The sequence below is a fragment of the Heteronotia binoei genome, chromosome 8, assembly GCF_032191835.1.
Source record: "Heteronotia binoei isolate CCM8104 ecotype False Entrance Well chromosome 8, APGP_CSIRO_Hbin_v1, whole genome shotgun sequence".
NCBI lineage: Eukaryota > Metazoa > Chordata > Lepidosauria > Squamata > Gekkonidae > Heteronotia > Heteronotia binoei.
In genome coordinates, this window is record NC_083230.1 from 16,471,427 (window position 1) to 16,543,515 (window position 72,089).

At 44.7% G+C, this 72,089-nt stretch overlaps 1 protein-coding gene across 1 annotated transcript; it reads left to right on the forward strand.

Annotated features, from left to right (window-relative positions):
• The first annotated feature begins 32,577 nt into the window (after nucleotides 1-32,577).
• LOC132575704 (uncharacterized) lies at nucleotides 32,578-33,912 on the forward strand. The gene is made up of 2 exons (XM_060244396.1): nucleotides 32,578-32,686; nucleotides 32,831-33,912. The coding sequence occupies exons 1-2, from the start codon at nucleotides 32,578-32,580 to the stop codon at nucleotides 33,532-33,534; spliced, it is 813 nt and encodes a 270-aa protein (XP_060100379.1). The 3' UTR covers nucleotides 33,535-33,912.
• The last annotated feature ends 38,177 nt before the right edge of the window (nucleotides 33,913-72,089 follow it).

The following is a 72,089-nucleotide window of genomic DNA, read 5'->3' on the forward strand; positions in this document are numbered from 1 at the left end:
TGTTTCCAGAATTCCTTGGAGGAAGGGTAGCATAATGTAATTGATATTGCTCCTCCATAATTGCTATCCTTCATTGTAACAATGGCATAAAACAAGAAGCCACCATCAGGTAGAATATTTCTTGGGTGCTGCGATAGCTCTCCCCAGTTGTTGCATGCAGTTTCCCTACTTAATGTATGACAGTGTGTTTCCTTGGAAGCGAAGTGAAATCATCATACTATATAAACTAAATTCTCACTTTGAGCTTCTTGTTTCTGTTTTGCATTCTTCTGCTCACTTAATTCCCTCCCCCCCCCAGGGGATAGATCTCTGCCATCTCAAGTTCTGTTGTGATCATGGGGAATCTCCAGGTCCCACCTGGAGGTTGGCAAATTTAGCAGCATGGCTTTTTTTTTTAGCAGGAACACAGTTCCGGCTGGCTTGGCATCAGGAGGTGTGGCCTAATATGAAAATAAGTCCCTGTTGGGCTTTTTTTACAGAAGAGCCCTATGTGAAAAATGCTGACATCAGGAGGTGTGACCTAATATGTAAATGAGTTCCTGCTGGGTGCTTTTTCTACAAACAAAGCCCTGTCTAGCAGGATATGTGTAAGACAGGTCTCAAATGGGGGAAGAAGATGAGATTAATACAGGCTGGAGGCCCATGAGGAATTCCTTCCAGAGTGCAACTGCTGAGCTCAGGGGACTGCTTTGGAGAGTAGACTATGGCATTATCTCCCCTCCCCAAACCCTGCTATCCTCAGACTCCAGCACAAAATCTCCAGGAATTTTTCAACCTGGAGCTGGGAACCCTATATCCTGATGATATTTAGATGCCAAACGAAAGCATTTTTGTTTAATTAGGCTTTTATTTGAAATTTTATCCCATCTTTTTTAGTTTTCCACTTTTTGATCTGTATCCTGTTTGTTTGTTTTAGAATTTGCTCTCACTTTTTTTATACTGCTTTTATTAACTTATTGTTTTCTTGCATTTCTGACTACTAACAGTAGGCGAAGTGATAATTTCATTGTGTGTATGCCTTTCCCAGGACTTCCATGTCCTTACTACACATTTTAAAACAGGAACAGGGCACAGTAGGGAAGGTGAACTGCCTGCTAAATAAGATAAGATAAGATAAAGTTTTATTTGTATCCCACCCTCCCCCGCCGAAGCGGGCTCAGGGCGGCTAACATCAACATAGAAATACAATGGATTAATAAAACATTACATTAGTAGACATTAAATTAGTCTTAAAACCAGTTAATACATCAATTAAAACCATTATTAATCTAGTTACATTGAGTTAAATCTGACCGTGGTATTATCTTTGACGCTATATCTATCTGTTGGTATTGATGGCGGATGTTTCCTTATAATGCACTTGTCGTTCAGCTGTTCATAAACGCCAGTTTAAAGAGGGTAGTTTTGCAGGCCCAGCTATTCATAAACGCCAGTTTAAAGAGGGTAGTTTTGCAGGAAACAAATAAGATTTGTTTCCCCTCCTGTTATGGTCTGGATGAGTCCCTAGGCTGTCAGACCATGACTTTCAGTGAACTGTAGTCCAGACAGAGCTGACCCAGTGGATCCAGGACAATCCCAGAATGTGGTTTGTCATGCTCTTTCCCCTCCTATATGTTTATTTAAATTGCATTTTGGCATTTTGTGATCCACTCCGGATCGTCATTGGGGAGAAAAGCAGGAAAGAGGTACTTAAAGTAGGTGACTTTCCTCTTCAAGGCCGACTCTAACGTTTTGAAGGACTTTATATATTTTTGAGGAGTTCAATTTATTTTCTCCTTCATTTTCGCCTTCAAAATTTTGTCCCGTTTAAAGTTGCCGAGCTTCTGCAAGATTTAAATACTTCCAATTTTCCCTCTAATATATTGTTTGTCTAAATTAAATAACCACTTATTTGGGCTAGATACCCAGCAGGCTGTCACAGTTATATTTATGAGGAAGCTAATCATATACAATACATCATAATATGTTGTCATATTTTCAGTTCTTCCATTGAGGCATACTGTTGAAGTTCAAAAGTGAAAAAATGTGTCCGTTTCACTTTAAAAATACCTGAGAGAATTATTCTAATACATTCTTGTTATGCCGAAAAGGTCCACAGCAGCATGATACTACACAGCCACTTTGCAAAAGCAGATCTAGCAGATGGTGAGACAAACCCATGTAGCATGCAAGAAAATGACTGAGACTTTATTGGGCTAGAACTGTCCACAACTTTATTGGTGAAAATTCACTTGGCTCTGGTGAACCATGGCCAGGGCCAGAGCATAGGAGTAGGCTGAGCAGGCGGCTGCCTAGGGAGGGAAACTGGCCACAGGGTGGCTGGCTTGGCTCCTGAAGGCAGCTACAGCCTACCTTGGCAGACTTCATTTCCTATTCAGCTTCCTACAAGCTGGCCCTGGGGCTTGTGCTGCTGACATCCTGGGTGGTGATTTGGCTGCCGTGCCGGAGGGGGTGGAGTGGGCAGAAGTTGCAGGCAGTGACACAGCAGCAGCTGTTTCCTGCCAGAGCTGGAGGAGCCTTGCACTGCAGGGCTGCTCTGCTCTGCCGTGTCACCAGTCCCCTCTTCTCCACTGCTGTCACCACTGCCTCCCAGTGAGTAGCTCTCGATCCATGCAAGGCCCAAGAAGGAGTCCTGCTAGAGGGTGACAGGCACGCCCACGGTTCCTCCATCCCAAACACCTCTGAGGGCCTGATCCAGAGCTGAGACTACCGCCCAGTGTGGCTAACAGGACTGCTTGAGGTCAGTTTGCAGAGGGGCAGGATTTGCGTGGCACTTCTCGAGTCTTGTGGCTGCTTTGCAAGATCCACCCAGGGCTGCCAAAGGATCGCTGGATGGGCGGTAGTGGGAGGGGCTGTCTTCACCCAGCTGATGCCAGGAAGATGGCACTGCACAGCCTGTTTCCAGTCACTTCCTCTCCTCCACCGCCCTCAGAAGTCACTCATCAAACGTGGGCTTCTATACCTTCTCTCCCCACCCCCAATCTCCCTCCTTTAAACTCTATGGAAGACCTTAACTGCTAGGTTTTGTTTTTTTTAAAGTTGGCTGACTAGCTTCTGTGTTCAATACTTTGCTCACCTCAGAGTCGGGGGAATGTGGGAGGGTGGGTTGCCAGATCCAGGTTGAGAAACTCCCCCTCCTTGAGGGAGATTTGGGGATTATAGTTGCCAGGTCCTCCCTGGCCACTGGCATGGGGTAGGAGGTAGGGTTACCAGATCCAGGTTGGAAACTGATCTCTGCAGTCTGGAAATAAACTGTTAGTTTTGCAGGATCCTCCGTGTCCACCTGGAGGCTGGCATCCCTAGCTCCCCACTCAATCCTGCATTCTCTCTTTTAGTTGTTTAGGAACTTTTTAATGGAGACCGACTGAAGTTATCTCGAGAGGAACAAAGGCTGTGGAATTCTTACTACTTTTACTGAGAGGGATGACTGCATTAAGGAGAATGAAGGTGCATCTTAACCAAAAAATCATGATGTGGAATTTTTTCAGGAAGAAGGGTTTTTGAACTAGTTCTCTCTCTGTGAATAGTCAGATATGGAACTTGTAATGAGATATGTGATTTTAAAAGGCTAAGTGAGACTTTTGGGCTATAATAAGTTACTTTTCCTAGAGTAATATTTATTTATTTATTTGATTTATATCCCGCCCTACCCCACCGAGGCGGGCTCAGGGCGGCTATGGATATAAAAGCTAAAGGACTGAAAAGTTTTGAAAAGAATAAGAAGGCAAACAACATACTTATTTTGTAATCTGCTAAATTTGCTTTTAATAGATAAAGATATTGTTTTTTATGCTTATTATAATGATGACATTGTTAAACTAACAAGCTAGTCCGTATTTTGAATATGGTTGAATTAAGCAGTAAAACTAAGATGCGGAAAGGAAGAAAGATTTTTGAATTGTTGTTTCCACTGTGGGCAATTAGATACGTAATTTTTTTTTTTTTTACTAAGAATTGATACGCGATTTTAAAAAGGTAAGTGAGATTTTAAAGATGGAAAAGTCTTACAAAAATGTTATATAAATAAATAGTTGATTTGGATCAATTGTTAAGAAGGTAGACGGCATAATTATTTTGTAATTTGCTGTTTATAGTATGTTTATCTGAAGAAATCGTCTGTAATGAGATAAATTATTGTGTTCTATTTTTACCTTAAGGATAAAGCTATTTGTTTTAGATTGTATTAAGTAGAGAGAAGGTGCATTTTAGCCATAAATTAGGATACAGAATTTTTAGGAATAAGGGTTTCTGAATTGTCGCTCTCTCTCTCTCTGTGGGTAGTTGGATATGGAACTCTCAATAAGAATTGATATATGATTTTTAAAGGTCAAGTGAGATTTCTGGGTTATATTGCTTTTCCTAGAACAATAGGGATATAAGAGTTAAAGGATGGAAAATTTTGAGAAGAATTTTAAGGAAGAAGGGTCTTCAAAATGTTATATAAATAAATAGTTAATCTGGATAAATTGTTAAAAAGGCAGACAACACAATTACTTTGTAATCTGGCAGATCTGCTTTTAGTACGCTTGTTTGGATAAACTGATTGTACTGAGATAGATAAATTACCATGTTGTGTTTTTTTTAACTTGTTAAGGATAAAGATACGAATTTTATATGCTTATTTTAATGATGATATTGTTAAACTAACAAGTTAGTCTGTGCTTTTAATACGGTTAAGCTCAGCCAGCCAGTTTTGTGTTGAGACTGTTCTGACTTTTTTATACTTATATGTGATGAAGAATTGTTTAGACTTGTATTTCAAGTAATAGTCTTGTAAAAAACATTATAATGAAAGACAAAGATGGTAAAATCTATGGAGAACTTTATACTTGCAGGTAGAAAGAATTGGGTATTTTATTTGGAGGTAGAATTATAACTGATATATTTGTATTCTTCTTGGTTTCTGTTTTTTCCCACTCTGTATACACCCCTTCCCCTCTTTAATGTATCTATGCTCGTGCTTCTTCTTTTTTGTGGTTAAAATCAATAAAAAGTATAAAATCCAGAAAAAAAAATAACCCCCAATTCTCAAATTGATTGGACCAAGGGGTCAATTTTATGGGCCGTGAACAAATTTCCTATTGGGAGAGAGAAAAAGGGGAAGCATAAACAATACCTCCCCCCCCCCCCGCCGGCAATCTGTTTCCAGGGCAGATCCACGTGGGCAGCCATGTTGGTCTAAAGCAGTAGAACAAAGTTGGAGTCCTTTAAGACCAACAAAATTTAAGACCAACAAAATTTAATTTTGAATGTGTGCATGCACACAAAAGCTTACATTCTGAATAAAATTTTGTCGGTCGTAAAGGTTCTACTGGACTCCAACTGTCAGACTTTGGAGTTCAACGTAAACGGACTTCCATTTGTTGCAAAAGTTAAGGCGTTTATTTGCTATCTCAAGGTTCTGAATAAGCAGTTATTGGAACCGATAGCGTTTGGTGAAAGACACACGGTTTTAAGCCCTTACATCAAAGCATTTCTAAACAATACTACATTCTCAGACTTCTAAGCTACAAGTAACACTTTCCCTTCTTCTTATCGCTTGTGGTTCATCTTCTCACGGAGGAGCCCTGCTGCCTCTCCTTGAGGCTTGCTATCTTCAAAGAGCTGTTGCTTTTGTTAGTACTATGCAAAGGAATTCACAGCAGGGGTTAGTAACATCTGTATAGTTGTTTGATATGCAAGGCCTTTGCCTCATGGTTAGCAGCCAGGTTTTAAAATGGAGTTAGTCAAGTCAAAAGGCAAGTTCCAAGTTACATTCAGCATAGTCTTATATTCGGCATAATATCATGATAGTACTCTCCAATGTCTGACATCAACTTTGTTCTGTTTCCAGGGCAGAAAACCATGCTTTGCAAGTAACAATCACTGAGAAGAAACAGGAAGTCCAAAAAAAACCCGTTACAGGACTCAGTAATCTCAGGAGAACCACAAGCCAATGCGCCAAGCCAAACAGAACCAAAATCAAACCAGAGAACCTCTGCAGTGGAAAGGGAAGTGTGGGGCAGCTTTTTTTTAAAAAAAAATGTGGTAGTGCAGGCAAAAGATAACTAATGACGAACCAGAGAATCTCTGCAGTTTAAATGGAAGGTGGGTGGGTGAGATTGTGCAAGCTCTTGTAAGAAAAGGGGAAGGGAACAAAAAGAAATGCTGGCAAAGGGAAAAAAACCCTTATGAAACTAACAAGACTTATCTGAAATGGACAAAAATAGCAGAGAAGCCCCTAAACAATACAGAAACAATGGGGGAGACACAGAAGCAAAGTGGGGGTGGGGAGAGAGAAAATCAAAAACAAATGCTGGCTTCCAATCTTCCTGGTAATTCCCAAATATTTCTGGGACTTTTGGGGACTTATTTTGGTTTTCTGAAAAGATCCTAGAGATATTTGTGATGCCAAATATACCTGAAAAATACTGGTAAGGTATTTTGGGGGCATATTTTTATCTTGTATGTATCTGATGGTTATTACTCCACATGTCCTACAACTCTGGAGAATATCCTAGGATTAGAAGGGACTGTTGGGGTGAGATGAAATCAGGGAAGATCCACGAGCATCAGCTTTACTGTTTCAGGTGCTAACCAGGGATGATATCTAATTTCTCATGGCCACTTTAGCTTTAAAAATCTAATTTTCTAAAAAAAAAAAAAAGTACTACTCCCCTTGTTATTTTTTGTCTCTATTTTGTATAATTGGCAAATAGTACAAAATGGCATTAAGACCTAATGAGTCATAAATGCCAGCAACAAAAAATAGAACAAGAAGGCTCATGACAACATAAGAAAACAAAAAGCAACGAACAAGCACTTAGTCATATATCCCTAGGGATTACTCCCCAGGAGGTTGCCATTTTTAAAAACTGCACCTGCTTTTACTTTGATATCAATTTGTATTATTCTATGCTTAATATTATGCTTCAGAATTGTAATGCATTTAAACTATGACATAAAAAATGTCACTTTTGTACTAGACCTATAACACTCCAACATAAATGAGAGACAGTTTGGGGTAGCGGTTAAGTATGTGGACTCTTATCTGGGAGAACAGGGTTTGATTCCCCCCTCTTCCACTTGCATCTGCTGCTGTGACCTTGAGTCAGTCACATGTTCTCACAGAGCTGTTCCTCTTGATAGCAGTTTCTGCTAGAGCTCTCTCAGCTCCTCCTACCTCACAGGGTGTCTGTTGTGGGGAGGGGAAGGGAAGGGAGATTGTAAACTGCTCTGAGACTCCTTCGGGTAGTGAAGGGCAGGGTACGAATCTCCCCCTCCCCCTCGAAGAACTGTGTGTCCTCCAAATAAATTATAATTTTAAGGGCATGTAACACTTCTCATTACTCAGCTATCTTAAATACTGCAAACACAAAGTCTAATTCCTGGAAGAAAGGCTGATAGTGGAGTTTGTTTCTTCCCCTACCCCATTTTAAGACTCTGATGTTCCCAAATGAACTTGTAAAGGAAAGTGAAGTTTGAAATAGGGCTCATAATTCATTTTGCCAAGCTGATGAAAAATGTCCTTAAAAATGGAAAGAAACAGAAGTAAATGATTACTTTTTTTGATGGATGGATTGCATTACGTTGTTTGGATACAGTGGTGGTATTAGATAAATCTAACGGTAATAACATTTCTCCTGGATAATTCGATTATAAAAGTCATGATTAGAATTACACAGACAACTAAGGGTAACTGTGCTTCTATTAACGCTGTGTATTCCAGGAAAGGTAGCATTTGACACATACGTAATGTGACAGCTTTAGATGTTGTTGACTTGCTTTATTGAAATACAGTGGAAAGTAAGGACAGCTCCTGATGGAGATAAAGTTCATGAACAGAAACCGTATGTGGTATATCCGCTTTTTGGATTGCATCAGTTTAGATGGAGGAGGGAGATCAAATGTTTGAACTTACAAAATTCCCAGCCCATTCAAAGCTAGCATACCTTGGGAAAGCCAATATAAAACAGTCTCCTCCCTGACATGATAGTTTTGTATGTGTGGGGACTTTTTGATTACAAGGGAAGGATGACGTATCCTCGTCCTGACTTCTAACATAATGACAATATACATGGGATCTATCCGAATCAAGGCATAGAAATTAAAGATGACCCTTCATTGTTTCTGTCTTGAATGATAAGTGAGTAACCAGGGGCTAGTTATACTGTCTCATTATATTCTCTCTCAGGTTTATTATTGTGAGGATGACATGGAGAGGGCAGAATAGCGTTGTAAGGCACTTGGGGTTTCCATTGGGGAGAAAAGTGGGGTATAAATATCTAAATACATATATACGTATAGCAATAAGAGTCCTAAATGACTCAAAAATATAGAGACCTTGCAAACATACATCGAGTGCTTAATTTAAAAGTGCAATGCTAAATAGAGTTCTAAGTCAATCAAGTCAATGGGCTTAGAGGGTGCAACTCTAGGACAGCACTTTAATCATCCTACTTACTATTTACTGGTCCAAAGCAGCCCTCTAAAGGAATTTTAAGGCAATACAGGATGGCAGGCAAATCCATGAGTGTCCCAGAGGCTTGGTGGAAAAGAAAAAAGTGCGATTAATTAGCTTGCCTGGTCAAAATCTGTTTCTCAGTCTCTGTAGCCAATAGATTATAAAGGCTTCATTATTTTCCCTTCTATTTTCTCCCTCCCATTTATTTTCTTGACCTTATGATGGGCTTCCCCTCACAGTACTACAAAAGAGTCAGTGTGATATGTTTTTGTATTACAAAAAAAGAAGCTTTTTTTTTTTTAACACTGAGCGATTATAGAATGATATTTTCGACCCCCCCAAACATTGCTCCCTGAAGTGAAAGCGTGAAATGGAATTTCGAGAGATTCCAGCTGCATATTTTGCACACATCTATTCTAGGCAAAACCATGTCCATCCACAATGTCCTCAGCAGTGAGGTTAATTGTGCCAGGGCAGATTAGAGTGCTCTTTCGTCAAGGTTTCATAACTCGTGGTCCTTTCAAGTCACAAGGACACACATCGATGGGTTAAAGAACTGGTTGTTGCTGTGCATGAGATAGGTACTGCCAGACAAACTGAATTTCACACTGCAGCCCCTGACAGCAAATGTAGTGATCTTGAGCGGATTGGTCATTAAAGCCACTGGAAAAAGTCCCAGTGGGTCAATGGCCTGTGAGGCCACTGTGTGTGCAGACCAGTCAGCCTAGCTTGTTTGTGAAATGGTGAGGGAATGCCCCGGCTTGGCCTCCTTCCTTCTCCTGAAGAAGATATTGAAGATATTGGATTTATATCCCGCCCTCCACTCCGAAGAGTCTCAGAGCGTCTCACAATCTCCTTTCCCTTCCTCCCCCACAACAGACACCCTGTGAGGTGGGTGGGGCTGGAGAGGGCTCTCACAGCAGCTGCCCTTTCAAGGACAACCTCTGCCAGAGCTATGGCTGACCCAAGGCCATGCTAGCAGGTGCAAGTGGAGGAGTGGGGAATCAAACCCGGTTCTCCCAGATAAGAGTCCGCACACTTAACCACTACACCAAACTGGCTCTCCACACCAAACTGGCTTCTGGAGGGCGTGGCCAAGATGGATTGGAGTAGATACATTTTCCAGGGATGTTCTTTTTTCTCCCAGTTCACCCTAATGGCTCCTAACATAGGTGGCTTTAAAAGAGGATTAAACAGATTTGTGGAGGGAAACGTAACCTATGGCTACTAGGCATTATGTCTAAAAGGACATAATTTGATATAGCAGCGCTAGAAGGCACACTTTGGTCTTTATACCTTGCTTGCTGGAACTCCAGGGAAACTGGTTAGCCAGATGCTGGATGAGTTGGACTACTGGTCTGACCCAGCAGAGCACTTCCGGGTTTTGATTACTGATTTGTATTAATGATTGTTCAGTTCAATATAATTTAAAAAGAAACATTCCCTGTCTGCACTTTGATTGTTACGGATTCAAAGCTTTTTGGTCACATCAAGGTGACTAAAGTCCGGTCACTTAGACGTAGCTAGGAAGCAGAGGTACAGAAGTAAGAACATAACAGAGCAAAACCTTTGCTTTTAAATCAAATATTTTCACTCCGACATTTTTGCCCAGTCCACAAAATGCAGCTTTCTTTTTATTTGCCAGTTATTAACATGGAAGAAACTCAATTCAGAGAAACAACAGGATGTTTCTTGTTCTATTTTTGTGCAGCAAGATATAAACATAATGGAAGCACTACAATAATTTCGCATTGAAATGTTTTCCCACCCACCCACCCCCCATTACTTTTTTTTTTGTTACTGTAATTTCAGCCTGAGCCTCAAAGGCTAAAAAATCGTTTTTCATCTCATGCATGAAGAATTTTAGTCTGATTGATGACAGCTATGGAACCGTTCCTTAGTCACTAAGCTGCACTAATTTGCAAGCTAAAACAATATTAGCAAATTGTTAATGATCCATGAAAATGCTGCAGCAGCCTTAAATGTTATGCTCAGAACTTTCTTACAACTAAAGCAGCTTACCTAAATTCCCACAATGCGCACAAAAAGAAGACAATATTTATAACACCCCCTAAAAAAAGATGAAGAATCCCCCCCTTTTTTTTTCTCCTGAAGTGCTAAGCTCATCTAATGCACAAAACCAGTGTGAGGAGGGGAAATGTATGGAAAGCAGGTGAGAAATTAACATTAAAGCCCAGGCTGAATTGTTAGCAGTCTGGATTTTAATTTTCATGTGGAGCTAAATCTGGTTCATACATTTCCTGTTAGAGCTAATAGCTGTAATTTTCCTTTATTTCCAGCTATGTATGTGCAAGTTTCAAAATGAAGCAAATTCTTCCAAACTGCACCTGTGCACTGCCTTTCAAATGTTTTTTTTTCCCACACTAAATGGGTAGGAGAGTAATTTCCAGTAATGCAGTTTTGATACGATTCTTGCAATTACGTTGACGGGACAATATGCAAAAGATGCCATATTATGGCACTCATCGGTTGTGTTATCGACAGAGTCCAGAGTTGTAACTGTGTTCGGGTATGGAGTGACATTCAACAGAAAGGGAAACTAACATCGTGCAATGCGTTTGGGTTTTGCTTCTGCATTTCTCAAATGGGATTTCAGCCGGAGTGCCACTCTTTGTTTACAGCATGTGCCTCGTTCCCAGAATATATTTCCTTTTCCATATTCGCATTGAAAATCAAATCCAGAAAATATACTACTCACATAGAAATTCATAGATTTTCCCCCCCCCCTTTCATTGAAAACACAGCATGTTCTTTGAACACTTGTGATGCTGCCAAGTTGACAAAGAAAAATGCTGTTAGAATGGGGAAGGACTGGATTTTAGTGGTAGAGCATCTGTTTTGCACACATAAAGTCTGAGGTTCAATCCCCATCTTCTCAAATCAAAATGATGAGGTAGTCGGTGATTTGAAAGGCCCCTCTCTGAGACCCAGGAGAGCTATTGCTAGTCAAAATATCACAACTGCAGCTTTGCTGAGATGACCTGGCAATCGTAGTCTGTGATCTGCCTTGCTGAAAGAGGAGATGGGACATTTTATGGGAAATGTTAACGTGGGAATGTGTCCTCAAGATGGCCCCCCCCCAGGGCTTTTTTTTTTTTAGCAGGAACTCCTTTGCATATTAGGCCACATACCCCTGATGTAGCCAATCCTCCAAGAATTGAAAGGGCTCTTAGTACAGGGCTGGCTGTAAGCTCCAGGAGGCTCAGCTGTATCAGAGGTGTGTGGCCTAACATGCAAAAGAGTTCCTGCTACAAAAGAAAGCCTTGGTTCCCACCTGTTCAGTAACAAGCTTTTTGTTATTGCTGTTGTTCTCAAGAAATGTATAAAAGACCTTGGTGAGAGGAAGAGCAAGAGTAATATAAATGGAGAAATCAGATTCAGATGTATTGTTTAAGCCAATAACCATCAGAAAAACACTCAGATATAGGAAACATTAATAATGCCATCTTACGCACAGTGTGTGGACTCTTATCTGGGAGAACCGGGTTTGATTCCCCACTCCTCCACTTGCACCTGCTAGCATGGCCTTGGGTCAGCCATAGCCCTGGCAGAGGTTGTCCTGGAAAGGGCAGCTGCTGTGAGAGCCCTCTCCAGCCCCACCCACCTCACAGGGTGTCTGTTGTGGGGGAGGAAGGTAAAGGAAATTGTGAGCCGCTCTGAGACTCTTCGGAGTGGAGGGCGGAATAGAAATCCAATATCATCTTCTTCTTCTTCTTCTTCTTCTTCTTCTTCTTCTTCTTCTTCTTCTTCTTCTTCTTCTCCTCTTCTACTGGGGGATTAGATGGGAGTAACTCTTCTTTCAAATACATTTTATTGTAATTTTTACAAAATATATAGAATACAGATAGGAGATGAAGAACTGATATAGTATAAAATCACATAGTGCTTATTGCAGATAACCCCAAAACGTTTACGAATAATCAATAACATGAGACAACTGAACCATAAATACAATCAAATGTAGAAATAAGATATAAAAATAAAATAAAAATCCCTGCATTTTTTACCTCTAATCACTTTGTTAGCCAAATGTAAACACTACCACAAGGAAAGGTCATTAACTATATCTGGAATAACTTCTTGTGAAATGAGATATTTTAGAATAGGAGTTTAGCATAGAAGTTGAAAGAATAGAGACGACGTTCTAGTTGGTTAATGTTGTCAGAGATTTTGGCCATTATGTAAGTGCTTCAAAGTTTCTTGTGCCAAAGGTTTAGATCAGGAGATTTAGTAGATTTCTGTCTGATGGCCACAGCAGAGCAAGCAGCTGATAAAAGGAAGGAGACTGTCTCTTTTTTTATGCAATGGAGGTGTAGAATCAAGCCCCCCAGTTGTCAGTAGTTGATCAGGAGGGTAGGCAATAGTTACATTAGTAATTTCTTTAATTTTTTCCCCAAACTTTTCTCCCAAATGTCACATAATTTAGGGCAGAGAGCCCAACAATGTAGGTAGTCACCCTGAGAGCCACAGTTTTTTCCAACAGAGGGGTTTCACTGTGGGTAGCATACACGCAAACTTTGTTGGAGTTAAGTACCAAAAAGAAAGCATCTTAAATGATTGTATTTTATTTCCACCATAGTAGATTTGAAAGGTGGTGAGGACCAAACTTCTTCCCATTGATCTTTAGTGATTTTGCACTCACAGTATTTATTCCAAGAAGACTGATATGTAGGAATCTTAGAATTGTCCCAGGAGTTCATAGCTGAATATGTTGATGAGACCAGGTGGTTTTTGGATGACTGAGCATGCTTAATAACTAGTTCAAGGTTTATCATAGGCTGTTTAGCAGTAGTTGTGAGTTTGATTTGGGCACACATGTGATTTAATTGGAGGCACTGCCACCCTGGGATTGTAGCTCCTAATTTAGGTGCAAGTTCAGCTTTAGATATTAATAGGTTGTTGGAAAGAAGAGAATGAAAAGAAGTTACTCCCTTGGTGATGGAAGAAGAAGAAGACTGCAGATTTATACCCCACCCGTCTCTCTGAATCAGAGACTCAGAGTGGCTTACAATCTCCTATATCTTCTCCCCCCACAACAGACACCCTGTGAAGTAGGTGGGGCTGAGAGGGCTATCACAGCAGCTGCCCTTTCAAGGACAACTCCTGTGATAGCTATGGCTAACCCAAGGACATTCCAGCAGCTGTAAGTGGAGGAGTGTGGAATCAAACCCGGTTCTCCCAGATAACAGTCCGCACACTTAACCACTACACCAAATTGGCTCTCTTGGTGATGGGAATAACTCTTTGTAGGAATGTACTGTAAGGGCGTTTTCGCACTGACCTTAATCAGCAGCGACGCCCCTCTTCACCGCGCAGGATTGGCGCGGATTTCGTACTAATTGCCGCGGAGCACCCGGAAGAGCCGGAAAGTCCCGCGGCTTTTGCGGCGCAAACGGAAACCGCCAAAAACCAGTTTCCATTTGCGCCGCAAAAGCCGCGGGACTTTCCAGCTCTTCCGGGTGCTCCGCGGCAATTAGTGCGAAATCCGCGCCGATCCTGCGCGGTGAAGAGGGGCGTCGCTGCTGATTAAGGTCAGTGCAAAAACGCCCTAAGTTTAGAAGTTCTCTAACAGTTCTGTTTCTTTTATATAATTTTAGATAAAATGCAAGTCTGTGATCAGGCAGGCAAAAAGGGACTAATATTGCAAAAAACATAAAACTATTGTATAACTGAATTAGAATGTGTATATTTAATGGTGTTCCTGCCTGGTTCATTGGAGCCTGTAGAACGGAGCTTGGGAACTTGGGAACAATGAACAGTAGGATCCAAACTCCTGCTGCCCTGCTCCAATCACAGGCCCCCTGCTGATTTGAATGGTCCAATAAGTTGCTTGCACAGGAACCCTGAGTGTATATAAGTTGGCCCCATTGGCCCAGTCTTCAGTCTTAGAGTGCAGCCCTATACTTTGCTGTACTGCAATAAAGAGCTATGATCACTACCACCTCACCTCTTCCTTGCGTTGAAGCCACTATATTATAGTGGCGACGAGGATGGGATCCTGGTAAGAAAGCCCCGCAACTGGCACCACACCATGCACCACTGTTTCCACATCCAGCTCCACACATCACACTGCCATCGCTGATGACATGGCTGCCATACCAGGAATGGTGCCAGAGTTTGACACCACCTGCCCCGAGTGATGGGAGACCCAGCTGGAATGTCTGGAGTACTACATCAAGTACCACAAGGTCAATGGGCACAAGAAGAAGGTGCTGCTGCTCACCTCTTGTGGCATGACCACCCTGGAGCTGGCTCAGGGCCTCATGGTGCCCACCATGCTCAAAGAAGCATCCTTCAAAGATATCATCATGGTACTCATGGCCCATTTTGCACCACAGCCAATGGTCCTGGCCCGCCACTTCGATTTCTCCAAGTGCCACCAGTGGCCCAACAAGCCCATGGGAGACTACATTGCCACCCTGTGCCAGCTGGTGCTCCGCTGTGATTTTCACTGGCTGGACGAGGCTCTGAGGGACCAGTTCATCTTTGGCTTGTGAGATGAAAAGCTTTGTCAGAAGCTAATGGGGAAAGATGACACCAATCTTAAAAAGGTGATCAAGGAGCTATCAGTGTACAAGAAGTCACGGAAGAAGTGAACAACAGCCACCGCACATCAAGCTACATCCTCATCATCCAACTCAGAAGACTCAGGGGGTGACGACACTCTCAATGTGGCCCCATGTGGCCCCAAAGCGTCCGCTGCCACATGCGACCAAGACTGCGCCTGCCCAGAAGTGTGCCAGCTGTGGGGAGCCCCATAAGTGCCGCTCCTGCAAATTCAGAGACACCGTCGCCACCAGTGCGGGAAGACAGGCCATCTAGTGCAAGTCTGCCATTCTAAGTCAACCCGCCAGACATCAGGGGGAGCAACCTGGCGCCAAAATGGCCAATGCCATGAGGTTGCCCTCGTCGAGGAGCTGCACTCCCTCATGGCATCAACCCAGCCAGGCATGCCAACTTTCCATGCCCTCCTTGGAAAAACTAAAAACCACTGTCCTAATAGAGGGCGCTCTATGCAAAATGGAGATTGACTTGGGGGCCACATATACAGTCATTTCAGCACAGACCCTAAAGAAACTGTGCTCTTGGGGGGGTGCTCTGCATAGGTCTCTCTCCTTTCGGGTTTGGCAGGGTCGAACTCTGCGATGTAGCCCGTCATTCCTCTTGGGGTTGCCATGGCGGCTTTTGCTTTCCTGGGCTGCATGCCTTCTTTGTCTCTGGCCAGGTCGGCGATTTCCCAATGGGGAAACTACCTGGCTAGGATCCCACCTTCATCACCAGTGTAATGTACTGAGTTACTAGACTTGTAGAAGGCAACATGCTTTATTGGCGAGTACATCATAAGAGAATATGGCGAGGCCGGGTCCCTGATTATATATATCTCCCGGAACAACCTTCTTACCTGGCCAGGTCCAATCCTGGCCAGTTAAACTTCCCACCACATATCTTCATAGGCGGAGGGTATTACGTCCTTACATCCGATGACCTGCGGTCTCCCACTGGTCACCTCTGTGCACATGCACATGCGCTGTGTTGTGAATTCAGGGACCGAATTGCAAGACACAACATGACTGGAACTTTAGAACATTGCTAAGGACATACAGAACAGATATATATTTCCAACAGCAACCACAACAACAAAATCAATAATAGAGCAAAATTCAGTCAAAGCTTGACTTATCTAAGGACTATGCAAAGTTTCTTTCTTTCTTTCTTTCTTTCTTTCTTTCTTTCTTTCTTTCTTTCTTTCTTTCTTTCTTTCTTTCTTTCTTTCTTTCTTTCTTTCTTTCTTTCTTTCTTTCTTTCTTTCTTTCTTTCTTTCTTTCTTTCTTTCTTTCTTTCTTTCTTTCTTTCTTCCCTGAGCAGGTACATTCATTCAGCGTGTCTTTTACTTTTATTAAAGTTAAAGATTAATCCAATAGTGAAAAATCAGGGTGACACCTATAAGACTTCTTTTTTTAGGCAACCAATGGGTTACCTGTGAAATATGAAATCATCACAAAAACTAACTGAAAACTGTATGAATTGGTTGCTTGTCCTTTGCGGACACCTTTCCTGCTAAAGAAAGTGGCAACATAATGAATTTCATTGCACATTGTGCTGCAGTGGTTAAGAGCAGCAGATTATGATCTGGAGAAGTGGGTTTGATTCCCCACTACTTCACATGAAGCCTGCTGGGCCAGTCACAGTTCTCTCAGAACTCCGTCAGCCCCACCTAACTCACAAGATGCCTTTTGCCGAGAGAGGAAGGGAATCTGAATGTAAGCCACTTTGAGATTCCTTGAGGCAGAGAAAAGCAGGATATAAAAGCCGACTCTTCTTTCTTCTACTACTCTGATGTTGATCAATTAATTTTAAATCCACTCAGGGCTACTAGGAGAAGGATGGTGTTATCCTAGCCCCTTCTTAATTCAAAGGAGGGACAAAATCCGATCGCCTGGACTATTAATTTCCCAGCCTATGGGAACCTAGCATTGGAAGCTATAAAAGCGTTTTGTGTCCTTTTTTTTTTTGGCCTGATGGGATATCATTTCAGGAGCAGGATTAACAGGGTAGAATTTGTCCTGTGAGTGCCGCAGGGTCCTATCAACTCATTCATGCTGTACTATGTTTGAGACTGCTCAATAAGATTGCCCACAGCTTTAGGTTAGGTGTCATCAATATGCAGATGACACACAACCCTATTTCATTATTTAAGCCACCAGATGCATCTGTTACGACCTTGAAGCCACTGCTTTGAAGCTGCAAAGCAGTGACTAAGACAGAAGAAGCTGAAATTAAAACCAGATGTGGCAGATGTGATACTGATTGGTAAAGCTGATTTAGAAAGTTTGGCTCAGAGCTGGCATTAGCAGTCAGCAGGGTGGGCCGGATTGTTTTACAGGGGCCCACCCACATGTGCCCTTGCTGGGAGATTATTGTATTGCTTTGTAAAACGAAAAGTCAGTGGCACCTTATAGCCTAACACTGCCCTTTGCCACTGCAAACTTCAATAGGGCTGCTAACAGACAGCCGGCTCAGGGTGGCATCAAGCCAACCCGGAAGTGAACCAGCTGGAAAAGGAGCGCCCGGGAGCACCCTGATTGCCTGTGGGATGGGCCACGGGTGCCCTGGGGAGCATCTAGAGCACTCATGTGCCCTGTCCGCAGCTCCCCAAGTGCTTTCTGGGCACTTCCCAGCCATCCAAATGGCTGCAAAGGTGCCTCGGAGGCACCCCCCAAAAAAGGCACCACTTTCATAGCTGGCTAGGGTTGCCAATCCCCAGGTGGGAGCAGGGGATCCCCCGGTTTGGAGACCCTCCCCCCACTTCAGGGTCATCAGAAAGCGGGGGAGAGGGGAGGGAAATGTCTGCTGGGAACTCTGTTATTCCCTATGGAGATTTATTACCATAGAAAATCATGGAGAATTGATCTGCAGGTATCTGGGGCTCGGGGGGGGCTGTTTTTTGAGCTAGAGGCACCAAATTTTCAGTACAGCATCTAATGCCTCTCCCCAAAATACCCCCCAAGTTTCAAAAAGATTAGAGCAGGGGGTCCAATTCTATGAGCCCCAAAAGAAGGTGCCCCTATCCTTCATTATTTCCTATGGAAGGAAGGAATTGAATAGGTGTGCCGTCCCTTTAAATGTAATGGCCAGAACTCCCTTGGAGTTCATATATGCTTGTCACACCTTGGCTCCTGGCTCCGCCCCTAATGTCTCCTGGCTCCACCCCCAAAGTCCCCAGATATTTCTTGAATTGGACTTGGCAACCCTATAGCTGTCTCCTGGTGAGTCAGGGATGGCTCGAGGGTGGGACGAGGACAGAGACAGACCTGTGCATGTAGACACAATTTTGGGGAGTGCTTGCCTGCCATCCCCAGAGTGGCTTAAACCACCCTTCTGTAACCAGTCTAGGGTAGGAATACTTTCTTTGTGTGTGCAATTGTTTTAGTACCTTTTGTGCATACTGGCCATGGGCCATAAATAAATCTGAATCTGAAACCATCCTAGGAATCCCCAGCTGCAGTAAAGAACAGGGATTCAGATTTCTGGTTGATGCAGGCCATAAAAGCAAAAAGTAATAAAGAAATTAAACTCCACAGCAACCATTTCCCCCAAGTCTCGAATGACTCCCCCTTAAGCTGCAAGACTCATAGAACTGCAGCCTTACAAGCTTCTTATTTTTTAAAAAAATACTTCAAGCATTAACAATTTGGGCTCAGATACATTGTGTTCTTCACATGCTGCCTATTCTAGAAACAAAAAAGATGTGTGTTGGAAGCAGGACTTTTTTGTGGCAAAATCCCAGCAGGAACTAATTTGCACTCAGAGAGCCAGTTTAGTGTAGTGGTTAAGTACACAGACTCTTATCTGGAAGAACCAGATTTGATTCCCTGCTCCTCTACTTGAAGCTGCTGGAATGACCTTGGGTCAGCCATAGTTCTCGTAGGAGTTGTCCTTGAAAGGGCAGCTGCTGTACAAGCTCTCTCAGCCCCACCTACCTCACAGGGTGTCTGTTGTGAGGAGAGGGAAAGGTAAAGGAGATTGCGACCACTCTGAGACTTTGAGATTCAGAGTATAGAGCAGGATATCTCTCTCTCTTGGCTTGACTTCGCGAACGAAGATTTAAGAAGGGTGCAGTAGTCCACGTCTGCTGCAGGCTCACTGGTGGCTGACAAGACCAATGCGGGACAGGCAGGTCCAGCCACAGCGGCTGAAGGGAAAAGTCTGATTTGGGGTTGGTGCTGTAGCAGTACGATTCTTCCTCAATCTCCTTTTGTCCTCAAGACCAGCTATGCATGCGTTCTCAAAGGAAGAGACAGCCTGGTGGATGGTGTGCCTCCATGCTTTGCGATCTGAGGCTAGGACAGACCACTGGTGATGGTTGATGTGACAGGTGCCAAGGGATTTCTTCAAGGAGTCCTTGTACCTCTTCTTTGGTGCCCCTCTATTTCAATGGCCGGTGGAAAGTTCGCCATACAGAGCAATCTTGGGAAGGCGGTGGTTTTCCATCCTAGAAATATGCCCTGCCCAGCACAGCTGCGTCTTCAACAGCAGTGCCTCGATGCTTGTAACCTCCGCCCTCTTGAGGACTTCAGTGTTGGTCACAAAGTCACTCCAGTGGTTGTTGAGGATGGTGCGAAGGCAGCGCTGATGAAAGCGCTCAAGGAGTCGCAGGTGATGACGGTATAAAACCCACGATTCGGAGCCGTAGATGAGCGTTGTCATCACAACCGCTTTGTAAACATTTATCTTTGTGCCTTTTTTCAGATGCTTGTTGCTCCACACTCTTTTCTGCAGTCGGCCAAATGCACGGTTTGCCTTTGCCAGCCTGTTGTCAATCTCCTTGTCGATCTTGGCATCTGAGGAGATGATGCACCCCAGGTAGCTGAACTGCTGGACTGTCTTCAGAACTGATTCACCCACAGTGATGCAGGGAGGGTGATAATCTTCCTGGGGTGCAGGCTGGTGGAGAACTTCGGTCTTCTTCAGACTAACTTCTAGGCCGAATAGCTTGGCAGCCTCTGAAAAGCAGGACGTTATATGCTGCAGAGCTGATACCGAGTGGGAGACGAGTGCAGCATCATCAGCAAACAGTAGCTCTCGGATAAGTTTTTCCATTGACTTGGAGTGAGCCTTTAGTTGCCTCAGGTTGAACAGGCTGCCATCAGTGCGATAGCGGATGTAGACACCATCGTCATCATCTAGATCTACTGCGGCTCTTTGAAGCATCATGCTAAAGAAGATCGTAAAGAGAGTTGGCGCGAGAACGCAGCCTTGCTTTACACCTGTGCCTATTATCTGTTGTGAGGAGAGGGAAAGGTAAAGGAGATTGTGACCACTCTGAGACTTTGAGATTCAGAGTATAGAGCAGGATATAAATCCAATCCAATATCATCATCAGATTAGACCACACCCCTGACTCCAAGGCAGCCAGAACTGTATTCCTGTATATTTCTGCTAAAAAAAAGCCTTGGTTGAAAGCAGGGGTCATTTTGTAGAAAGAGGTTCCACAGCTCTTAGCACCTCTGACATCACCAGAAAGTGTAGTAAATTATATCAGCTCAGCATCTACCTTAAAACATTTCTTGAATTATAATTGTTATACTAAAAACTTACTCCCATCATACTTTTTAAATTACCCTATCCTATGTGGCTACAGCAGTGTGATGAAGATTTCCATCTGTCTGCTATATATGTTTTCACTATTTTCACATTTTTTTTTTGTGGTGGGAAATATTAGAATGTTTGTCAAATATTAGAGTTCAGCAAAATTCTCACGGGGTTTTGAAAAATGGAGCCCAGAAGCAAGTTCTGAGGGTGGAGGGGGTTAAAGAAAGAAAGAGCACAATAAAATTTAGAGGTTCTGTAACTCTGTTCCTGTGAGCTCCTGCCCACAATTAGTTTCATTTTGTTTATTTGATTTATATCCTGCCCTCCCATCTGAAGCAGGCTCAGGGCAGCTGGTTGGAATTAGGCCTGGTTGGAAGCAATGTGTAGTGGATTTATGTTTGATGATTTTCTCTTTGGTTTGAATCTATTTGGGAATTTTAGATGATTTGTGATTTTATGGGTTGGATCCAGTATGAGAGTGTTCCAAGAAAAAAATCATTGAAATTTCAGACCTGGGATTCAGGGGTGCTTGAGAATTATTGCTGACTTTTGGCAAGGACATTACTGGTTCCAGGTTGAAATCTGTATATTTTTGACATTCTAGAATTTTGGGACTGTTTTTTTTTTTCAGTGGGCAATCACTCTGAGGATCTGGAGCAGCTGTTTTAAATTTTGCTCAAAATACAGTCTTCCCTTTATTGAAAGACTTCCTATGTTTCAAGGAGGCTGGACAAAGGCATGTGATTTTAAAGATCCCTGAAGTAGCTGCCTCTTGGCTAGGGTTGCCAATCCCCAGGTGGGGGCAGGGGATCCCCCAGTTTGGAGACCCTCCCCCCGCTTCAGGGTTGTCAGAAAGTGGGGGGAGGGGAGGGAAATCTCTGCTGGGAACTCTATTATTCCCTATGGAGTTTTATTCCCATAGAAAATCATGGAGAATTGATCTGCTGGTATCTGGTGTTCTGGGGGGGCTGTTTTTTGGGATAGAGGCACCAAATTTTCAGTATAGCATCTAGTGCCTCTCCCCAAAATACCCCCCAAGTTTCAAAAAGGTTGGACCAGGGGGTCCAATTCTATGAGCCCCAAAAGAAGGTGCCCCTATCCTTCATTATTTCCTATGGAAGGAAGGAATTGAAAAGGTGTGCCATCCCTTTAAATGTGATGGCCAGAACTTTCTTTGGAGTTCCATTATGCTTGTCACAGCCTTGATCTTGGCTCCACCCCTAATGTCTCCTGGCTCCACCCCCAAAGTCCCCAGATATTTCTTGAATTGGACTTGGCAACCCTACTCTTGGCTAAGGTTCACTTTTCTCCACTCATTCCTATTGGGGGAGGGGGAATGCTGGCAGCCCAGCAGAAGAGTGCTGTTACCCAAATTGGGGTCTCAACATTTAATTGGTGTAATTGGAGACAGAGCTTGCAAGATGGGGTAATGAGCGAGATCTCCACCAGCATTTACAAACAGATTTCCCTCTGAGAACTCTCAAAATAAGCCAGTCCAAATTAAACAGAAATAATTTTATTTTTAAGACAGAAAAACGTACATGAGAGCACATGGAGAAACTCACATACAAGTCTAACAAAACTAAAAGATTAGCAGGAACAGATATTGGGCATGAGTGATATTTACCTAGCTAGATGAACAAAATCCATGGAAAAGCAAGGAAAAAATGGCCTGTATTTTGGGTGTGAGGTCTGAATCCAGGAGAACACACACAACTGGGGCTCTAGGGAACCCAGTTATAGCAAAAATTCTCCATGAGGAGTGATGTGATTGCCTCAACACAATAACTTAATCTGCCTCCCACAAGATGGACAAAGATGTGGGAGAGGTCTGAAAAGCTTCTGAGGTGCAACAATGATTTGGGTGAAGCTATATTGCCTTGTCTGGGGCAAACTATGGTGGCTAATGGTAAACTATTCAGAAGTGCAAAGCATTGCTTGATGGCCCATTCATTGTGTTGGATGGAAAGCTGTCTGTGTTCGGTGTGGCTATTGAAAGGCAAATGTGAGGAAGTAAGATGAAGCAGAAAGGATTCAGTCCAGGTGGACAGGATTAGTTCCGAGGTGGCACTTATGCATACTTTAGGGTGAGGAAGAAGTTGCAGCAGGGTCAGATACCTTGACATTATACCTTCCTGAATCACTGCCCAGACATCTCTGTGAGGCCTGTTCGCCTGGTATCCTTCTTGTGTACATTTTGATCAAACTGCCTGGCATGCGAGATTAAGTGAAGGGTGGTTTGCATGCAAACTGCCCCTCAGTGAGAGGAGAGAGTCATCTTGCTTACAGTGACAACTACTGGCATTTAAAAAAAAACAAACCCAAACCCTATCTGCATCTATCTTTTAAACACTTAATCTTACAGTGACTAACTAACACACATACAAAATTACCTTTCCACTTTAAGCTCCTTGTTGTGGTTCATTTTTTCTTTCACAAAGTAAGGAAAGCTTCCTTTTGTTGGAGTGAGTGACTCAGCATGCCCGGACATTTGGGGTGTGCTACATCACTCTAAGGCAGGGGTCCTCAAACTACGGCCCGTGGGCCAGAGGACGTTTATGCGGCCCGCCGGGTTATGGCAAAATCAGACCGGAAGTGATCGGCCTAAACTTGCGTTAGCAACGCACACTTCCGGCACTGGGCTGAGGTGGCGGAGACAGAGTGTGAGGTGATACCGAGGTGAGGTGAGTTCCCAGGCCGGGGTGTGTGGTGTGGGGAAGGGAGAGAGATGCAGAAGACGGAGAACTGACGGCCGGTGGCCTTGTACAGTAACGGCAGTCTGGCCCTCCAACAGTCTGAGGGACAGTGAACTGGCCCCCTATTTAAAAAGTTTGAGGACCCCTTCTCTAAGGGTATAAAGCTGTTATGGGATGCCTCTGTTTCTCTTAACTTGTGAGCTGCTCTCTGACCTCCAACTCTGCCTCTCACTTTGTCCTCTCACTTCACATGGTGTTCCATGGGGACATGTGTCTCTGCAGGTCTCTCCTGTAGATACAATGCCCTCATACACCTACACATATGATGCCAGACAGACTGGCCATTTGGAATAGGGAAAGTACTCTTTAGATTCGGCTTTTTTCCTCTGTATTTGACTGCAACCTAAATGTGAACTGGGTCTACTTAAATACATGTAAGTTTACTGTTTCTTGCAATATACTTCATGGGAGATTTATTTACTGCACTCAGTATCACACTTCTATGACTGGGCAAACTCAGCTATATTAACCAAATATCTCAATACCTTTGCAGAAAACTTCCCCACACCTCATCCATGCAATCTTTGAAAATAATTTAAAAAATAGAATGTCTGTTTGTCCCTCTGTGTGTGTGTGATTGCATGTGATGAATCAATCATCCAGTTATTAGGAAGGTCACGAACTCTCCTTCCCCCAAGAATATCGTTGATAGCATCATATTGATAATTAATTAATGAGTTAGAACAGGTGTTGGAGTATGATTAAAAAACAAAACAAGCCTGAACTTCTGACAAGGAAGGAAGGAAGGAAGGAAGGAAGGAAGGAAGGAAGGAAGGAAGGAAGGAAGGAAGGAAGGAAGGAAGGAAGGAAGGAAGACCACTTTTAATATGCTTTGAAGCTGACCTAACGCAATAAGTGTACCGTATAGCAGGGTGGCCAATAGTAGCTCTCCAGATGTTTTTGCCTACAACTCCAATCAGCCCCAGCCAGCATAGCCAATGGCTGGGACTGATGGGAGTTGTAGGCAAAAAACATCTGGAGAGCTACTGTTGCTAAGTCGAACTCATGGGCTGAAACACCTGCCAAAAGGGTTCACTTTATTGAATAAAGAAATGTTTTTTGCAGACTTGGCTTCCCAAGCTATGGTGTGACGCATTGGTCCAGCCACACTACCTAAGGACTCCTTCCCTGGGATGTTGCCTTCACAGTTGCTATGAAACACATCTTCACACTGGGCATCTATTGTGGGGGTACCTTATTTAGTAGCCCTATTACTATTTAAGGAGTTCCTGGAGAAGGAGGAGGAGGGACTACAAGTGTTCAGGACATGGGAGTCTGAAAGCTAAGCTATATGATGTTTGTTTAAAATTTGTCTCCAGGTTCACTGTTTTGATCAGATACACACACCAATTCCCATAACATTGCTTTAAAAGCCATGAACAATGATTTTGCAGATGAAGGGTGGCATGAGTGGAGAAAGGTTATCTTGCCCCCCTCCCCCCCCCACACACACACCTTTTCTTGAAACTAAAAAACTTCCACATTCACATAAATTTGGAGTTGCACATGGAGTAGTTGAAGCACTCATAGGCCGTTTTCGCACTAGCGTTTGCTCCGTCGTAGCGCCCCATTTACCTCCGGATCTTCTCTTGGATTTCGCACATGTTGCTCCGGCGCTGCGGTTTGCTCCGGCGCTACAGGGATTTTACGCCGGAGTATGTTTTCCAGCATGTTGCCGGAGTTTCCGAAAACCTCCGGATCCACTCCGGATCCACTCAGCGGAGTTTGCTGTGGGAAATCCATCCACGCCGGATCGACTGCTTTGTGGGCGTCACCCTCCCCCTTTTCCGTCCTCCCACCCCATCCACCCTCTTGGCCAATCATCACCCTTTCGCGGCGCTTCCCTGAAGTGCCGGCGCGTCCATTTTTTTTTTTTAAAGCATTTCAGTTTTGCGTAATAGCGATATTTCGAAATAACAACCCCTCCCGGAATAGCCTCAATTGCAGTTTTTTTTGCAATGTTGCGCTGTCTCTCCGCTGTTACACCATTTCAACGGTGGATGCATTAATGTTTTTTTATTTTTTTTTTACTTCACTAAACCGAAGGGTCACTACGAGTGATGTTTCGTTACTTCGTAGTTGCGTTACAAATAACACATTTCGGCGGATACGTGATTATTGATAATATGCATTATTATTGGTAGGGTGTTAGGTTTGCGAGACTCTGATGGGTGCTATGGCGAGGGTCTCGCGAGAATTGCGGACGATACATTATAGTTGAGGGTGTTGGGTCTCGCGAGAATTGCAGCTGCGGAGCTAGAATCAGGGAATCGCCCACATCATGCTGCCGATGCTAGTGGCCAAATGAGGCGAGAAGCAGCTGTCGTCACAATTTGCAGGAGCCGAACAGAACACTGGGAGGAAGAAGGGACAGATATTGCTGGCCGCCATTGAGCATCTTACTCCCGCCACCGCACAGCAGGTCCGTTTAAGAGAAGCTTGACTTTTATCTTTTATCGCAATAGCGATACTTCGTACTAACGAAACTACAAAACGTAAGTGGTTGGCCGGTGATAGGGAGCCATGGGGAAAACCTTAATGAAACCGCCCCTAGATGAAGGGAGACGTTGGTGTTTGGCACTTATTATACCCGCGACACTCCTCCGCCTTCTGCCTCCCTCCCCCCCCCCCGCTTGCGTGGTACTGTTGATTTCTCTGCATTGCTATAGGTTCAAGCGGCGTGAACCCGAACAGTGCGTTGCAGGAACAGGAACACAGCCAGGTTTTTACTGATGGACATCCAGGCGAGGAGTCATTTCGGGGTAAGTGCGGCCTGCAGTGCTTCTGATAAGTCTTATGTGGAATGTGAAAGCTTTCAGTGGAACTTAGATGCATTGCCCAGCTTACAATTGCTGAGCCATTGACCCTGCATTTCCTGCTTCATGTATGAGCAGAACTGCTCCTGAAGACATGTTATAGCACAGATTTTTAAGGTAAGCATGGGCTTTGCAGCACTAACCATGGAGAGGAATGAGTGTGGTGTCAATTTCAATTCCAGGTGACTTTGAGGAGGAAGAAGGGTGCTTTATCCAGAGGGGAGGACCTGGAAAGCCGTCTGGATCATGAAGATGCGATGGAGTGCTTTGACCGAATGCTAGCTTCTGAAGAACGCAGGTTCACTTTGCAGGGAGAGCGTGACACAGGCTTGGTAAAGAATTTCGAACAGGCCACAAGGTAGACTGTGGATGTTATGAGGGCAGCTGTTGATATGCTAGGCAGCATTGCCCAAATTTTTAGGGAAGGTCGGGCACAGGGAAGGGTGGGTGAGGCACCAGCCACTGCAACATCTCCACCATATGCAGCATCTCCACCATCTGTCACACATAGCTTCTGCCGGGATTGAACTCAGGTCGTGATCAGAGAGCTTGGACTGCAGTACTACAGCTTTACCACTTTGTGCCACGGGGCTCCTCTAGTATCTCTGGTATTTTATGGCACAATGGCCTGGCCTGACGAAGTGATATTTGTGTCAGATCCAGCCCTCATTCCAAATGACTTTGTCACCTCTGGCCTAAGATAAGTGTTTGTCAGGTGCTAAAGACTGCTAGTGTGAGGGAGTTCACCACCTCCCTAGGCAGCTGATTCGACTGCTGAAATGGTGACCCATTAGGGTTTTCAAGGCAAGAGCCATTCATAGGTAGTTTCCCCTTGCCTGCCTGTGTCACCACCCTGGTATTCCTTGCTGGTCTCCCATCCAAACACTAACTAGGGCTGACCCCTGCTTAGCTTCTGAGATGGAACATCAGGCTAGCCTGAGCTACCCAGATCAGGGTGGAAACCTAAAAAGTGTGTGTGTGGCGGAAATCCTCAGAATGTGTCAGAAGTCCTGATTTTTTGAACTGCACGGATGTCCTTTAGAAATGAAATATCGTGTTTTTTAAAAGTCTATTAGCTTGGAACCATAGGGCTCAGTACAAAATAAGGCATAGTGGGTTTTGGATAAGGCTTTTTCTTCCTCCCTTCCCCCGAATTCTTTTTCTGCACTTGCTATAGTTGCTTCACTTGCCAAGTCCTTTTTCCACACATAAGTGACTTTTGCTTTAATCAGGGAGGCCACCTGTCTTTCAAGAAGATCCCTAATAAAGTCTGAATGTAAACCATTTGAACCCTTCACAAGCCGAGATATCAGCTTCTCCCCACCCAAAATAAATTGGGAAACCAATTTATAAATAAATTGGCAGCTTCACCTAAACTGTGACTGCAGCGAAACTCATGGGCCACTGCCTTCAGATATAGCTTGCCCGGTTTTGGCAGAGCCTGCTGTCTCCTGCACCCTGCTCAAGTGGCAGTGTGGCGGCTTCCCGTAGGGGCAAGATGATGTTATTTCATTGATTACATGTTGTGCATGTTGTTATTGATGATGTTATCTCAGTGCTTATACCTGCACGGGCAGGCTGTTCCTACCTTAGCGATTATTACGCAGCAGCTGTGTACAGCTGATGTTGTGTTCTTGTCCGGTTAACGCACTTTTAATAAAGTTATGTTTTGCAAAGGTCCCAGCTCGGTGTTTAGGTAAAGAAAAACGATATCTTCAGGTTTCAACATTAACAATAATTTATTACAACTGACAAACATATATACACCTTTAAACATATATACACCTTTATTCCTCCAACCCCCCACCCCTGGGCCGCTCCTGCCTCCGGACATGCCGCTCCAGGGCGTCAATCCGGCGTGTGAAGGCGCTCACTGGAATTTAGAAAAGAAGCAAGTAAGTGCAACGCCCTCAGTAATGTACGCACAGCAGTCAATCACTCACAAGAACCACCCATCATGCAAAATAGTGAGCACTCACACGCTGAGCGGCAGAGGGCCTCCAGCCGGGCAATGGCCTCCAGCGGTGCCTCCGGTGCTGGGCGCCGCTCGAGGGCCTCGATTCTTTGGCTGAGGGACTCCATTTCCGCCGCTGCTGGGCGCCGTTCGAGGGCCTCGACCCGTTGGCTGAGGGCCTCCATTTCCGGCGCTGATGGGCGCCGTTCGAGGGCCTCGACCCGTTGGCTGAGGGCCTCCATTTCCGGCGCTGATGGGCGCCGCTCGATGGCCTCGATCCGGTGCATCAGGGCCTCGAGACGGGCAATGGTGTCCTGTGCTTGCTGCACCGGCTCCTCCACCACTGAAATGCAAGCACACCATGCATGCACATTAGAAAATTATAGGCATGTGTGCATTGTATAGCACATACAATGCACACATAGCATGTGTGCATTGTATAGGCATGTGTCCATTGTATAGCAACATTAGTTCGCAGTGCCCTGAGAGGCAGCTCAGCAAACCCACCTGCCTCTCTGGCCGGATCACCGCCCTCCTCCCGCGGGACTTCTGGGCTCCCACCGCCTAAGATTTGCAAAAGTAATCATTAATTTTTTTTTCTGAACGCCCTGCGCACATCGCTTTTTAATGCCTCTAATGTGCAGTAACCCAGAGGTGGCTGCTTTGTCAGGTAATGTACCTTCTTGCTCCTCAGTACCCTGCTGCTCATCCTCCTCTCCCCCCAAGGGTGAGCCTGGCCGCTCTGCCTCGCCTCGTGGCCCTAGAGACAGGTAGTTAGTGCACTCCTGTACTCATCTGACAGGGCGGCTAACAAGGGCTGCAACATCATATTTATTAGAAACTTGCATGCCATGCCTATTGATTTCTATCTGCGGCTCAGCTCAGCGAACTCACCTGCCTCCTCAGCGCCTCCCGCCTCCTCAGCGCCTCCCGCCTCCTCAGCGCCTCCGGCCTGCTGGGCTGCTGGGCTCACACCGCCTAAGATTTGCAAAAGTAATCATTATGTTATTATCTTGAACCCCCTGCGCACATGGCTTATTAATGCGTTTACTGCGCAGTAACCAAGAGGCGGCCGCTTTGTCAGGTAATGTACCTTCTTGCTCCTCCGCACCCTGCTCCTCCTCTCCCTCCGATGGTGGGCCTGGCCGCTCCGCCGTGCCTCGTGGACAGGTGTCAACTAGAAAAAAACCAAACAATGAAACTCATACATGCAAGTGGTGTGAATGAAAGCACACATCATATGTGAAAAATGCACTGTAACCTGCAGGTAATATGTACTGGATCAGGACGGCACATCAGGAAATAGAATGGGGTGGGGGCGGGGTGTTGGATCCAATTAAGGAGGTTTCTGTGATCACCCATGCCCCCCCCCCCATTCCACCAGGAATGCTCAGCAGAGCATAGGAAGGTTTGGGTGTTGGATCCAATTAAGGAGGTTTCTGTGATCACATCGCCATCCCCCCCCCCCATTCCACCAGGAATGCTCAGCAGAGCATAGGAAGGTTTGGGTGTTGGATCCAATTAAGGAGGTTTCTGTGATCACCCATGCCCCCCCCCATTCCACCAGGAATGCTCAGCAGAGCATAGGAAGGTTTGGGTGTTGGATCCAATTAAGGAGGTTTCTGTGATCACCCATGCCCCCCCCCCATTCCACCAGGAATGCTCAGCAGAGCATAGGAAGGTTTGGGTGTTGGATCCAATTAAGGAGGTTTCTGTGATCACCCATGCCCCCCCCCCCCATTCCACCAGGAATGCTCAGCAGAGCATAGGAAGGTTTGGGTGTTGGATCCAATTAAGGAGGTTTCTGTGATCACCCATGCCCCCCCCCATTCCACCAGGAATGCTCAGCAGAGCATAGGAAGGTTTGGGTGTTGGATCCAATTAAGGAGGTTTCTGTGATCACCCATGCCCCCCCCCCCATTCCACCAGGAATGCTCAGCAGAGCATAGGAAGGTTTGGGTGTTGGATCCAATTAAGGAGGTTTCTGTGATCACCCATGCCCCCCCCCCCATTCCACCAGGAATGCTCAGCAGAGCATAGGAAGGTTTGGGTGTTGGATCCAATTAAGGAGGTTTCTGTGATCACCCATGCCCCCCCCCCCCATTCCACCAGGAATGCTCAGCAGAGCATAGGAAGGTTTGGGTGTTCTGTGATCACCCATGGCCACCCCACATTACAGTAATAAGGCAGTAATAAAGAAGGGAGGGGTGTGTGTGGCGTTTTTGTGTTGTGTGTGTGTGTGGTGTTACTCACAATCATGATGACGGTCCTCCCAACGGGGCCGCCCCGCCAACTCCCAAAGACGCACCATGGCGTCATGGTACGGCGTCCTGCCTGACGCCCTGGGGATACCGCCCCAAGCTTCAAGGCTAGCCATGAAGCTGCAGCGGAGGCGTTTGATTTTTGACCGGCACTGCGCGGCAGTCCGGTCAAACCCCCTCCGCTGCAGCCTCCGGGCTATCGCCGCATAGATGTGGCTTGTGTTGAGGTGGGTGCTCGACATTACTTCGGCAGCGTGCCCGCTCCTCTCAACAATATCGAGCATAGCCAGCACCTCCTCCCGCTGCCAGAACGTCCCTCTCCTTCCCCTGGCTGCCATTTCGAACTAACGCTCTTTCGATGTTGCGAAATAGCAGCCTCCCCTTTCTGATTTGATTTATCCAATCATGTGGAAGGCATATCCTGATTGACAAGGCAAAAACAGACCCAGGCCAGAAACACGTGTCAAAAAACCCTGGTGCACCAAAAAATTACCCCCCCCCCCCCCACAACCACCACCAAAGTAAATGAACGCAGTGCAGTTTATAATGCTCAAAACTTTATTCGCTGTAACGGGAAGCAGCCTAAGTAAACGCAGGCATAATGATAAGAAATATGTAGTATTACTGGGTGGAAGTATCTACTCCGGAACCACTAAGCGGAGTTTGCTGTGGGAAATCCATCCACGCCGGATCGACTGCTTTGTGGGCGTCACCCTCTCCCTTTCCGTCCTTCCACCCCATCCACCCGCTTGGCCAATCATCACCCTTCCGCGGCGCTTCCCCGGAGTGCCGGCGCGACCTTTTTTTTAAAAAAAAACTTAACAGTTTTGCGTAGTAGCGATATTTCGAAATTGACAAGGGGAAAAAAAAACCCCTCCTGGAATAGTTCCCCCCCCCCTTCTCCAGTATACATTATACATTATGGTTGATACATTATGGTTGATAGCATGTTTGGTCTCGCGAGAAATTCATGGGTGTTGTGGCGAGGGTCTCGCGAGAATTGCGACCGCTGAATGAGGATCAGGGAATCGCCCACATCACTGTTAATTAGCCAATGCTTGGAGGCTGCAAATGCTAGTGGCCAATCATGAGGCGAGTGGCAGCTATCGTCACAGCTTGTATGAGCCGAACAGGACACTGGGAGGAAGAAGGGACAGATTTGGCTGGCCGGCATTGATCAGCTTACTGCCTCCACCGCACAGCAGCTCCGTGCAATGGCGTCCAGCGGCAGGGCAATGGGGGCTCGTGGAGTTTCTTGGCGGGAGGCAGAAACAGAAGCCTTGTTGTCCATTTGGGTTGAGGATAAGATCCAGAATGCGCTGGCCTCTAACCGCAAAAACACCTATGTCTACGAGGCTATATCTAAGGCCATGCATGCCATGGGACACAAGAGGTCGGCGCTTGAGTGCCGAACGAAGACCAAGGGCTTGCGCGCGGACTACAGGAGATGCGTTAGCCACAATGCAAAGACTGGAGTATCCCCATTTTACTGCGCTCACTTTGATGTGCTGCACCGCATCCTTAAGGATGATAAGTCCGCGCGTCCCCCCGACATGAGGAGAAGCTGGACGGCGAAGTATTACAAGGCAAACAAGGAAAACTTGCCGCTTCTGGGATCAAATAACATCGTTTCCGCTGACCTCCAAACAATCAACGCCGATGATCTCCGCACGCACACCACTGTGTCACCTCCAGGTGAGTATCAAGGCGATGCAGTGCCCCTGAGCCCTGTACTTTTATGTGTATGGGGTTCCGTTCTCGCCCCTAAGGAAACCCACGCAGAGGATTCCTCAGTATATATGTGGGTCGCTGTGGGTTCGCCGGTGATTGGGAGGCATGGGGGAAACCTTAATGGAACTTCCCCTAGATGAAGGGAGACGTGGATGCTTGCCTCACTGTACTGTGCACTTATTAGACTCGCAAAACTTCTCTGCCTTCTGCGTTAACACTGCTGATTTTCCTGCATTCCTATAGGCTCAAGCATCGTGACCACAAGCGATGCGTCGCAGGAGCAGGAACAGAGCCAGGAATTTAGTGCTCAACAACCAGCAGAGGAGTCCTTGCGGGGGGGTAAGTGCCTCTGATTAGTCTTATGTTGAATGTGAAAGCTTTCAGTGGGACTCGGAATTACTGCCCAGCTTACAATTGCTGACACTGATGCTGCTCCTGAACACATGTTATAGTGAAGAACTTTACGGTAGGCAGGGCTTTTCAGCACTTTGCACGTTAAGGAATGAGTGTTGTATCAATTTCAGGTTGCTTTGAGGAGGGAGAAGGGTGCAGTATTCAAACTGGAGAATCTGGGGATGCTGTCCTCTCGGAGCAGGAAACAGAGGAAGGAGGTATGTTTCGGGGATTTCTGCGTAAACTGCAGCAGCGGTGCCAATGCCTGCAGCACAGTAGTGCAGCTTGTACCATAGCTGAAACAATGGGTGCACTGCCAGAGTTCTCCAGGTAATGTACTCCTTCCATCCTTCTTCTTTCAGATGCTTCAGGAGATCATCTGCCGGTGTCATCAGCACAGCAAAGAAAGGAAGAGAGTGCGCAGAACGAAGCTCAACGTCAGCGAAGGGTTGCCTTGCTTAATAATGTGGCTAAGGAGATGATGATTCAAAGCCGTCAGGATCATGAAGACACAATGGAGCGGTTTGACCGTATGCTTGAAGCTGAAGAACGCAGGTTCTCAGTGCAGGGGGAGCGTGATACACAAAACAGGGAGGCTTTGGTAAAGGCTTTTGAAAAGGCCACAAGGGAGACTGTGGATGTTATGAAGGCAGCTGTTGATATGCTAGGCAGCATTGCCCAAATTTTTAGGGAAGGTCGGGCACACGGAAGGGTGGGCGAGATACCAGCCACTGCAACATCCCCACCATATGCAGCATCTACACCATCCGTCACACGTAGGCAGCTGCACCTGGATTGTGACTGCAGCTATAATCGGGGCACTCTGCCGTCAGATATGGAGTACCCAGTTTTGGCAGAGGAATCTATGCCTGAGAGTCAGCCACTCCTCTCTGTGCCTGAGAGTCACAACCCCACGTCTGTGCCTGATACTCAGACCCTACCGTCTGTGCCTGAAAGTCAGAGCGTCCTGGCTCCTGCACCCTGCTCCAGTGGCAGTGTTGCGGCCTCACGTAGGGGCAAGAAACGATCCTGCACAGGGAAGCAGAGGGTGTATTTTGAGCCCTAAAAGCACTCCCTTTGGAACATCTGATGATAACTCCATTGGATTATTGTTAGGCTGCCCCTAACGTGCACTGCTGTCTATGACAGATGCTTCTTATGTTGCTGTTTTCCAGCAATGTCCCCTTCATGGGTACCAGAACCAATGCCCATCAAGGGAAGGTGTGAGTTGCAGGCATTGTTTACATGTTGTGCATGTTGTTATTCATGATGTTTTTTCATTGGTTATACCTGTTTATATGATGTTATTTCATTGTTCACATGCTGTGCATGTTGTCATTTATGATGTTATTTCATTGTTTATGCCTGCACAGGCAGTGTGCTCCTAGCTATTGCTTTGTTCCTCTGATGTTTACGCACTTTTATTAAAGTTATGTTTGCACTTCTCCCTGTTCAGTGTCTAGGTAAAGGAAAACGACACCTTAAGGTTTCAACAGTAGCAATAATTTATTTGAACAAACAACACATTTAAGAAAATGAAACTTTATTCCCCAACACCCCCACCCCTCCCAGCACCCCCACCCCTGCTTTGTCAGGCAATGCACCTTATTCCCTCAGGCCAACCAGCTGAGGACCCTCATCATCCTCTTCCACCAGGGGTGGGCCTGGCTGCTCTACCGCGCCTCGTGGACGGTTGTCGACTGCGGTTGGATATAGAAAAGAAAAAAGTAATTAGACTCATGTGAATGAAAGCACACAGCAGCTGTGAGAAATGCACTGGAATCTGCAGTGCCACTTATTGGACCAGTAATATCATAACAGGGGAGGGTGGCTGGTGGGGGGATCCGCAGAAACACCATGCATTACAGCTCTTTTCTTAGCTTTAGCAATAGCATAAGAAAATGTAAATTTCTTGAGCCTTCTCCTTTATGGTTGTAGGATTGCATATTACATCTAATAGGGGAGGGCTGCAACCACACCTGGATCCATAGCGCTTTTATTACAAACTGCCCATGATCTGTGCGTGTGATGAGAAAGAAGATATTATATGATCTGCCTGAAGTAGCACCATTGTTGTGTATCTGATTGTTTAACTCTTTTAATATTGTCTGTTTACTGTCTATTTTATGCTGTTAGCTGCCTCGAGTCTGTATGGAATGGGCAGGATATAAGTATAATGTAAATAAATAAATACAACTTCAAATTTTATTTGATTTAAAATATTTATAAAAAACTTTCCCAGTAGCTAGATTGTTCAATAGCAAATTAAGTGATTTATTTATTTAGTATCCAAATAGTTCCTGATAAGAATGGTTTTACACCAGCAAGGCTTATCAGAACTGGGATGGGTGGGTGTGGGTGGTAGTCTGTGCACAGACCTGGTGCCTCCCCCTGGCACACATTCCACCAGTAAGGCATATCAGAAACTAGAAGGGTGAGGGTGGGTGGGGAAATTGTACTGTACTGCCATAAAGCAGTAATAAAGAAGGAAGGGGTCGCTGCCAGAAAGTGCAAAATCAAAATTCATCCATCCAATCATGGGGAAGGCATTTTATGATCGGCAAGGCAAAAACAGAGCCAGCCCAGGAACACGTGTAGGACCACCGGTGCACCGAAATATTGCACCCCCCCCCAACCGCAACCAAAGTAAATGAACACTATGCAGTTTATAATGCCCAAAGCTTTATTCGCTGAAACGGGAAGCAGTATAAACAAACGCAGGTATAACGTTAAGGCGATTATACATAGAACGGTTGAAACAGCGTAACTTCGCAGCACCGGAAAAGCAGTCTTTCATTCAAGGGCAGCGGCAGCGAGAGGCATGGGGGACGGAAAGCCGAAGAATCATCTCCTTTGATAAATATATTCTGCGACAGCATCCCGCACAGTCCTCCCACTCTCTAACTGCCTCCTGTTTATAACCCTGAAGTCTGGTTCTTCTGGGTCTGGGAGGAGTGTTATCTCCTTATCTGGAATGTCCAGCTTGACCGCATGTCCCTTTCCCTCACAAATATTGTGCAGAGTCACAGATGCGGTCACGATGGAGAAAATACTCCGGTACTGCGCGTTCATTCGCGTTAGCAGGACACGCCAGCGAGCCTTAAGCCTCCCGAAAGCACGCTCCACCACGTTCCTGGCCCTGGCGTGTTTCTTGTTAAAGTGCTTCTGCACGGGCCCGACGGGTGTCCTGTACGGGGTCATCAGCCACGGTCTAAGGGGGTACGCTCCGTCGCCCAATACAAGCGCAGGTATGGTTACATTTCCCAAAGTCACCGTGGGGTTCCCCGGAACCCAGAGCCCTGCATCATTGCCAGAGCAGAGATGGCTGTTCGCGAGAACAAAGGCATCGTTGGTCTTTCCGCTGTGGCCGAACTCTGCATCCACGAAGCGTCCTGTGTGATCAACCGTGCCTTGGAGGATCACGGAGCAGAACATCTTCCGGTTGCAGAACTCCTCCGATTTGCCCCCAGGCGCCCGTATCGGGATGTGCGATCCATCCACAGCAGCCACCGTATGCGGCATACCGAGCTTACCGAAACCATCCATAATCTGTAGAGAAATGGAGTACAATGGATCAGGGATATTTCAACTTCCACTGTATTAGCAATAGAGAATCACATCAGGGTCAGATATATCGATGTTACGTTATAACGCAAAACTAGGGGAAAGAAAAAAAAAATACACACCGTTCCGATGTCGTCACCGAGGCACACGACCTTTGAGAACAAACGTTTCTCGATGGCTTCGCAGACCTCCATCACGATCCCATGGACGGTGGTAACGCCGATCCCGAACTGCGTACCGACTTCCCGATAGGCGCTTCCGGTAGCGAGGTACCACAGCGCTACCGCGAGCCGCTTCTCAGGGTGGACCGGAGACCTCATCCTTGTGGTTTGCCTTTCCAGCTTGTCCTTCAAAGCGGCATAAATCTCCATAAAGGTCCCTCTGGTCATCCGGAAGTTATCCAGCCATTGCTCGTCGCCCCAGTACACAAGCACAAAGTTCTCCCACCAGCCGAGTTCACGGGGGAACACCCAATACCTGGGCGCGAACCGGATACCGGCAAGGTAGTGCCATCTACGCTGCTGGCGGCGACTGCCACCTCTAATCAGCCGAAGCCGGGCGTCAGACTTCCTAGAGGCGACCAGAGGTTTCGGTGATCCAAGTCCATGAGCGAGGAGTTTTTCTCCGGTGCGGAGCACTTGGCGCGCGGCGTAGATACACAAAATCAGAATATCCACTGCTGAATAAAGCAGCGCCATAGTCTCGTCATCAGGATTCTCCATTGTGAATGCTTCTGACGATACGAGGCAGTGTGGAGGACGCCGCTGCGGCCAGTATTAAAACAGAGCCGTCACGTGATGGTTTGCCCGCGAAAAAGGGGATTCTCTATCACGTTGTCGCGTTGTTACGTTGTTACGTAATTACGCAACTAGAATGACGTTTAAAAAAAAATGATTGACAGGGCATCGACTCCAGTCGATGCCACTGGGAAAACGCCGGTGGGAAAACGATTTGAGCCGGCGCTTCAGGGAGGGCGACTCCGCAAAGAGTCACTAGTGGGAAAACGAAAAAAGTGATCCGGAGATAATTGCGCCGGGGAATAAGGGGAGCAAACGCTAAGTGGGAAAACGGCCATAGTTTGACACAGATTCCTTCATGGAAATGCAATCTTTGGGGAGTGTATCCAAAGGTGATTTGCTGGGAGTATTCAGCTCCAAATTCCATGCAAGGATCCGGTTGGAAAAGACAAATGCCATTGCCTTGAAAATCAGAACAACAAGCAAGACACCTGCTACTTCTGATACACACCTGCTGCTTCTGATACACACTCAGACACAGAAGAACATGGATGTTCAGAGGGTATATGTGATGTACAGCAGGTTTATGCAGGCTTAGAAGCAGTGCATATGAGTGACAGCTAATAGAACTGCAAATGAGTGACAGCTAATAGAACTCACTCTGATTGGGGGAACTTCACCGAACTGTCAAGAGGGGACAGTTAGGCAGTTGGTTGAAGCAGCTGGGGAGCTGAAACAGCTGGAGAGTGTATGTATCAGAGCAGTTACTTTTGGGAGTCTCTCTAATGTGAGAAGAGCCTACACCTGAAGCAGAGTCTGGTTCAGAGTCAAAGTGGTGTGGCTTTGAACCTAGAAGAGGCTCTGGTCAGAGACAGTTCCCAACAAGTTAAACAGTCTCTGTTTGGGGGGGGGGACACATCTTGAGAGGGAATTGTAGCTCTCCAGTTCTAAGCTAAAGGTCCCATGTGCAAAGACTGTTTGTCTGGAAGAGAAGCGTTTGGCAAAGGGTTTAGAGATGGCCTGGAAAGTCCCTAAACAAGCCAAAAGATAGAGTTATTGCTCTTAATGAGGAGAGAATAACTATCTTGCTAGAGGAAAAGGGGTCTAATAGAGGGACCTTAGTTTTAACAACAGGGACAAAGTGAACTGTAATCTCAAGACTGTATGATTAACATGTGTGAAGTTTATATGAAAATCTATACCAAGCAACCTCTAAGATTCGGCATTATCACATCTGCCATACCTGTAGTGAATGTCAAACACTTTAAGTACAAAACTGTCACTTGAGAAGTCAGCAGCCTCAAATGAAGTTGTGTTTAGTTTTAGTTTATTGCCTACCTAACCCAAATCCCAATCCCTGTGACTATACCGATTCCCTTTCCTACCAGTTTAATCAAATAAACCAAAAATTGGTTTAAATCTTTACCAGTGCCTCACGTGCCATTTCTGAAGAGTAATTTTGACAACTAAGGCAAACAGACAAGGTGATTGTTTTAGAGGGGAGATTATTAAAGCAGTCTCCTTGTCACAGTATATTTGGTAATTCCTGAGAACCCCAGATTTGTGTCACTGTTCAGGAAAATCAAGGCAGCAATTTTTATGTATATTTTTGATTTGGGAATTTCAGAATGCACACCTGTAGAATCCAGACTAAATGGGTAGTTGCCACTGAATCCCTTCTGCTGCAAACTTCCCCTCTTGTCATTCCTTTCTCTCCCCCATCTGTACATAATTCAATGTGCTGTAGCTGTGGGAGCTCTTACTAGTGTGCACCAGCTGTGGGGAACAGAAGAGAACTTAGTACTCTTGCATGCAGAGCCTATAAAGACCAAGCTGTCTTTATAGGGGTACAAGTTTTGCTGCTGGTCCATTGCTCAGTGTATAAGAGGTACAACTGGGAACAGTAACATAGACACTAATTGAAGAAGTGTTAAAAAATAGCTAACTTTATCATAAATTAATTGTAGAAATTATTTCTCAATTGTAAATGTCTTATGTATGTAAATGTATTATGATAAATCAGAATGAGAGTGATGAGGGAACAAAATGTCTTTTTCCTAAGCATATTGGATTGTTTCTGTGGAACAGAGCCAGTTCCAAATTGTGGAGACCCCTAGGCAGACAGTGCCCAGGGCTCCCATTTTCCCTAAGCAGGCTCAGGGCGGCTAACAACATCCATAAAATATACAATACAATAAATATACAAGACATTAAAATCAACATTATCCAAAAACAATTCTAAATTCACATTTGACATAATTTGACAGGAACAGTGATGTTTCTGGCGCTATTTCTGTCAGTTTACATAATAGCGAGGGTCCCTGGGCAAAGTCATTTTGGCGGATCCATTTGTTTAGTGATCATAAATCAGCAGTTTGTAAAAGCCGACCTAAAAAGGATGGTCTTGCAGGCCCTGCAGAATTGGTCAAGACTCCGCAGGACCCGCACCTCTTCCGGGAGCTGGTTCCATAGGCATGGAGCTGTGAGGGAAAAGGCCCATGTGCGGGTGTTCTGCAGTTTGGCCTCTTTTGGCCCAGGGATAGTCAGCTTGTTCTTCCCTGCTGACCTCAGTGCTCTCTGGGGCTCGTATGGGGAAAGACAGTCCTTCAGGTAGGCAGGTCCTCGGCCATATAGGACTTTAAAGGTAATAACTAGCACTTTGTAGCGAACCCTGTATGTAACTGTATCTACTTCCAACTGCTAATTTTTATGAATGGAATTAGAATGAGATTTGACTGCTAAATTGATTGATTGATTGATTATTTTTGGTTAATTAATTTGGGTGGAATCACTAATTAATTGATTGGCTATTTGATATAAAAGATTGTATTTTTGGCAAATTAATTAAAGGGTTTGATTCGACTGGGAGGGTTTTATAGTTAATGAGCCATCAGAAATTTGATTGAATTATTATTAGCTATTAATTACAGTCTGTGTCCCATCCCAATGGTGGCAGGCAGTGGGGCCAGGTTAAAACACTCGCCTCCGTCATTGGTGTTATGCAATGTCAGGTCCATAAATAATAAGACCTCAGTCCTTTGTGACTTTTTGCTTAAACAGGACGCAGACCTGGTTTGCGTGACTGAGACCTCGGTGCGAGAGGGAGAGACAGTGGCTCTCTCCCAAATGGCTTTGTATGTGTGTGAGACTAGTCCCAAATGGCTTCCCCAGGATACTCAATCTTTCACCAATCACGGACTAGCGGATGGGTTCAGGGGTTGCCTTTGCAATGGCTTTCCTCTTTCCTTGACGGTCGGAGACAAAGGGTGGTGATTGGGGGAGAACTGTCCCAGAGGCATCCACTTAATTGTGAGGTGCCACAGGGGGCAGTCCTCTCCCCAATGTTGTTTAACATCTACATGTGTCACCTTGCCCAGATTGCCCGGAGGTATGGGCTGGGTTGACCGATGATACCCAGCTCGATCTACTAATAGACGGCCGGCCTGGCTGTGTCCCAGAAAATTTGGACCTGCTGTTACAGGCTGTGGCAGGATGTCTCAGACTGAGCAGGCTGAAGTTGAATCCAGCGAAGACAGAGGTCCTTTGCCTGAGTCATGGTGGTCTGGGAGGAGAAATCCCCCTACCAGTTTTTGATGGGGCGTTATTGGTAATGGCGCACAAGGTCAAGAGCTTGGGGATACTACTGGAGCCTTCTCTGTTAATGGAGGCCCAGATAGCAGCCACTGCCAAATCTGCCTTCTTTCATCTTAGGCGGGTGAGGCATTTGGCTCCCTTCCTGGAGCGTGATGATCTGGCAACAGTGATCCATGCAACGGTCACTTCGAGGTTGGACTACTGCAATGCCCTCTACATGGGGCTGCCCTTGTGCTGAACCCAGAAACTGCAGCTGGTGCAGAACACGGCAGCCAGGCTGCTATTAGGGCTCCCTAAGTGGGAGCACATACAGCCGAGGCTGCGGGAGCTGCACTGGCTGCCAATTGTGTACTGGATCTGTTACAAGGTGCTGGTCATTACCTTTAAAGCCCTATATGGCAGAGGACCTATCTACCTTAGGGACCGTCTCTCCCCATATGTATTCCAGAGGGTGCTGAGATTAGGTTCACAAAATCTACTGATAATCTCTGGGCTGAAGGAGGCCAAACTGAAAACTACAAGGGAAAGGGCCTTCTCAATCATGGCTCCCCACTGGTGGAATCTATTACCAGAGGAGGTGCGGGCCCTGTGGAGTCTTGCCCAGTTCCACAGAGCCTGCAAGACTACCCTCTTTCAGCTGACCTTTTCTTAGTGCAGATTCAGCTGTACCACCATTATGAAAAAATCTGTATATGAGTAAGATTGGAAATTCTGAAAATGTCGCACCAAATATGATCGTATGAATTGGTGGTTTTAATTAGATGGTTTTAAGGGAATTTGAAGGAAATTGTATAATGTTGTAGATTATTGTTTTATCATGTAATCCTTGTATTTTATATTACGTTGTGAGACGCCCTGAACCTGCTTTGGTGGGGAGGGCGGGGTATAAATTAAATGTTTATTATTATTATTATTATTATCTTGACATATTTATCACATCAAATGTTGTTTCCCCTTAATTGGATCCATACAGCAGTTGACCCTGTGCACTTGGCTCGTTATCCCTGCTTTGTCTCAAAATGGTTACATCATGTTATATGCTAATTCATTTTTTTTTCCAGTCTGTATAAATTTGAATGCTTTTCTCCCATTTTGTTATATCTGAAGAAGTGTATGTGTAACGAAAGCTTATACACTGAATAAAACTTTGCTGGTCTTAAAGGTGTTACTGAACTCTTACTTCATTCTGTTACTTCAGACCGACATAGCCACCCACCTGGATCTAAAGACATGGAGATACTCATCTTCAGAAGGCGACCAGCATAGGACTTCATGTTGTAAGTATTTGCATAATACAAAAAAAAAAAAAAAGATGTAAAATGCACATATACCAAATGTGATTAAATCATGTTACGTTTTTGATGTAAACTGACATGAGCCATAGATAAATACATAGTTAAGTGACTTTTTGCAATGTGTAGTGCATTACGCAGCTGATAGACCAAGACAGCTCCTTTAGAGTTGTTCCGCTCTGCAAGGTAAATACATATTCATTCCTCTTTTTAACAGAATAATTATTTACACAATTAACTGAAATAGCTCATTCCAAGTCAATCCATTTTACCAAGTGATTGCATCTTTAGATTAAGCAGTAGTCATAAAAAATACACGTGACAATTTAGGTAAATGGAATTACTTTTTTGAGGAACTGAGCAATTGGGAAGCTGGGTTATATGCATATTATAATAATCTCACAAACATTTTGTTCTGATCATAATTGTGGGGGGGGGGGGAGTGTGTGTGTGTCCTCCTGGACTACATTCCTCCCCCCCGATCACCAATATTTATTTACTTGAAATATTTCTACTCCACTTTTCCATATGAATATGGGCTACTATTAATTGATTTCAGCTTGCCTTTTCACTCACTTTACCACTTTACATATCTTTATTGATTGAGGAGTCTTCTTCTTAATTGTCACCATTTGTCTGAATGGTAGATGTTTAGTGAGGACAGACTAGTTGCACATGGGTCCATGCTCTTAGACCCATCATAGTAAGGACAAACCCTGATGAAAATTTCACTCCTTTAATAATTGCCTCAGACAACAAGATTGTCTCTCCCATGTATCAATGTTTGATTTTTAGTTTTTAGTCCTAGTAAGGCAGTTGGATCTGTCAATTAGCAGTAAAAGGATTTAATAAGATACACTATAAAGAAAATTGGATTCTGCAATATACATGGGGACATTTAAGAAGAAGAAGATATTGGATTTATATCCCGCCCTCCGCTCCGAAGAGTCTCAGAGCGGCTCACAATCTCCTTTACCTTCCTCCCCCACAACAGACACTCTGTGAGGTAGATGAAGATATTGGATTTATATCCTGCCCTCCACTCCGAAGAGTCTCAGAGGGGCTCACAATCTCCTTTACCTTCCTCCCCCACAACAGACACCCTGTGAGGTGGGTGGGGCTGGAGAGGGCTCTCACAGCAGCTGCCCTTTCAAGGACAACCTCTGCCAGGGCTATGGCTGACCCAAGGCCATTCCAGCAGGTGCAAGTGGAGGAGTGGGGAATCAAACCCGGTTCTCTCAGATAAGAGTCCGCACACTTAACCACTACACCAGACTGGCTCTCCACTACACCAGACTACTAGACAATGTTGTACATAGTCATAAAGCATTACATCACATAAGGAAGCTCCTGTTTTCTCAGAGCTTCATGTACACACTGGAGCTTTATAGAACTTTGAATCACAATAGCATCTTATTTCTTCTTTAAAAGATAAGCATTCATAAGGAATTTATGACCAATAAGCAGCATTACCTGGACACCGTTTACTCTCTTGAGCCTATGAAAAAGTGAAAGAAAAGGAAAAAGATTGCCAATGTCATATGCAAGCATTTACCAACACCAGTTCAATAAAGGATATTGATCAACAAAAATAGACAATTGCAATCTGTCACTGCTTACAAGACCTGGTACTAAAATGCTGCTTCTATTCTTATAACAATAGAATTCTGTATGTTATCAATACCAGATATCCTGGTATTTTAAAGAAGAAGGATATACTGTGAGACAGAGAACAAATCTTGGAAATTTTCCAGGGGTGGAAAATGAGCCTCCCACTGATTCTCCTGCCATAGTATTTTTAGGTGGTTCCATTTCCCCCATGAGCAGAATTTCAGGGGACATTTTGGGTTGCAGCTAAGAGGGGAGAGGCAAGAAAATTGCACTCTGCTGATGGAAGTCATTTCATCAGTGGATATTTTGGGTGGCATCCAAGCTAACAGCTGCAATGAAGACAGAAAGTCACTACAAATACATAGGAAGCAAGTATTATTTTGTGAGGGAAGGTGGCATGGCATAGCCCAATTTCATCAATAAGCAGGGCTGGAGGTCACCAAGGAAGGCACTGCAGAGGAAGGCAATGGCAAACCACCTCAACTTCTCACTTGCCTTCAAAGCCCCTTGATGGGGTCTTCATAAGTTTGCTGTGACTTGATGTAACTTTATGTGTACAAGTGTTATTTCTCAGCAAATAATTGTATAGATTTAGGCAAACACTGCAAACACCATGCAGGTATGAAATAGCCCTTTAACTCACAAAAGGGGGAAAATCTGTAGGGAATGGACATTTTTTATAAACATTCCTGTCACACTCTATCAAATAGTGCTGTCTTGTCGGTCAACAAAGAGACATTTGTGCCTTTTGGCTACAATTAGGGTAGATGTTTGATTTGTGCTTCATTGTAATTACTAATAGATTATTCCAAACTTACAAGAGCGTAGGTGATTAGCATTTTGTTGATTGATTGGTTACCAAAGAATGACCCTGATTATGTTCTTATTAACTAGTTCACTCCTAATTGGCTTTCTTTCATTAGAACCTTCAGAGCTATACAGAGAAGGGTGGCCAATGTATATAGCTGTTGAAAACAGCGCAACAGGGTCATTGTTTTGGAGATTTGATTTTTTAAATAGAAATTTGATTAATCAGTAGAATTAGGAAGTGTGACCTCCAGAATAATTATTATATTCCCTTTGCTCGTGACCGGTACTCAGATGGAACTTGTTGCCATAGTTTGGAATACTAATTTTTACAGAACAATGAAAACAAAGGATTATATTCTTTGCCAGACAAGAATAGAGGAGAGGAGACAGACAGCTAGACCCCTGAAGGAAAAGCTGGAAATTATACAGATTTTTCAACAAAATTAGTGATACAAAAATCTAGCCAAGCTTAATCAATGTGGTACACCACAGAGGTAGGGTGCTTTCAAGGCTAGAGCAGACATGCGGAGTGCATTCTCCTCTGAGCCCAGCTTCCCTTTCAAGGAAGGGAAGCTGAGCTCGGTGGAGAGTGCTGCCAATGCACCATCCAGCTGCTCTCAGCCGAGAGTGGTGGGAAGGAGGTGCTTCATAGGCAAGGTGGTGCCCCAGGCCACTTGCAACCTTGTCTGCTGCCATGTGCTGGCCATGGATCCTGCTGCCCCAAGCAAGGACTCCCACCCCTTGTGGTGGTGCACACATTGCTACCGTGTACCACCTCTTTTGCCTTCTCAGGATCCAGGTAGGTGAAGAGGGCAGCAGGAGGCCTCTCCGCCACTCAAAGGCTGTGGTAGTTTGCAAAGGAAAGCAGCCTCTGAGTGGTGCACATGTCACCACCACCTCTTTTGCCTGCCCGGGATGTGGGCAGACCCAGTGCTAGGGCCTTGGGTGCCCCAGGCCAGCACCTGCCCCACACCCCCCCACTCATGCCTGCCCTGCCACTGCACTCCTGCCCATGGGGAGATCAGGCAATGCGGCATGGAAGGAGGGCTGGGCAGGTTCCAACTGAGCCAGATCTGTGCAGTGCACTCTTGGAGGCGTGGAGAACCTCAGAGAGCACATTGCAGAGGTGTTCTCCTCTGAGTCGTACTCAGAGAAGCTGTGCTGACACCCTGCCCAGCTGCTATCACCTTGATAGGGCAACTGATCAGCTTTCCATTTCCTCCCCCTTTCCTGCTGGCTGTACCTAGGAAAAGTACAGTGTTTCTCCACAAAGTGGACCAAAGCAGGAAGGAAATGACCTCATCAGGGTACAATGACAGAGTCCACCCTGTAAAGCAGCTATTTTCTCCAGGGGAGCTGATCTCTGCCATCTGGAGAGCAGCTGTAATTCTGAGTGATCTCCAGCCCTTATCTGGAGATTGGCAACAATAGTTCTACTGGAGGAAGTGGCTGGTTTGGAGGGAGGAGTCTATGACATTATACCTGTCAGAGGTCCCACCCCTCTTCAAACTCCATCCTCTCTAGGCGCCACCCCTCAAATCTCCAAGAATTGCTCAGTCTGGAGTTGGCAACCCTATCTCCTTCCCAGCAGCAGTAGCAAGCAGCTAGGCAGAGAGTAGCCAACCTCCATGTGGAGCCTGAAAATCTCCTGGTATCACAACTGATCTCCAGACAACAGATCTCTCTCCTCCTGGAGAAAATAACTGCTTTGGAGGTGGACTGTATGACATTCTATTCCCCTGAGGCCTTTCCTTTTACAGACAACAGCAATCTTGGTTGCCTAGCAACAGCTTCTGACTAGAAGCTTCCCCAGTGGGTCAATCCTCCTCTGTACTGGGGCAAGACTGAGGGGAGGAGGGAGAGAGGGAGGGACAGGAAACAGGTGGCCACTATGGCTTCTGAGGAGATGCTCCTGGTGGGCCAGGCCTTGCCACCTAGTCGCATTACCATCTTCATTCCCTGTCTCATCACCATTTCCCCACTGCTGCTGCATACCTTCTCTTCCAAATGCCACAGAGAGTAGGTTGGCAATGGTGGGTGGGAAAGAGGAAAAGGCCCAGCCAATAGCATGAAAGCTCTCTTGAGTGACAGTTGATGGGCCCAATCATTGATGGAATGCACACCACAGCCAATGGGAATGCCATATTTTGTCAGTTCCATTAGGGAATTATTACCTTTGATGATGCATGGGGTGCAGAGGGTTGAGAGAAATTTTTCTCCCTCTTTCAAAATACTAAAACTTGAGGGCATCAAATGAAACTGATAGTAGAAAGAGTCAGGCAGGTAAGTCTTGTTGGTTTGAGGCAGCAGAACAAAGTTCTGTGGCACCTTTAAGACTAACAAAGTTTTATTCAAGGCATAAGCTTATGTGTGCAAGCACACTTCTTTAGATACCTGAAGAAGTGCGCTTGCACATGCAAGTTTATACCTTCAGACACACCCACAGTAACATAGGGCATTTGGGGGCAATCCCCCTCATGAATGAGCACTGCCTTCATGGGAAAAACTAAAATGAAAATTTTAAAATATCATTTTTTAAAAAAAAGTAAGATGTGCATGGGGTTTTAAAAATGAACCTGGGCAGTCGTGGAAGCTTCGGGCTCATTTTCTCCCCCCCCCCTCCCCAGGCTGAGTAATAAATAAGTTTTAAAAATTCAAAATAAAATAAAATTGCAAAAAAAAAAATTAAATAAAATAAAATGCAAAATGAGAAAGAGAGTCAGAGATTCCCCCTCCCCTTACCGGATTCATGTGGATGAGGAAGCCAGTAGAGTCACGAGGGACCAGCAGAAGGAATAGATGGCAACCTTCTGCCCCCTTGAAGCTGAGAACTCTTCCTCTTCTGCATGCTGGGGGCTAGGGAGCCATTCTGTTGGCAGCTTCCAACTCTTTTATTTCCCCCTTTCTCTCCCCCCGCTCCCCTGCCCTATAGGATGCCTCAATGCCCCACCACCCAAAATTTTATGACTACACCCCTGCTTTCAGATACCCTCAGAAGTGTGCTTGCACACAAAAGTTGATACTTTGAAAAAAACTTCGCTGGTTTAAGGTGCCACAGAACTCAAACTCAGGACAGACAGAAGGAGAATACTGCTTTTCACAGAGAGTGATTGAAATGTGCCGTTCAATGCCAGAGGATGTAGTAATGGCCACCGGAACGGACAGCTTTAAAAGGGAATTAGATTCATGGAGGATAAGTCTATCAATGGCTACTTGTCATGGTGAATGAGGGGGAACCTTCACATTCAGAAGCACTAATTTTCTGGAGGCAACATCAGGGGAAGGCCTCAGGAACTGGTTTGGCCACTGTGTGATACAGGATCCTGGATTAGACAGATCATTTATCTGATTCATGAGGACTCTTCTTATGTTCTTAACAGATGCTTGTATGCAGAAGGTTCAATTGCTGGCATCTCCATCTCCAATACTATACGATAGCAGGTGCCTCAGGTAACAGCTGTTTTGTTCAGCTGAATGTTGAAAAACTTCTGTCAGTCTAAGTAGACATACTGAGCTAGGTGGACTACAGGCCTGAGTTTGGTATAAGACTGTTTCATATGTTCTTGAAGTAGTAGAGTTTGGAAGTGATACAGTGAATTATCCCACTTTGAATTGCAAGGGGATGGATTCCCTTAAAAAAAATCTCTGCAAGCAGAAAACTAACTAGCATGATGGGATATAACTGCTCTCCTGGATGTACTATTTTTCTACTTACCGGAGACATTTTTATATGTGGGGACAATGTCCAGACATCCCAAAATATAAAAAAATGGCAAAAAAGACCTATAGTTGTGACATACTCCACTCTCTTACCTCAGGATTCCTGCCCAGTGCTCTTCTACTTTTGAGATGAATGGTTCACTGTGAATCACTGAAATAGAAGCTTCCAGTTTCTCTGTTTCCCTTTTGAAATCTCAGAGTTGGGGTAGAAATGAATGTGAATCAAAAACACATGCATATCTGAAATAGAGTCCCTGACGGCAGGCCTAAGCAAAGTGAATAAGATGAGAACAAACAGAAATGGAAAAAGTTCTGCTTGGAGATAATGAAAAATTAATTTTGAAAATCTATAAGTTACTTTTAAAATGGTCTACGGAAGATGAAGTAGTGAAATCTCAAATGATTAAGTGGGCAATTAATGTAAATAAAGAATAATGTAAATAAAGAATATTTAATGTAAATAAAGAACATGGGAATATTTGTGGAAGAACTCTATGAAACTCTCAGCATGTCAGAGTATTAAAGAAAATTGTTTTAAGATGATGTATAGATGGTATATGACTCCTAAAAAGTTGGTAAAGATGAACAATAAGATGCCAGACAGATGTTGGAAATGTACAAACATGAAGGTTCTTTCTACCATATGTGGTGGACTTGTGAAAGAGCGAAAAAGTATTGGCAGATGATTCAACAAGAGATTTCTAAGATCTTGGGATACAAATTTAACAAAGTTGCAGAGACTTTTCTGTTGGGATTACAAATGGAAAAATTTCCAAAAGAAGATAGAACTTTAATCTGGTACTTGCTCTCAGCTGCTAGGACATTGTATGTGCAGTTGTGGAAGCAAGAAAAAATACCAGAGAAATGGGATTGGATTGTAAAAGTTATGACATGGAGTAAAATGGACAAGTTAACAAGAACCTTAAGAGACTATGATTTAGAAGTATTTAAGAGGGAGTGGAAAAAGTTCAGAAGATATGTAGAAAAAGAGTGGAAAATAAAAGGACATTGGACAATTTTTGATAATGACTAAGTATAAGAGGGAGGAGGATATTAATTTTGGTTCTTATTAATTAAGGGTACCTTTAATATTAAGATTTTAAGTATATAACACCAGCGGGGGTCAAGTAACAGGGGAAGGGGTGGGTAGAAAGTAATATATGGGATAGATTTTTTAAAAAGTAATTATTAATGAAGTAAGAAATTGAAATTTATTATCATATGTTACTAATAACATTGTTTCAAATAATTTTGTATGTCCTCATTCTGGTGAGCAACTGGAAAACTGAAGGAATGGAATGGAATCCTGCATCACCACAATGTCATTTCTGACTGTAACAGGAAGTGACTTCCAGTGGTGTGGGACATTCTAGGATTCCCTCAAACACTATCATTTTTATATAGAGTTTTGGTGAAATCCTGGAGTGCCCCATGACACATCACTTCTGGTTAAAAAGAAGTGATGATAATGGTAGTCCCCTGTGCAAGTAACAGTCGCTTCTGACTCTGGGGTGACGTTACTTTCACGTTTTCATGGCAGACTTTTTACGGGGTGGTTTGCCATTGCCTTCCCCAGTCATCCACACTTTCCCCCCAGCAAGCTCGGAAGGATGGAAGGCTGAGTCAACCTTGAGCTGGCTACCTGAACCAGCTTCCGCCGAGATTGAACTCAGGTCGTGAGCAGAGTTTAGGACTACAGTACTGCAGCTTTACCACTCTGCACCATGGGGCTCCACTTCTGGTTACTCAGTCAGAAATGGTGTCTCAGGACACTGTTTTAGTGTGTCTACATCCAGGGGCATAGACTTTCCAGGGTTTTTTTGGGGGGGGAGGGCTAGAGCTTGGCCAGAGGTATCGCTATTATAGATCCCTAAAAAAACTGGGATCCAATGACATCATAGGGAGGAACCAGTGACATCACAGAGAGGGGCCTTCATTATCACTCCTATGGAGGTAAGGTCATGGGGGTTTTAGGGAGAAGCTACCCAGAAATTTAGCAGGAACCTCCCTAACAATGCCCCTGGGCTGGGCCAAACCCAGGAAAAGGTGAGAGTTGGCCAGTGGTTACAGTTGTATCTCAGCAGTCTCTTGCTGTGTTCTGTTTTTGAAAATCACTTTTAGAATGAATAGTCACTTTAAGATCTGCAGACATGCATATCATGTGCATAGGGGTAAACTAATGGTCACAAATTTGACAGTAAAAGGCAATACAGAAAAGCCTTTAGGGGAACTTTAAAAAAAGTTTCCCTGGATGTTCATTTACAGGTGTCTTGTTTCTGCCTCATTCATAAGGGTAACATTGTACTGAAATTTACAAAATTATGGCATCACAGATACCTTAATTTGGTAAATGCGTGGCTGGCGTCTTTGAGCTAGGGCAAAACAGAAAACAATTGCTGTGCATTCAAAGCAACTGTGCAATAAAACAGCTACTCTGAGGTCCCCATTGAGTGTCCTGGAAGGTTCAAATGTTCTCCTATGGGCTTCTCAGTCTTGTGATTCTTGAGGTCAGATTTGTGTCCATTGTGTCTGGGGAGCTGAAAGACATCTGCCATCTATGTCTGAAGGAGTCCTTCCAATGTATGCAAACACAGAACACTTCAACCTTCAGGACACCCAATGAGGGACCTCAAAGTAGTTGCTTTATTGCAAAGGATATAATTTTAAGAGAAAAAAAATGGTTTTCCCAAGACCCGTTATTCCATATATACCACAAGTGGAAAATTCATGGTAATGTTATTGAGGAGGTCCCGTATCTTAAATACTTGGGTTTGACCAGAGATTAACTTGGGGCGTGCAAGCTGATCACATTAAAAGATGGGCTACAAAAGCATCAGATATTATTTGTTGTTTCTTTTATTCATCTGGGGCTCGGTATATCCCAGCTGCCATAAAACTGTTTAACTCCAAGGTGACTGTGCTAAGTTTATATGGGGCTTTTTCTTTTTTCTTTTTTCTTTTTCAAAAAGAACTAAATATAGATATATTGTTGGTATATTCAGTAATGAAGTATTCAATAAAGGAATCAGTTTATTTTCTTCCACATCTAATGAAAAGTATTTCAAGAAAGGGTGCAGTCATCATAAGTGATGCCGTCAGTGGCATCACAGCGCTGCCACCCTTTAAAGATGGCATTAAAATATTCCCCTCCCTGGGGAGGGGAAGATATGACGGTGGGAATAGACAATTATATAAGGGAAGGAGACAGAGACAAATCAGTGCTCGGCCACCTTCCAGTCTATTGCCCATCCCAACAGTGGCAGGTAGTGGGCCTAAGAGGAAATGCTCGTCTCCGTCACTGGTGTTATGCAACGCCAGGTCCATCAATAATAAGACCTCGACCCTTAAGGAGTTCCTGCTTAGGCAGGACGTGGACCTGGCTTGCGTGACCGAGACCTGGGTGCGGGATGGAGAGACAGTAGCTCTCTCCCAGATGACCCCCCCCAGGTTACTCGGTCTTTCACCAGTCACGGAGTAACGGGCGGGGGGGAGGGGTGGCATTACTCATACGGGAGGCTTACTCCTTTAGGGCTCTCCCGGCCCCAAAGATCGATGGCATCGAGTGTGTCGGTCTGTGGTGGGATGTTGGAGGGGGGTTGGCGATCTGGCTGGTGTACCGTCCGCCTAACGCACCAGCCAGCGCCTTACCATCACTATTGGAGGCAGTGGCGGGCTGGGCATTGGAGAGCCCAGGACTTATGGTCCTGGGTGACTTCAATGTCCATGTCGACGACACGGCCTCCACTCAGGCGATGGACCTAGTGTCTTCCATGGCGACACTAGGACTCTCTCAATTTGTTACAACACCCACGCATCAGGCCGGACACACACTAGACCTGATCTTTGCGTCTGGGATTTTGGTGAACGATATCGCAGATGAAGCGGTCCCATGGTCGGATCACCTAGCCCTTAAGGCCCGTATGGAGATGCCGCCCCAACCCTGTATGGGCGGAGAGCCTATTTTGGCTCGCCCTCGGGGCCTGATGGACCCGGAACGGTTCCAAACGGCCCTGAGGGACCCCTGGCCCACTGGCGATTCCCTCAATGACCTGGTGGAAGTCTGGCAAGATCAGCTATCCAGGGCCATCGAAGAAATCGCACCCCGGCGCCCTCTGCACCCTCGTATGAAGCTGGCTCCATGGTATACCTTGGAGCTACGCCAGCTGAAGCAAGGGCTCAGACGACTAGAGAGGCGGTGGAGGCATACTCGGGACGAAGTGACGAGAACATCCTATAGAACGTTTATGAAGTCATATGAGATGGCAGTCAAGACTGCAAAGAAACAATACTTTGCAGCCAAGATTGCATCTGCAAATTCGCGCCCAGCACAATTATTTAGGGTAATTGGAGATCTTATAACACTGCCACAAGGCAAACCAAACGTTAGAGAATTGGAGATAGGCTGTGAGGCATTTGCGAAATATTTTGCAGATAAAATCTCATCACTCCGCCAAGACCTACCTATCACATTAGATACAGTAAGTCAGACTGAGGCTCCGCGCCTGTCTTCGGATTTACTGCTGGACCACTTCGACCCACTCAGCCTGGAAGAAGTTGATGGAATTCTCTCCGCTGCTCGCCCAACAACATGCGATCTGGACCCTTGCCCCTCCTGGCTGATTAAATCTTGCCAGAGGGAGCTTAGATGTCCTTTACGGGACATCATAAATAGATCCCTCTTAGAGGGGCGTTTTCCAACGCCTCTGAAAGAGGCCTTGGTCCGCCCCCTCTTGAAGAAATCAACAGCAGACCCGGCCGAATTGGCGAACTATCAACCGGTGTCTAATTTACCATTTTTAGGTAAAATCATCGAGAGGGCAGTGGCGTTGCAGCTACAGAGATTTCTAGATGACGCTTCTGTCCTAGACCCGTGCCAGTCTGGCTTCCGACCGGGCCACGGGACGGAGACGGTCTTGGTCGCCTTAGCAGATGACCTCCAACGGCAACTGGATCGAGGCGGTGTAGCAGTGCTGATGTTATTAGATCTGTCGGCTGCATTTGATACGGTCGACCATCGGCTATTGATCCACCGCCTCGCCGACATTGGGGTTAAGGGGCCTGCTTTACAATGGCTCTCCTCTTTCCTCACGGGTCGGGGACAAAGGGTGGCTATCGGGGGTGAACGATCCCAGAGGCGCACACTAGACTGTGGGGTGCCTCAGGGAGCAGTCCTCTCCCCGATGTTATTTAACATCTATATGCGCCCCCTTGCCCAGATTGCCAGGAGGTTTGGGCTGGGCTGTCACCAATATGCAGATGACACCCAGCTCTATCTGCTGATGGACGGCCGGCCCGCCTCCCCCCCGGAAGGCCTGGATCGGGCGTTACAGGCTATCGCAACGTGGCTTAGACTGAGTGGGCTGAAGCTGAATCCGGCAAAGACAGAGGTTCTCTGTGTGGGTCGCGGCGCTCCAGGGGGGGAAATATCCCTCCCGACCTTCGATGGTGTGCAGCTAAAGGCGGCGCAGCAGGTGAAGAGTCTGGGTGTTTTACTGGAGCCTTCATTATCAATGGAGGCCCAGATAACAGCCACTGCCAAGTCAGCATTCTTCCATCTGAGGTGGGCAAAGCAGTTGGCCCCTTTCCTGGAGCGTCAGGACCTAGCAACGGTGATCCATGCGACGGTCACCTCACGATTGGACTACTGTAATGCCCTCTACATGGGGCTGCCTCTGTGCCGGACCCGGAAGTTACAGCTAGTGCAGAACGCGGAGGCCAGGCTGTTGCTTGGTCTCCCAAGATGGGAACATGTACGGCCGGGGCTACGCGAACTGCACTGGTTACCGATTGTATACCGGGTCCAGTACAAAGTGCTGGTTATCACCTTTAAAGCCCTATATGGCCGAGGACCAGCCTACCTGAAGGACCGTCTCTCCCCGTATGAACCCCAGAGAGCACTGAGGTCAGTAGGAAAGAACAGACTGACTACCCCTGGGCCAAGACAAATCAAACTACAGAACACTCGCTCTCGGGCCTTTTCGGCCGCAGCCCCATATCTCTGGAACCAACTTCCAGAGGAGGTGCGGGCCCTGCGGAACCTTGATCAGTTCCGCAGGGCCTGCAAGACCACCCTTTTTAAATTAGCTTATGAATAACTGAATTATACTGATAAGAAGAAAATCCGCCATCAGCATCAACTAGAAGAGCGTCAAGGATAGCGTTATAATATGTTTTAGTTAATTGTTTTAATCAGGTTTTTAAGGTCAATTAATGTTTAATGTTTCTAATGTAACTGTTTTATTGTTGGTGCACCATTGGTCACCGTATTGTTAGCCGCCCTGAGCCTGCTTCGGCAGGGGAGGGCGGGGTACAAATAAAATTTTTTATTATTATTATTATTATTATTATTATTATTATTATTATTATTATTATTATTATCATTATTATTATTGGTATATCACCACAGCATTATAACTGTTGTGTCCTAGGTTCAAATGGAGAACTGTTACTTTTGGAGGGAACTGTTACTTTTGGAGGGAAGCTGAACAAGCCAAGCTTGTACTCCACACCAGGGTTCCAGAGAAGGCCTAAGCGTGCCCAATCAGGGGAAGGATTGAAACATAAGTAGCCAATCAACATCTAGGCTCATACTGTACGCTGATAGGCCCTTAGGCCTCTGTAAATAGCCAATCCATGTACATAGTTAAGGTCCAATCAGAAGGGGGCAAGAATTGTATAAAGGAGCGGGAGGTTTGAATAGAGCTCAGTCTGTGTTGGTGTTCCTGAAGTAAAGCTTGCTGAAATCACTCTCCGACTCTGGTCTCTTACTGCGCCGACCCCAGTACTTTACAATAACAAAGGGGTTAGGAGGTTCCATTCTTTAAAAAGTAAGTCTTTATCTCCTTTCTTGCAGATATATGACTTTTCCTCTTCTATATCCATGAAAGAAGGATGAGTGTGTGTGTGTGTTTAGAAAGCTGAGAACCTCCTGAGCCAATTATCACAAAACCCTCTATGAGAGGGAAGCCTTGATGTTGTTTTTGATAGGAGAACTGCATCATCAGCAAAAGGTAAGGCAGAAACTTTAGTGTCAGCAATGAATGGAGAATAACAATCCTGGGCAGGGACATCAGAAATAATATCGTCGATATACATATCAAACAGTAAAGGGGCCAGCAACCCCCTCATGCACTTCCTGTTGTAGGGAAATTTTGTTTTACAATTTTAGTATCTTATCACAGTTCCATTGACAAGATTGTGAGTGAGTGCTGGTTGTGATAAGACACTAGAATTGTTTCTGAATAATTGACTTTTGTTCTTTGAATTATACTGTCCCGGCACTGAAGAAACCAGTTGGTGAAAAAAAAAAAACCCATTCTAGTCAGCTGTTCATTGTTCCAGGATGCATCTTTTCTTAAACGTTAATTTATGAATGTGGATTAATGAAAATATCAACCAGGATCAACTGATGGTCTTCATCTGAAATCTGATTTTGAAAGCAAAATCCTACTAGATAATTTTTATTGCATATCAGTGTTCTCTAGTGCCACATGAGTTTAACAGTAGCTTTGGAGATCTTTGTGGACAATGCAGCATTGATGGACTTTTTGTATGGATAATTTATGAATGTATATGGAATTAGGAAATTAAATTTAGTATTACATGTCACTGAATTAGTAACTTTGCTGCAATTTTTTCTTGTTTGTTTAGCTATGATTGACGACAGCAATGGTTTCCATCACGCCTGGCCTCTTTCTTATTTCATCCACCCTCATGAGGTATGATAAAACCAATTTTAAATGTCGTGTGAAATAGGTTAATAATTGTGGTTTTAATTTGTTAAACTGATGGTATGACTTTTATTGGTATTTTTTACTGAGATGTTGTTTTCCACCCTGAGCCCTGCACATAGGGAGGGTGGTCTATAAATCAAATAAATAAATAAACTGGTATTATGATAAGCATATCTCCAAGTGAGTGGCATAACTCCTGCCACATTTATCTGAGTGAACACAGTTGCCAATAAATCCTTCCATCATGAGATGTTGACTTTGAAGAGTTCAAGGGAAATTACATTTGCACCAGGGACCTTCCCATTCTTCACTTGAGAAATTAGAAAATTAATTTCAGCTAATTGAAGAGGGGGCCACTTTGGTAGTTCTGCTATGTTCCAATTATTCTGATCATCATAGTTACTATAAGAAGAAGCAAAAATATTAACAAAGTGTCCCTCCTAGGTATGTGAGGAGGTATGAGATGAAAGTGGGCTCCTAGGATGTAAAACAGAGCTAACCAGCTTCCAAAATTCACTCCAGTTTCTATTATTTCTGGCAGTTCTTATTAGCTTTTGCCAATTAGCGAGGCAAACTTCTTTACTCTTGCATATAGCTTGTCTAAAAGCCTTTTTCCAAAAAAGAAAAGCTGACAGTGCCTATATTCTATATTTGCCCAATAACAAACTTTTTAAAGATACACTCAAGATTAAAACAACTTTTTTCTGTAGGTTTCTGGGCCTTATCTTGGTAGATCGGTTTAGGCTATGCAGGCAACATGGGAATTGATTAGACCTAGCTTACAACAGCTATCGTGCACATAAGATCCTAGAGTAATTTCTTTCTTAAAAGCACATTTATCTGAGAACAAAAATGTAGTTTTCAGAATTCCATTTTGCTGCTCTCAATTTGTTATGATCTCTTGACAGATGAGTATCAGATGATTATTTTGGGCACCAAAACCATTAGGCAATCTTTTAAATAGAAGTGAGGGCATATGTAGTGAACAGCATCAAGTGAATAAACCTGAAGCCCAGAGAACAAGATTTTGTCCAGGGCCCAGGTCTCCTGAAGAAACACAGTCATTCTGTTCCAATAGTTCGTTAATTTCCAGGGAGAAGCTTTTAAACTTCTATCCAGCAATGTTCCAGGAGAGCAGTTTCAAACACTTACCCTTTGGTGCATTTGACACATTTTCCATGGGTTGGCGTGGGTTTGTTGGAAAGAATCATTACGGGATCTAGTTTGCTCAGTTACAGGGCTAGGTTGTTTAATCTTAGGTTTGAGTGGAAAAGAAGAATTCTGTCTAACAGCGAAAGAAAGAAAGAAAGAAAGAAAGAAAGAAAGAAAGAAAGAAAGAAAGAAAGAAAGAAAGAAAGAAAGAAAGAAAGAAAGAAAGAAAGAAAGAAAGAAAGAAAGAAAGAAAGAAAGAAAGAAAGAAAGAAAGACCACATGATCCTGTTGAGCATCCACCCCAGAACCACCAAATCCAGATAAAATATTTGTAGTTTCCTGACAACCCTGAATTTCATCAAGAGAGACTTAAAATCCCAGCTTTGTCAGTGGCACAGTAACGGCCTCCAGCGCTACTCATGGCGGACTAATATGATACTGAGCTAATTCAGAGGAGTTAATTTTTACTCTAGCAAAGGAGATTCCCTCCCCCCGCCCCACCCCCCCGATTCTCTGAAGAATTTTCAATCTATTAATTAGGTGGGCTTTTCAATCAGATTTGTTTCCATTGGTTCCCTAGCTGCTGTAGTAGCATCCTTTGGGGCCTTTATCTGATGATTAACAGAGAATGAGGAAGGAACAGTCACTTACTGAGAAGATGAAACAAGATCAATGAGCATAGGCTCTTCACTAGACATTTTTTTACTTCCAGTCTTTGCCCTAGTAAGAAGACTTACTAGGAAGCAGAAGAACTAGCATCTGTGTATCTAAAGCTCTAACAGGGTATATATTGCATTATTAGAGATGTGATACTTTAGAACACATTAAAGACGTCTCTCTTGATGAAATTCAGGGTTGTCAGGAAACTACAAATATTTTATCTGGATTTGGTGGTTCTGGGGTGGATGCTCAACAGGATCATGTGGTCTTTCTTTCTTTCTTTCTTTCTTTCTTTCTTTCTTTCTTTCTTTCTTTCTTTCTTTCTTTCTTTCTTTCTTTCTTTCTTTCTTTCTTTCTTTCTTTCTGGCAGAGACAGACCAAGAGAGAGATCTTGGGGTCATGGTAGATAATTCACTGAAAATGTCAAGACAGTGTGCGTTTGCAATAAAAAAGGCCAACGCCATGCTGGGAATTATTAGGAAGGGAATTGAAAACAAATCAGCCAGTATCATAATGCCTCTGTATAAATCGATGGTGCGGTCTCATTTGGAGTACTGTGTGCAGTTCTGGTCGCCGCACCTCAAAAAGGATATTATAGCATTGGAGAAAGTTCAGAAAAGGGCAACTAAAATGATTAAAGGGCTGGAACACCTTCCCTATGAAGAAAGGTTGAAACGCTTAGGGCTCTTTAGCTTGGAGAAACGTCGACTGAGGGGTGACATGATAGAAGTTTACAAGATAATGCATGGGATGGAGAAAGTAGAGAAAGAAGTACTTTTCTCCCTTTCTCACAATACAAGAACTCGTGGGCATTCGATGAAATTGCTGAGCAGACAGGTTAAAACGGATAAAAGGAAGTACTTTTTCACCCAAAGGGTGATTAACATGTGGAATTCACTGCCACAGGAGGTGGTGGCGTCCACAAGCATAGCCACCTTCAAGAAGGGGTTAGATAAAAATATGGAGCAGAGGTCCATCAGTGGCTATTAGCCACAGTGTGTGTGTGTGTGTGTGTGTGTGTGTGTATATATATATATATATTTGGCCGCTGTGTGACACAGAATGTTGGACTGGATGGGCCATTGGCCTGATCTAACATGGCTTCTCTTATGTTCTTATGTTCTAATGTTGAAGAAAAAAAATAAAGGACTATATGGTCCCAAGAAATCAAATCTTGGCTCTGTTCCACATATTGCATGTCAATTAAACTTAAATCCTAATTCAAAAGAAAAGCTAAATGCAGCTTTGCTTCCCATTTGTTGTTCCAGGAGATACGTGTGAAAAGAAAGAAAGGAGGGGAACAAAAAACTTAATCCAAATAACCGAATTAAGAACCTGGCAGGTTAATCTGAAGGCCAAGTATTAAAAACAATAAATGTGGAAAATTAACATATAAATAATGGAAAAAATTATCAAAAATGCATGTATTTGTTACAGGATAATTTAAAAACAGTTACGGGCCCAACTATAGCCTCAATACATGATAAAATTGTACACTAACGGAAACTAATGCTACCTGATGTGTTTTGGTCTAACTGGCCTTCAGTGGTCAAGCATAAATAGTACACTTAGACTCAATATTGCAATAATAATACAAATACTTCATAATATAGTGGGTTCAACGCATGGAAGAGGCGAGATGGTAGTGATAATGAGCTCTTTATTAGATACAGCATAGTATAAGGCTGAACTGGGCCCACAGGGCCCCTTATATACACTTCAAGGTCCCAGCGCTAGCATGCCATTGGATCCTTCAAACCAGCCCGAGACTCATGATTGGAGCAGGGCAACAGGTATTTGGATCCTGCTGTCCATTGTTCCTGAGTCCCCAAGCTCAGTCCTTATGGCTCCAATGAGCTAGGCAGGAACACACACAAATAGTCTCCACATATACAACATCCCTCCCCCCTTAGTTTGCAAGCCTCAGCTAACATAGTTTCTTAGGTAAGCAGGCTTGTGAAGCTCTCGTGTAGACCGCCTGAGCGCCAGAGTGGGTGGAAGAGCGGTTGCTGCTTTTTGCATGGCAAGCAGAGGAGCCAGTGATGCTCTAGTTTTGACCAGTGGTTCGGAGTACCTAGAGGTCTCCGACCCAGTCGAGAGAGCTGGCATCAGGGCCCCTACTTTGGCTACCTCGGTTGGAGGGGAAGGCAGAACGGCTGGCAGGTCATTGGGGCTGTCCTCCTCGATCTCATCCTGCAGGGCCACCCCCAAAGTTCTTTGCATAAACTAAGTTCCCTGTATTGAGTCTGCGGAGTGCCTGGTTTGCCTCTAGCATCTCTCGCAGGTCTGGGGCTAGGTCCAGTTGCATCCAATCCAGGAGTGTTGACAGCCACCGGCCCATTAGGAGTTCGGCCAAGCTGCAGCCAGTGGCTGTGCAGGGGATAATATGCTGGGCCAGTAGGCACTCAGCAAGGTGGGCCTCCAAGTCCCCTTGGATGATGCGGTGTAGTGATTCCTTAGTTGACCGCACCATCCTTTCAGTTTGGCCATTGGTGACTGGGTGAAAGGAGGCTAATGCCTAATCAATTTTCTGGGGCAAAAATTTTGAAACTCACCCGACGTTAAGGCCATTCCATTGTCGTAGACGAGGGTATCGGGCAGGCCATGAGCTGCAAAGACCCTGTGGAGTGCACCTATGGTGGCCCGGGAGGAGGTGGATGCCACATGGATAACCTTGAGCCATTTTGAGTAGGAGTCCATGATGAGGAAGAAAGTCTGTCCCTGAAAGGACCCCGCAAAATCCAGATGCAGGCAGGACCAGAATTGCATGTGGACTCCCACAGTTGGGCTGGTGCACGGGGAGGTGCCGGTAGGGTTTCCTGGCATAGTTGGCAATGGGCGATCCAGGACTCAATCATGTCATTGATCCCGGGCCACCAAACATAACTGTGGGTGAGGGCCTTCATGTGCATGATCCCTGGGTGGGTTTCGTGCAGTGCAGTTAGGACTTGCTGCCACAGAGCCGGGGGCACCACCACCCTACTCCCCCACAACAAACACCTCTTATGCACCAAGAGTTTATCCTGGTAGGACATGTATGCTGTAAAATCTCCATACCCAATCCAAAACTTGGGATATAGTCTTGTCTTTGGTGGAGAACTTGGCAATGTCCTTGGTGTGTACAGGGAGGTCAGGAAGGGACTCTATGAGTAGGATCTGGTGGGCAGGGGCCAATTCCGGGTCCCTGGATGGCAGCGGCAGGCGGTTTAAGGTGTCTGCGTGGCCCATCACCTTCCCTGGGAGATATTGCAGGGTGTATCGGTACCCCACAAAGAAGACCCATGGTGACAACATTTGGGGCATCTGATGATCGGGGGTGAAAAGGCCCAGCAGGGGCTTGTGGTCTGTCAGGATGGTGAAGGGTGGCCAAAGAAGTAGTCATGAAATTTCTTGTCTCCTGCTACTGTGGCTAGACCCTCCTTATGTATCTGTGCATAGTTGCGGTCTGGTTTCTGCAGGGTTCTAGAATAGTAAGCCACTGAGACCTGGCGGCCATTCAGCAGTACATGTGCTAGGACCACCCCCCCCCCCCCATATGGAGATGCATCACAGGCCAAAATGATGAGCAGCCACTTGTTGAAATGTGCCAACAAACTGTTGGAGGTGAGGAGGTCTTTGACTGCCTGGAACTGTGGCTTGTCTGCAGCCCCAGACCCATGAAGCCCTCTTGTCCAGTAGCCTGTGGAGAGGCTCGTCCATGGCCGCCTTGTTTGGAAGGAAGGCATGGTAAAAGTTCAAGAGACTGAGGAAAGCCTGTAGTTTCACTTTGTTTGTGGAGGCCGGTGCATCACAGATGGCCTGGACCTTCTCCTGAGAGGGGTAGATTCCACTAGTGTCCAACGAGTACCCTAGAAACCTATACGGGTCCCCCAGTAGTGCTGCAGCTAAGCCCCAACGTACAGCCCATATGGCTGCACTATAAGATTGGGGAACTGGGCCCACAGGGCCACTTATATACATTTCAAGGTCCCAGCGCTGGCATGCCATTGGATCATTCAAGCCAGTCCCAAGGCTTGTGATTGGAGCAGGGCAACAGGTATTTGTTCCTGAGTCCCCAAGTTCAGTGCTTATGGCTCCAATGAGCCAGGCAGGAACACACACTAATAATCTTCACTTTGGTCTGCATACACAACATACTTATTCAGTGTACATTGAATGCTCTGTTGGCTGTTGGCAATTAGAGAGGTAGGAGACCATTTAAAAGCAGAGCACATTCATTTATTCCTGATTGTGAACACCTCTGCTGGGTCTTGGATGTTAGGTGAACTCAGCACTCTGAGCCACACCATCTGTCTGTTCATGACAAGTGATAGGGCTTAGTTACTGGGTGCCTTGGCTGAGGACCCACATTCTATACCCTTCTGATTGTGAATTTCTCTCCCCTGTTGGAGTCTGGATGTTAGGAGGACTGAGGGCGCATACCATGCAAGAGTGGTTAGGCCAGATGACAGCCTTGCATGACCAGTACTTCAGGGGATTGACATCAGTGGGTCAGGGGACTTGGTGATTTACTCCATCTCCATCATCTCTACTAAATCCTCCACCATTGCATGCCTGTCATTCCCACTGCTGTTGACCTCCCAGCTCACTACTGACAACCAGTAATGAGGTTTCTTCCTATTTGGGTTCTTTGAAGCAGAGGTGTTGATCTGCAGGTCCTCCTCCTCCTCCCCCTCCTTTGCAGCCTCTTCTACCCACTGTTCCCTCTGGCCACATCTGTTGGTCTATAGCCTCCACACTTTTTTTTTATAGAGCTCACACTTCATTGCAAGAGCTCTGCATTCTAGAGAGCAATGCTGCCTTTTATCTGGTGGTCACAGATGTCAGACGTTGGAGTTCAAAGTAAACAGACTTCCATTTGTTGCAAAAGTTAAGACGATAAGTTAAGACGATATAAGTTTGATATCTCAAAGTTCTGAATAGGCAGTTATTGGAACTGATAGCATTTGGTGAAAGACACACGGTTTTAAGCCCTTACATCAAAGCATTTCTAAACAATACTACATTCTCACGCTTCTAGGCTACAAGTAACACTTTCCCTTCTTCTTATCGCTTGTGGTTCCTCTTCTCACGGAGGAGCCCTGCTGGCTCTCCTTGAGGCCTGCTATCTTCAAAGAGCTGTTGCTTTTGTTAGTGCTATGCAGAGGAATTCACAGCGGGAGTTAGTAACATCTCTAGAGCTGTTTGATATGCAAGGTCTTTGTCTCATGGTTAGTAACTAGGATTCAAAATGGAGTTAGTCATGTCAAGAGGCAGGTTACAAGTTACATTCAGCATAGTCTCATACTCAGCGCAATATCATGATAATACTCTCCAATGTCTGACAACAGATACAGGCCAGCTTGTATTCCCCTATATTGCAGAGAGGACGCAACCTGGTGGTGATGGCCATCTGTATCCTCTCTGCCAAGGCCTATGGGAGAATAGCCATCCGCCTCAGGACCGGGCTCCACTGCAGAGGCCAGCATATGGTCCAGTCCTCAAATCAGGGGGACGACTTGCCCCAGGCTAGCCATATGGGTGCAGAGCACATTGATGGTGTCCTGGAAGGGCTTGAATACACACACCATTTTGGAGAGTGTAAGCCAATGATGATGCTAAGCTTCTCTTCCCCATGCAGAATGGCCATGGAGGAGATTACATCCAGTGTGGTGATCTTCTTCTCTACCAAATGCACAATCATAATGTAGATGGAGCTCCTTATCCCCTCCCCCCTGTATAAGTGGGATGCCAGGTGCCAGCCAATCTCAAGCAAGGACTGCATCTTGAGGGTGGCAGTATTCCCATGAAGTAGTGACAGTGCTCCCCAGCCCAAGAGCATCCTTCACCACAAACTGAATCATGTGCATCTGGCAGATGATGCCTTTGAGTCACACATGCTTCACATCTGCCACCGTGCTGGTGCTGTCATCTGTGACCATGTAGCCCTGAATGATGTTGCCACTATCCAACCACTCCCTCAGGCTACTCTGTACCACAGTGATGATTTTTGCACCATATGGGCTGCGTCCATCTCCTGCACACGTAGCAGAACCACTTGGTAGTCCAGTGGCAGGACTGTCCCCTCCTGGGACCTGGGCTGTGCCCTGACAGACCTGCTGGCTGTTCAAGAGATCTGCCGTGAAGTGAACAGTTCTGCATTGCACTCTGGAAAGCTGAGCTTTGACCATTGCCACTGCAGCTGGTAAAAGGCTGTGTCCTCCACAAGGGCTGGCCATCCACAGCAATCATATTGTTGATGAGACACAGCCCTTTTGACCTCTTGGAAAGTGACCTGCCTTGATGTCCCACACACGGCAGCCCAAATGCAGGCAGCATTTCTTCGGGGGGATTTGCTGTTCCTTCTGCTTCTCCCTGCTTAGAGGGAGTAGGCCTCTATAAAAAAAAAAATTATCCCTTCACGGTCCTTTACTTGTTTATACAGCATTTCTAAGCTTTTAAAAGTGCAACCCAACACAGCATCTTCTTCCTCCTGCTGGCCACCACTCTTCTCCAGTGGCAACACAGCTGGGTGCACCCTCTGCAGGTGACTGTGGAGGATGGAGGAGAATAAGTGTTGGTGGTTTGTGTGTCTCTGGACATGGATGTGGCACACTTGCCACACAGGAGTCACTGGGGAGAGTGCAAAAATGTTTCCAAACTGTGGACTTCCCCTCACTCTCCCAATCACTGCTATCAGAGTCCTCCTCTCCAAAGAGTGTTAGCAACTGCTGGTGTCTCTGGGCAGCGCTAACAACTTTTCCCTCTATGGAGATCCCCCAGAACAAATCAGGAGGCTCCAAGACCCCTGGTGATGCCCTGCTAGTGCCGGGCTCCAATGGACCAGCAGGATGGGTTTGGTACTTGGCAATGGAGGGGTGGAGGATTCCTTCTCCCCCATGACAAGTATCTTTTACACCTACTTTCACCCTCATGTCACACAGATGTGTTCACATACAGGAGAGGTGGGAGGGAATAAAAGTGGGAGACTAGTTTTAAGGGATCCATAATTGGGACCCCAGAAATGTAATCCACCCCCCAACTTGGAGAGATTGTAGAGGATCAGGCAGCAGGGTAAGGTTCCCTGTGCATTTTGGTTTGTGTAGCTTACAAACAGTCCATTCTATACAATATTAAACCTGCACCTGACATTTCTGCTAAAAAGAACTTTCCTGGCTTGACCTTAGTTCTGTTGGGTTTGCATTGCCACAGTGGCACTGGTTCTGCTGAGCTTGAAAAAAATGCCACTCACCTTCATTGTCTACTGCAGAGATTCTCTGGGTCTTTGATTGTGTTCTGCTGGGCTCCTATTGCCCTTGCTCTTTTTTTTTCCTCCACTGGAAACAATGGAGGATGGAGCACCTTCTTGGGGTGGGGGGCACATAACTTGGACCCTGTAAACCTAATCCTTACTAAATTTGGAGGGCAGGTAGAGGAGAGTCTGCTGGAGTTCTCCTGCAAGTTTGATTTATCTGGCATGCTGGGGGGGGGGGCATTCTACCACATCACAAACTAAACTGACTTGTTATCTCCTAAAAGTTCATGACATTTCATATTTCACAAACCAGGCATGCTATGAACCATGAACCAAACTGTATTTTCCTGGTTCATGCCCATGCCTAATAGAAATTAGAGAACAGTTTACAGTCTGATTTAAAAGTGCAAGTTCTTTTTTATATTAATGCAATAGATGAGTGCTGCTGGAAGTACTGAAGGGTTGCGGTCTTACATGAAGAATATAGATATGCCCTCAAAATAGTCTCTCAGAGTTTAGAGAGCCATTTGGCTGAGTTCTTTATTTATGTCAAGGTGCTTTTCAAATGAAATCAGCTGTATAGGTCAAACAGATTCACATTGGAAGCTGACAACTAGCATCCAGGAAAGTGCTTCCCTACTTTGTTACTCCATTATCTATTCTTGTGGTTATACTGTTGAACTTTTCAATGGCATACTTTATTAGCATATATTTGTCTCAGGCAAAATAAGAACCACCTATGCTGGATCACACAATGATCCATTCTATTCCAACCAGTACTCTGTGTCCAGCTGAGGTTGTCGATTGGGACTTCCTGGATGACTAGTAAGATAGCAACAGCCATCCTTATGCCCACCTATTCAGTACTCAGAAGTATATAGCCATAAACCGTTTTTCCACACAGCTTACCTCAGAGTGATGTCCCTCTTCACCACGCAGCGTCGGCTCAGATTTCCCACCATCTGCTCCGCAGAAGCAGGAAGTGCCGGGGCTTCTGCATCGCAAATGTAAATCGCTAAAACCCAGTTTACGTTACCATCTGCAGAGCAGATGGTGGGAAATTTGAGCTGACGCTGCGTGGTGAAGAGGGACGTCACTCTGAGGTAAGCTGTGTGGGGGAAAAGGTTATAGTTACCTATCCTGTAAAAATATATATATATATATATATAGTTACCTATCCTGTAAAAATATATCTGATGCTAATACATCTGAGCTCCCTGATGTCTTGTAAGTGGTCAATTACATTCAGATCATATGCACAAATGTTTGTTCAGAAGTTAAAATAGCAAGTCAGATTTTCTGTCCACGGATAAAAAAGATTAAAAAGAGTAGCTTAGATTCTAAAATACAGCACAGAACATTGATGATGATAATGATTAGAGAAACTAAATAGCAATGCTAGAAAGGCTGCACATCCAAAATTTACAGCACTGAAAACACTTTGGAGATTGCTGAATTTATATTCTCATTGTTTGCCAAAGGAACAGTAGAGTTTATAAACATTCCGCATGCACACATAGCTGTATAGACCCTTTTAAACCAAACTAAATATACAACCCTGTCTTATGATAAACACAGTATAAACGGAATATTTATATTTTAACTTCATAGCCAAAAATATGGTTAATGAAATGGCGCTGTTGCTACCATTTGTCAAAGCATGAAGCCACGATATCTCTTTTATCTCTACAATATGGTGATTTTTTAAAAAAATGTTAGAAATGCTTAGATATTTGTCTACAGCAATTATATAACCATTATTGCCTCCATTGCACACTTTATTAATTTAGTAAATTTTTCATCATTTCCTCCAAGGATTTCAGGATGGTGTAGAACATTCTCCTATCCTCCATTTTATTCTCATAACAACTCTGTTATGTACAGGGGTCATTTCATAGAAAAAGAGGTGCCAGAGCTCACTAGCATAACTCATTTGCATAAGCCACACACCCTTGACATCACCGGAAGGTGTACTAAATTATATCAGCTTCCTGAATTATAATTGCCATAATAAAACCTTACTCCCATCATACTTTTTAAATTACTCTTTCCTATGTGACCACAGTGGCATGATGAAGATTTCCATCTGTCTGCTTCATATGTTTTGGTCATTTTCCCATATTTTGTGGGGGAAAATATTAGAAAGTTTGTCAAATCTTAGAGTTCAGCAAAATTCTCACAGGGGGGTTGAACAATGGAGCCCAGAAGCAGTGCTCCCTCTAAGCTGAGTTAGTGTGAGCTAGATCACAGATTTTTAGTTTCCAGCTCACACATTTTTGTCTTACCTCAGGAAAAATGGCCCCAGAGCACAATAATTTATGTAGTAACTCACAATTTTAATACCAGTAGCTCACGAAGTAGAATTTTTGCTCGCAAGACTGCAGCTTAGAGGGAACATTGCCCAGACGCAAGTATTGGGGAGGGTGGGGTAAGAAAGAAAGAGAATAATATTTAGAGGTTTCAGAGCTCTGTTCCTGTGAGCTCCTGCCCAAAATGAGGCCTGGTTATGTAAGCCGGGAGCATAGTCCATACATATGAAGGTGCTCTGGTTTCTATAGCACAACTTCAGATTGCTCATCTTAAATCAACTGGAAAAGTGCTTAAACTTGATTTTGATATATTTTCATAATTTTATTAAAGAGGCATGAGTCAAGAGTCCTTGGATATGAGCAAGAACTCAAACATAGACATTATAGCTTCCACAACTACTTGTCTATTCATACTTATCATGCCCTAACTTTTAACTGTCCAAGGACTCTGTACAACAACCTCAAGGGGAGCTGATTCTGAAGTTTGAGGAGGGCTTCAGAGTGGCATCTGCCAGATACAGGTTCTTGCTGTGGAAGCTGACTGGGTGATTTCAGACCAGTCACAGACTTCCATCCTAACCTGCCTCACAGGGTTGTTGTTCAGATCAAAGGGGGGGGAGGAGAATGTTGTAAGCTGCTTTGGTCCCCCACACACACACACTATGGAGAAAGCTTGTCTTTTTCCTATGTAGAGGCTGCAGGGAGGAGGAAGGTGATGGAAAGCTGAAGTCATAGGGGCAGATAAAGGATAGGAGATAGGGTTGCCTGCTCCAGGTTAGGAAATTCCTGGAGATTTAAGAGATGGGGCCTGGAGAGAGTGGGGTTTGAGGAGGGATGGGACCTCAGACAGGTACAATGCCATTTCCTCCTGGAGAACTACTGTTGCCAATCTCCAGGTGAGGGCTGCATATCATTCAGAATTACAGCTGCTTTCCAGATGGCAGAGATCAGCTCCCTTTGAGGTTTGTTTTTTTTTGGGGGGGGGGAGTGAATACCTTCACTTGGGTGGGTGGAAAGAGAGCCCAGAACCTCCTTCTAGAGCCCATTGTATTTTTCTTCACAATAGGCCTTACTCCTCATAATAATATTCTAACAATTTGATTGCTGGTTATAAGCTCAAATGCTCAAAAAGAGTTTATGTTTTAGCTAGTGTTCTAAATTGGATCACAAACATTTTCTACATGGGTGTACTTTTAATGTAGCTTGGATCACCCTTAATCCTAACAGGCCTACAAAATATGTGTAAATCATAATCAACTCACCAACAAAGTGCCTAGCAGATCATAAGCAACTCTCCTGGATTTTAATCCCACAGGCAGCAAACACTGTTGATATATTGAGTGTCTGCATTAGCATGCTTAATGGGTGGGCTATATCTTGGTCTGTGCTTACCTTGGTGTAGGGTTGCTAAGCGTGGCATGGCAATTGGTGGTAGGGGAACAGGTCATAGGGGACTACCTGCAGTGACATTGTAATGTCACTTCTGGGGGAAACCCAGAAGTTATGTCAGTTTTCTATAGGAAACACTGGAAACAATATTGAAAATCATAGAGTTTCCAGTGATTCCTAGAGAAGACTGAAGTCACTTGTGTGTTTTCCATGGAAGTGATGTTATGCCATTAGACCAATGGCCTCCCCCCACCCCATCCCCACTGCTGCTCTGAGCAGAAACTGGAACATGGGTCTTGGTAGGTTATAAACTATACAAGCCTGACTATATACTTCTTTAGTTCTGTACCACTAAACATGTAACCCAATAAAGATGTCTTCTTTATTGGTTTCCAGTGAGACACTGCTAAGGTGTACATTATTTCAGAAACTTGAGAGTAGTATCATACAAAAATAAAACATTTTAACAATTTTAAAAAATAGGCAGAGACCTTTAAATCTTTCTTTTTCTTTATCAGAAGCAGATTAAAATTTGTGAGGAAATCTAGAATTATACTGGGACTGAGAAAAATGCCATATTTTAATCGGCACTATGCTCTATAATGTACTTAACATAGCATGTTTTTACATAAGTACACAGCCTGCTGGTTTTATGCTATATTAGCTACATATTTTTGTGCTGTTTGAAAACAGGTACGTTTATTTGGGGAGGGGAGCTAGATACAGGCTGTAATTGTTCAGAATACTCCTATTAATCAGGAGGAAAATGGTGCACTCCTTTATCTTTATAGTTGTTTTTTGGGGGGGGGGGGTTGTTTAGTTTTGTTTTTTGCAAAATTACAGGAAACATGCTTGACTGGAGTTAAGTGGGAACAGAATTGTTCTGAAATCTTTTACATAGTCCACTTCCTGTTGCCAGGGCAACCACTTCTTCTGCTCAAAACAGATCCACCAATAAGAGACTGTATGACAGAAACGTTAAATCACGCATATCTGAAAGGTAAAAAGAAAAAAAAATTAAGACAGCAACATTATTAACATTCATAAACCCTGTAATATATATATATAGATATAGATCTCTCTCTCCCCCCCTCTCTCTCTCCTCTCCTCTCCTCTCCTCTCCCCTCCCTCTCCCCCTCCCTCTCTCTCCCTTTCCCTCCTGCTCTCCTCTCTCCCCCTCTCACTCTCTCTGTACCTGAATCTATCATCTCTCTCTCTCTCTCTCTCTCTCTCTCTCTCTCTCTCTCTCTCTCTCTCTCTCTCTATATATATATATATATATATATAGTATATATATATATATATACACACACACACACACACACACACTGCCTGGATGTTTTTGGACCATTTGAATTCAGACTTTCATCTTGAGGAGTTTACTTCACTGGGATGGCTGTCTTTGATGTGAGAACACCATTCACTATTGCAAAAAGAAAATAGTATAAATATTAAAGCAAGATACAGCTAAATTGGCTGAAGTAGGGAAGATTGTTCCCTGAGGCTTTCATGAAACCTGACATAAACATAAAATACTGGGGGGTGGGGGGGGGTGGGATGAACTTCAGAAGTGTTTTCTGCGGGGGAATAGCTCTTGTCTTTTTTTCTACTCAGTCTTTTTTTCTACTCAGAACTATTAGACTTCATGCATCAATAATAAGGTAGCAGAAAAGGAAATAATAACAGGTGACTGAAATATACACCTTTTCTTTACTCTTGACACTGCCTCAAAACTCCTCTGTACTCAAAATGATGGCAAAGCATCAAGGTCTTTTTCAGAAGCAAAGCCTAGTAATAATACCATCCAATCAACATTTGGCAATTAGAAGTTGTTCTTAGAGACATATTATTCACGAGGGACCATACTGGCCACAGGGTGAAGAGAACTGTGAAGAGAACAGCTTGCCTTGATCTTTGGTAGATATTTGTTTCACAGTTATAGATGTCACTGAATTTCACTTAAAGTGAGATTTTGAAATGCACTTGTAAGTACACATTGTGGAACACAAAAGTGGGAAGCAAAATAGAAAAAAATATAGTTGGAAAATTGTCCTAGGCCTAGGGGTATGAAATGAAGCAGGAGAATGACTCAGAATTATGTGAAGACAACAGGCTGTTGATTGTGAACGTATTTCAAGCAACTGAATAAATGGTTGTATATGTGGACATCACTGGATGCCCAATGTAGAAGTAAAATTGTTGTTGTGCAGTCAAACAGTCGATTCCTTGTGTCCCCATGGACAAAGTCACGCCAGGCCCTCCTGTCTTCCACCATCCTCCAAAGTCTGCTCAAATTTGTGTTAGTTACATCAGTGATGCTGTCCAGCCATCTCATCTTTTGCTGTCCCCTTTTTCTTTTTTGCCTTCTGTCTTTCCCAGCATCAGGGTCTTCTACAGTGAGTGCTTCCTTCTCATTTGGTGGCCAAAGTATTTGAGTTTCAGCTTCAGCATCTGACCTTCCAGGGAACAGTCAGGGTTGATTTCCCTTAGGACTGACTGATCTGATCTTCTTGCAGTCCAAGGGATTCTCAAGATTCTTCTCCAGCACCACAGCTTGAAAGCTTCTATTCTTTTGCACTAAGCCTTCCTTCAAATAGATTACATAATCCTTGGGAAAAGCATGGGATTAAAAAATTACTAATCAAGAATCAAATAGATTACATAATTGGAAGCAGAAGATGGAGAAGCTCTATTCTTTCTACTAAAAAAAAGACCAGGAGCTGACTGTGGTATAGACCACAAATTGTTAAGGGCATAGTGGTCCGACCATGGCACTGCATCAACAGCAACCCGATCCACTACAACCCCCGTCGCAAAGATCAGATCCAGCATGTGCCCCGCCTGGTGAGTGGGTGTTGTAACAACTTGGGGGAGTCCCAGTGTCGGCATGGATGACATTAGGTTCTCTGCCTGAGTGGAGGTCGAGTCTTCAGCATGGACATTGAAATCACCCAGGATCAAAAGCCTTGGGTGTTCCAATGCCCAGCCTGTCATGGCCTCCATCAGGGACACTAAGGCGCTGACTGGTGCGTTAGGAGGATGGTACACCAGCCAAATCGCTAATCCCTCTCCAACATCCCATGCCAAGCCGACACATTCAATACCGTCAATCTTTGGCGGCGGAAGTGCCCAAAAGGAGTAAGAGCCACCCCTCCTCCCCGCCCGCTAGTCCATGATTGGTGAAAGACTGACTATCCTGGGAGAGAGTTACTGTCTCCCCGTTGTGCACCCAGGTCTCAGTCACGCAAGCCAGGTCCATATCCTGCTCCCACAGAAAGTCATGAAGGACTGAGGTTTTATTGTTTATGGACCTGGTGTTACATAACACCAATGACGGAGGAGATTAATTCAACCTGGCCCTTCTACCTGTTACTATAAGATGGGACACAGACTCGAAGGGGGCCGAACTTCTCCATATCTCTGCCGCCTTCTTTTATTATCACGTCTGTTCCCACCATCATATCTTCCCCTCCCCAGGAGTACTGGGATTGCCAAGCTGGTCATCACCCCCCAATGATCTCCACCAGCATCTTCAGATCAATTTAGAGAGACACAGCCCCCAGCCTATGTTGTCTAACAATGCTATCCTTTACCTCCTGACTAATCAATAGTTACCTTCCCACCCCCTCCATATATTCCTACTAATATAACTAACTCCAATAGTTAATTAAATTATAATTCCTAATCACTCCCTAATCACTATATTAATCAGCTAACCGTCAATTCGAAAAGCACAATTAATCGTTAACACCCCCTATCACAATTCATTACAACCAATTAATTTGCCACAAATCCCAATCAATAGCTGATCAATAT

Bases quoted from the DNA above. Each gene is read 5' to 3' on its own strand.
- LOC132575704 (XM_060244396.1), top strand. From the start codon at position 32,578: ATGAGTGTTGTATCAATTTCAGGTTGCTTTGAGGAGGGAGAAGGGTGC. The intron at 32,687-32,830 runs GTATGTTTCGGG...TTCTTCTTTCAG, and splicing joins GCAGGAAACAGAGGAAGGAG to ATGCTTCAGGAGATCATCTG.